Here is a 72,089-nt window from a genome sequence, read left to right as displayed (position 1 = left end):
GAATATTTTAAGATATTTTAAGATTAGTTATGGAGACAGGAAGGCCTCAAATTTGTTGGTAAATAATTCTCCATAGTCTTGTATTTTTGCATGTCTTGTGAGCAGAAATAGTGCCTGCCTTTGGTCTAGACTATCATTGCAAGGATGTGTTAGGCATGAGCTGCCTTGAAATTAGAGATAGTATCTCCACTAGAGGCAATAATAGGCTTACTTGTTGTCAAATTAGTGTAATATCTCCTTCGGAGCCAAGTTCAGGAAGGCTGACAGCCTGTGACAGTTAATTTTATATGTCAACTTAGCTGTGCCATGGGGTGTCCAGATAGAGTCATGCACCATTGAATGATGGAGATGCCTTCTAAGAAATGCATCGTTAGGCAATTCCATTGTTGTGTGAACATTATAGAGTATATTCACTAAACCTAGATGGCGTAGCCCACTGCACACCTGGCCTATATGGTATAGCCTATTGCTCCTGGGCTACAAATATGAACAGCGTGTTACTGCAGTCAATACTGTAGGCAATTGTAACACATTTATAAATATTTGTGTGTCTAAACACAAAAAAGTTCTGGTAAAAATATGGTCTTATAAACTTATGGGACCACTGTTGGACATATAATTCATTCTAGACTGAAACATCACTATGCTATGCATGACAGTATCTGGTTAAACATTATTCTGGGTGTGTCTGTGAGAGTATTTCCGGCTGAGATTAACATTTGAATTGATAGACTGAATAAAGTGGATTGCCCTCCCTAATGTGGAAACACCTTATCTCATCAGTTGAGGCACTACATAGAATTGAAATGATGTTTAATAGGAAATTTCCCTAGCTACCTTTGATTTGAGACCTCAGCTTTTTCTCTGCCTTTGACTTGAACTGAAACATTGACTCGTCTTGAGTATTGATCCTGCCAGTTTTTGGACTAGAACTACACCATTGGTTTCTCCTGAATTTCAAGCCTTCCAATGTACCCTGCAGTTCTTGGGATCTGTCAGTTTCCATAATAATGTAAGCAAAGTCCCTAAAATAATTTTTTCTCTCTGTCTCTCTGCATATATGTAACTATATTCATTCTGTTATCATTTTGTTCTCTTCATATCAGTCTGAGGAACTGAAGAAACTAAAGCTTGAGGAACTGGTACAAATACTAATACTCTGAGTACTGCTATTGTAAAGAATGATAAATTCATTTATCTCTGACCTGTGAGTCCCGTGTCTTCTGCCAGCATCCATAATACCGTTATTGTAGGTGGCTCGCTTGTTAGTTTGCGGGTACAAATAAATCTCAACCCCTTTATGAATCTTGACAACAATTTTATTTATAATATCTACTTCTATAACAATATTAAGAAACATATAAACAGTACTCATTTCCATTTTATGTATATATGTGCAGTGCATCATCACTATTTTGCAACCAAGAGTTTACATTTAAATTTGATAATTTTATTATATGTATTGTATTTATAAGGCCTATATTTAAAAGGATCACACAATCTATGTTGATGGAAAAAATGCACATATGTCTTCGTTTTTCACTGGTTAGTAATCCAATTTGTACTCTCGCTTCTTTTCCATGTCATTTATTATTATGTTTCACCTCTGTACGCAAGGCTATATGGGGCAATGGAGAGTCAGTAAGACTGTACTAGTCACAATTCCTGCTGTCACACTGAGAGCTGGCTGCAGCGGGCAGAAGGCAACAGAGAAGCAGAGCATCTAACGCATACTACTGTTCTACATAGTTTCGTAGCAGTCTTACAAGAAACACAGGATACTTTTAAATACTGATTCAATTTTTGAAAATTTAAATACAAGTTTTTGTTTTAATAAGTATGATTAGAACATTTTTATATTTATATAATAATTACAAAAATAGTATAATTTTCATATAATCCATACCCGTTTTTGTAATATAATTATTTAAATAATTATAGTAAATTTGTCATGAACAATGAAACATATTTCTTTTTTCTTTTCTTTTCTTTTCTTTTTTTTTTTTTTTGAGACAGAGTCTCGCTCTCTCACCCAGGCTGGAGTGCAGTGGCGCTATCTCTGCTCACTGCAAGCTCTGCCTCCCGGGTTCATGCCATTCTCCTGCCTCAGCCTCCTGAGTAGCTGGGACTACAGGCACTTGCCACCGTGCCCGGCGAATTTTTTGTATTTTTAGTAGTGACGAGGTTTCACCATGGTCTCCATCTCCTGACCTTGTGATCCACCCTCCTCGGACTCCCAAAATGCTGGGATTACAGGCGTGAGCCACTGTGCCCGGCCAAAACAATATTTCTGCATCATTATTAACTAAAACCCATATTTTAATCAGAATTTTCACATTTGTCCTAATGTCTTTTTTGTTGTTGTTACTTTTTCAAGATCACAATCAGGATATCACATTATATCTAGTAGTCATGTGTCCTCAGTCTCCTCTTGGTTGTGACAGTTTCACAGACTTTTCTTGTTTTTGATGACCTTGATTACTGCTAGATTACTGACAGAGTGTTTTCAATTGAGATTTTTTAAATGTTTCACTCATGATTAGACTTTTGGTAGTAGATTTAATAATGACCACCCAGGCCATAAACAGTAGTCCACACCTGTAATTCTAGCATTTGGAAGGCTGAGATGGGCACATCACTTGAGTTCAGGAGTTCGAGACCAGCCTGGGCAACGTGGCAAAACCCCATCTCTACAAAAATTAGCCAAGTGTAGTGACACTTGCCTGTAGTCCAAGATCCTTGGGAGGCTGAAGTGGAAGGATCACCTGAGCCTGGGAGTTGGAAGCTGCAGTGAGTCGTGATTGCACCACTGCACTCTAGCCTGGGTGACAGTGAGACTCTGTCTCAAAAAAAAAAAAAAAAGCCACCAAAAGATACCAGTTTCCAAAGACAGGAACATATAAATATTATCTTCCCACGAAAAGTTTTTAAAGGTATCATTTAGTTAAGAACACTAACATAAGGAGATTATCCTTAATTATTTATTTGGACTTAAATCCAATAACAAATGTTCTTTAGGAGAGATAAGATGGAGACATTATACACACGGAAGACAAGGAGACAGAGGCAGAGTAGTAGTGGTGCAGTCACAAGCAAAGGAATGCTGCAGCCACCAGAAGATGAAAGAGGCAAAAAACAGATTATCTAATTATCTGCTAGGCTTACTTGAAGAAAGTACTGCCCTATGGACACCTGGATTTCAATCCAGTAAAACTGATCGAAACATCTAGCCTCCAGAATTGTAAGAGAATAAGTTCCTCTTACTTTAAAACACTCAATCCTTGGGAATTTAGCTGCCCTGGGAAATTAATATGCTTCTATAATGTGTTTTCCAGAGGAAGACCACAGAGATAAAGTGGTGTTTTCACTACATTATATCAAGGTTACATAATCTTTTTTGTCTCTTTTATTTTAGGTTCAGGGGTATATGTATATGTTTGTTACACACGTAAATTGCATGTAACAGAGGTTTGGTGTACAGACTATTTAATCACTCAGGCAATAAGCATAGTACCCAATAGGTAGTTTTTTGATCCTAACCCTCTTACATCCTCCACTGAAGTCGACCCAGTGTCTGTCGATCTCTTCTTTGGGTCCATGTGTACTCAAGGAAAAAATCCCACTTACAAGTGAGAACATCCAGTATTTGATTTACTGTTTCTGCATTAATTCACTTAGGATAATGGCCTCTAGTGCTATTTGCATGGTTTCCAAGAACATGATTTAATTTTTTTCCTGGCTGTATAGTATTCCATGATGTATATGTAGGACATTTTCTTTAATCAGTCCACTGTTGATGGGAATCTAGGTTGATTCCATGTCTTCACTATTATGACTGGTGCTGTGATGAACATATGCATGCATGTCTTGATGGTAGAACAATTTATGGTCCTTTGGGTATATGATTTTTGGGTCAAATAGTAGTTCTGAGTTATCTGAGAAATCTCCAAAAACTGCTTTCTACAGTGGCTAAACTAATTTACATTCCCACCAGCAGTATATAAGCATTCCTTATTCCCATAAGTTTGTCATCTGTAATTTTTTCACATTTTAATAATAGTCATTCTGACTGGTATGAGATAGTATCTCATTGTGGTTTTCATTTGCATTTCTCTGATGATTAGTGATGTTGAACATTGTTTCGTATGCTCATTGGCCATGTGTATGTCTTCTTTTGAAAAGTGTCTGTTCCTGGCTGGGCATGGTGGCTCATGCCTGTAATCCCAGCACTTTGGGAGGCCAAGGCAGTTGGATCACTTGAGGTCAGGAGTTTGAGACCAGCCTGGCTAATGTGGCAAAACCCTGTCTCTATTCCAAAAAAAAAAAAAAAAACCTACCAAAAACAAAAAACAGCTGAGTGTGGTGGCACGTGCCTGTAATCCCAGCTACTTGAGAGGCTGAGGCAGGAGAATTACTTGAACCCGGGAGACTGAAATTGTAGTGCAATGAGTCAATATCAAGCCACTACACTTCAACCTGGGTCATGGACTGACTCTGAAAATAAAAAAAGAAAAGAAGGGCCGGGCGCGGTGGCTCAAGCCTGTAATCCCAGCACTTTGGGAGGCCGAGACGGGCGGATCACGAGGTCAGGAGATCGAGACCATCCTGGCTAATACGCTGAAACCCCGTCTCTACTAAAAAATACAAAAAAACTAGCCGGGCGACGAGGCGGGCGCCTGTAGTCCCAGCTACTCGGGAGGCTGAGACAGGAGAATGGCGTGAACCCGGGAGGCGGAGCTTGCAGTGAGCTGAGAGCCGGCCACAGCACTCCAGCCTGGGCCGCAGAGCAAAACTCCGTCTCAAAAAAAAAAAAAAAAAAAAAAAAAAAAAAGAAAAGAAGGGAAAGGAGAGGAGAGGGGAGGGGAGGGGAGGGGAGGGGAGGGGAGGGGAGGGGAGGGGAGGGGAGGGATGTTCTTTGTTCACTTTTTAATGGGATTGTTTTTGCTAATTTATTTAAGTTCCTGTAGATTCTGGGTATTAGACCCTTGTGAGAGGCATAATTTGAAAATATTTTCTTCCATTATACAGATTGCTTGTTTACTCTGTTAGTTTCTTTTAATCTGCTGAAACTCTTTAGTTTAATCCCTTTTGTCAATTTTTGTTTTTGTTGCAATTGCTTCTGGCATCTTCATCATAAAATTTTTGCTAGGGCCTATGTCTAGAATAATATTTCAAAGGTTATCTTCCAGGGTTTTTATAGATTTAAGTTTTACTATTAAGTCTCTAATCCATCTTGCGGCTTTGTTTGTTTTGTTTTTTGTATATGGTACAACGAAGGGATTCGGTTTCAGTCTTCTGCATATGTTTAGCCAGTTATCCCAGCATCATTTATTGAATAGGGATTCTTTTCTCCATTGCTTGTTTTTGTCAACGTTGTTGAAAATCAGATGTTTGTAGGGGTATGACATTATTTCTGGGCTTTCTATTCTGTTCCATTGATTTACGTATCTGTGTTTGTACCAGTACCATGTTGTCTTGGTTACTGTAGCCTTGTGGTATAGTTTGAAGTTAGGTATCATATGGCTCCAGCTTTTTTCATTTTGCTTAGGATTACCTTGAGTATCCAGGATTTTATTTGGTTTGATATACATTTTAAAATATTTTTTTCCTAATTCTGTGAAAAACATCACTGGTAGTTTGAGAGGAAAAACATTGAATCTGTAAATTGCTTTGGCAGTATGGCCATTTTAACAATGTTGATTATTCATATCCACGAACATTAAATATTTTTCCATTTATTTATGTTAGCTCTGATTTCTTTGAGCAATGTTTTGTAATTTTCATTATAGAGATTTTTCTCCTCCTTAGTTAGTTGCATCCCTAGCTATTTTATTCCTTTTGTGGCTATAGTGAACCACATTACATTCTTGATTTTAATTTCAGTTTGGTTGTTGTTGGTGTACAGAAATGCTCCTGATTTTTGTATATTGATTTATATCCAGAAACTTTGCTGAACTTGTTTATCAAATCTACGTACTTTTGAGCAGAAACTATTCAGTTTTCTAAGTATGAAATCATATTGTGTAAAAACAGAGATAGTTTGACTTTCTCTCTTCCTATTTTGGTTAACTTTTATTTCTTTCTCTTCCCTGATTGCTCTGGCTAGCATTTCCAGTGTGTTTTATGGGAGTGGTGAGACTGGGCATCCTTGGATTGTTCCTGTTCTCAAGGGGAATGCTTCTAGCTTTTTCACATTCATGTGAACAACATTGATGTTGGCTGTGGGTTTGTTATAGATGCCTGTTATTATGTTGAGGTATGTTCCTTCAATGCTTAGTTCATTGAGAGTTTTTAATATGAAGGGATGCTACATTCTATCAAAAGCCTTTTTTTAGTCTATTGAAGTTATCAAATAGTTTTTGTTTTTAGTTCTGTTTGTGTGGTGAATCACGTCTATTGGCTTATGTGAGTTAAAACAATGTTGAATCTCAGGGTAAAGTCTACTTAATTGTAGTGGATTAGCTTTTTGATGTGTTGCTGGATTCTGTTTGCAAGTATTTTGTTGAGGATTTTTGCATCAGTGTTCCTCAAGGTTATTGGCCTGAAGTTTTCTGTTTTACTTGTCTTTGCCAAGTTTTGGTATCAAGGTGATGTTGGCTTCAATGAATGAATTACAGAGGAGTATCTTCTCAATTTTTTGGAATAATTCCAGTGTGAATGGTACTAGCTCTTTCTGTTTTGAAGAATTAAGCTATAAACTCGTGTGGTCCTGAGCTTTTTCTGATCTGTAGGCTTTTTATTACTGATTCAATTTCAGAACTTGTTGTTGATCTATTCAGGGATTCAATTTCCAGCTGGTTCGATCATGGAAGGTTGTACATTTTGAGGAATGTATCCACCTCTTCTAGGTTTTCTTGTTTGTGTACAAAGAGGTGTTCATAGTAGCCTCTGAGGGTGTTTTTATTTCTAGGGACTGGTGGTAATGTGCCTTTTGTCATTTATGATTATGTTTATTTGGTTATTCTGTTTTTATTAGTCTAGCTAGTGGTCTATCTATCATACTTAGTCTTTCAAAGAACCAACTACTGGATTCATTGACCTTTCATATGGTTTTCCATACCACAATTTCCTTCAGTTCAGTTGTGATTTCGGTTATTTCTTTTCTCCTACTAGCATTGGGGCTGGGTTGTTCTTGGTTCTCCAGTATCTCTAGTTTTAATGTTAAGTTGGTAATTAGGGATATTTCTAACTTTTTGATGTGTATGTTTAGAGTTAAACGTTTCCTTCTAAACACTGCTTTACCTGTGTCCTAGAGATTCTGGTATGCTGTATCTTTGTTCTCATTAGTTTCAAATAACTTCTTGATTTCTCCCTCAATTTCATTACTTACTGAGAAGTTATTCAGGGGCAGGTTGTTTGATTTCCATGCAATGCAATAGTTTTGAGCAAATTTCTTAGTATTGATTTCTGTTTTTATTGCACTGTGGTCTGAGAGTTTGTTTGGTATGATTTTAGTTTTTTCTTTAATTTTCAAAGAATTGTTTTATGGTTGATTGTGTGGTGGACTTCAGAGTATTTTCTATATGCAAGAAAAGTATAAGTCTACTTTCAAATAAAACTACCATTTCACATGTAGTGCAGGGACATTATAACACAGTGTTTCTAATTCTTATCACCCATCCTTTTGACATTGTACCTTTCATTTTACTTATTCATATGATATGCTTACATAACACATTGTTATTATCACTGCTTTAAGCAAACAGTTACTTTTTAGTGGTTAATGGGTCGATTAATTAATATTTTAAGAAACATTTATTTTACCTGTATTTATTCCTTCTCTGACAATTATTATTTCTTTGTACATAATTAGCAGTCTGACTTATATTAGTACAGAAAATAAAAAAAAAAAAAAACACTAATGGAAAAGAAATTCTGGTAAAATGAATTCTGTCACTCTAAGTAATACTGTTATTTTGTTTTTTCTTGTTTGTGTGTGTGTGTGTGTGTGTGTGTGTGTGTGTGTGTAAAGGATAAAAATATTTACATAGAGATAAAGAAAGTAATGATATTCTACATATGCAGAATTCAAAATTTCTGCCCTTAGGAAGCTAACATGATTGGGGAATGTTCAGAATAAAATGTAATTTGCTTTGTCAATATTGAATCAGAAAACATTTATTCAGTACCAGCAATATTACTGGTGCTGTCCTAGGGAGTGAGGGTGCAGTTCTTAACACATTCTATCTTTATTTAACCTTACAACCTCTATACTAGTATATCAAAAATACACAGAGAATAAGTAGAAATGAAAATCAAAATAGGATATTACCTATATATTCCATATATATTACATATATATTCAAAAAATTCAGACTTTTTAATGCAAATTTTAAAATGCTTTTATTAAACAAATCATTTTAGGTCAAAGCAGAAATTTAAACTGAAAGTGTTATATATTTCTCTAAGCCAGGGATAGTGAAAACACAGTGTATTTAGAAAAAACTCAGGCAGAAGAATATCTGTAGCTAGAAATCTTAGATCACTATAAAGCAAAATGTAAAAATAATTTTAAAATTTCATAATTTCAATAACAAACAGAAAAAATAAACCAAAGAAAAGACAAAAGATTCAATGAAGAATGAGGAAGAAATTAAAGAGTCAGAAAAAAGTAAAGTGAATACATTATAAAGTATGTCCTTTGAAAATTCGGCAGAATAGTTCTGTCATAAGCTAGTCTAGGCAGTCTTAAAGGGAAAGGGTATACAAACATGCATATTATTCCTAAAAATGAGAAGAGAAAATTAATCAAGAAAATAGAGGAAATAAAAAAGTATCAGATACTTTGCACAGCTATATGCAAAAATAGATAATTTTTAGAAAAATATAAATTTTATAATGTTGAACAAGAGACAAAACGTATATGGGAAAAATACCTAGAATAAATAAATAATGTTTTTCAAATACTACTCTCCCTAGACCAGGCCTGATTCTCCATGTACCTGGCTCATTTATATTTACTAGATTGTAATATATACTATCAAAGTCTAAGAGAAGATTTTCTCAATGCTATTTAGACAATTCCAGATCTTTTTGAAAGAGATAGACAGAGCAAGATAAATATTTAAAAGCTTTATAAGAAGTGAATGTACTGTTTGTACAAACTCTGTTAACTGTTTCTTAAAAATCTATAGGTACATCTCACTTACATGTAGATGAAACAATACAGCATGACATTAAGGTGGGATTTAGTCTAGGAACAAAAAGGATAACTCAACATTTGAAAATATTTTAATATAATTTATCACAATAAGAGATCCCAGAAGGAAAAAAATCACATAAATGTTACCTAATATACTGAAAAGTCACTTGGCAATATCTAAAACCATTGAATCATAACTATTAAATCAACATAAGTTAATGAAAATTATTTTAAGTCATTATTTCATATATCTATATCTGTAACATATATATATATACATATAGACCCAAATATATCTGTATATCTCAAAATCAAGTTTTCTTATTAATAAAGGATTATTTGAGAAAGGCCTTCAAAAGTAATGTATTCAAGACTATAATGGAATTATTAGAGAATGCAATAAACAATTTCTATATATTAAAATTGCAATTAAAGAATTAGAAAAATAAAATTAGATCTTTCTTTTAGATCATATGAAAGTATAAGTGGACGTTCTATAAGATCAATTTGAAATGATAAGAAATGTTTTATTAATGAGATATAAACAAATACACTAGCATCAATGAACTACATAAATATATTATTTTTACATATATATGATTTTTATATATCATATATACAGGCATATATAGATAAAATATAAACAATAGATTTTACGCAAAAATATGAATAGACTAGATACAACATGCAATAGACTATACAGCTATACAAACATGTGTGAGTGGACAAACATGAACACATACACACGCATGCAAGCAACAACTGGTTTTAAAGTATAAAGGAGATCTATGTTACATCATCAATATTAACAAGAACAAGTAAAAACTACAAAATATATATAAATGTATATAAAGAAGTCATCTATAACATAATTTAAAATGAATCAATTTAAATAAATGAATTAAATTAATTTAATTTACTGACACTGACACATACAGAAGTAAATAAGGAAAATTTTCTAGAAATTTTCTAGCACAAAGAAAATGTTATGTGGTTGGTGGGACGTATTAGACATTCAATAATTAAAACATGGTATAATTTACCAATATTTAAACCATTATGATATTGAAACATGAACAGAGTACATGACTATTTCATATACTACAATTCATACATATATTTTTAAATGTGTATATTCATAAATAGACTATTTATATAAGACAAAGAAAGCATTTAAAATCAGTGAGTTTATAAAATGACTTCCTAGTAAAAGATATTGAGATAACTGGAAGGCAATTTAGATTCAGAATTTTTCTTTCTGCATTTTAAGATAAATGTCAAATAGTTAAGAACTTACTTGTAAAACATTAAACCCTTAGAAGTATAAAAATATTGAGACACTTTTACAATAATGAAATACGTAATATCTGTTTCAATGTAGAAGCTGTTAATAACATCACAAACAAAAAAGGGATAGGTAAAAATAACAAACTAGAAAAATATTTTCAATTCATACTACAAATAAAGGAGTAATGTTCCCACATTGTACAAAACACCTACAGTTCAGAAGAAAATGACCAACATGCTGATTTAAAAATAATGGGTTGAAGAAGGCACAAGGAAGCAGAAAAAGTAGCAACAGCATTGATATATATGAAAAAGTGGTCAAGTTACCTCATGGTAAGATAAATGCAAGTAAAAACCAGCAATTCACACCTGTAACACTCTAGGAAAACAGCATTTTCATGCATTCATTGTGTGGGTAGAAAATAGAACAGCACTTATTGAGGAATATCTGGCAATACTTGACAAAATTATGAATTTTGGAATTCTATTTCAGAAATACACCAGTATAAATATAGAATAAATCTCATGCAGGCACAATTATTGTAGAAATGTTTATAATAGAAAAATACAATAAAGATTCCATGTGCTCATTCATAGAAAATGGGTTATAGTACTCTAAAAGAAAAAAAAAAGCAGAAAAAAATTAATATAAGAATTTATTTTTACTAAGAAAAACTCACCGAGATAACGTTGATAAACTGAATGATCAGCTTCTAAATATTAGATATAGTGCTCTCCTTTATTCCAAAAAGTATACACATAAAAAATATAATTTCATTTGCTTAAAATATTTGAGAAAAATCAAGAAAATAATAAATAGCATACACATGAGAATGATTTGGCAGAGACAGGAGGAGGGAAAGTCAAGGACATAACTTCTCTGCTTATGCTTCTTTTTATATTACAATGTAAATTGTGTTTATGTTCAAGAAAGCGTATTTTGCACATTAGAAAAATACTCCAAATAAACAAATGGTCCACATTTATGGGAATCTAGCATGATTCAGGTAATGCTTTAAAGGCTTAGGACATGGTGATGAATAATGGGGAGAAAAAATTGGGTCCTTTGGAACCAGGACTTTATTATAACTCATTTATGGTCTCCCCATGCTATCAGAAATTTTTCTATCAATATTCTTTAATCTTTTTTCTAAAACTGGTAAAGAAAAAAGAAGTAAAAGAACCACCTTAAAGCTAGTTACTCAATATGACAAAATGTTTTGGGATGCTGAATTTAGTAATTATCTATATGGGCGATTTAATGTAGTTTTTTGCTAATCTAGATAAAACAAAAATGGCTATATTTACTCTTTATTCATGAATGTTCTCTTTTCCCCTGGTTATTTCTCAGCTTTCCAAATTTGCATTGACAAGAATCAGAATGCTTTCTCAGTGACACATTATGCACCTGACAAAATTCAATGGAGGGTGATGATTCTTAATTTTAATGAGAAGCTTTCTACTTTCCATGGACTATGCATAAATCTTTAATTAAGAGTTATGTGGCAACACAGGAAACACAACAAATCCTCCATTTGGCTTGTGAAATTTAAACTGAGTAAAATGTCTACTAGTAAAAGAGATGCTCCAAAGAGGTAATATAAATATATACTTTAAGTAGGTATAAAAATAGAAATAATGATAGAAATTATAAATTGATTAATATTTAAATATATTTATTTTATTAAATACAGATGACATAATCTCATCCTTTAATAAATTTTAAAAAAGTAATGCACTTATTCAAAATACTAATAGCATAGCCTTAAAGCAATTAAGGAAACATGATTCCTAACTTCAGCTGGATTTCTGACAACTGGAATGTGATTATGCACATTGTTCTTTACATGCAACCCTTAAATGAGTCATTAAGATATGAGATACATACAATTGTCTTCTTAGCTTCAAGAAATAATTTTCTTTTTCACATTTTTCAATCAGAAAGATATATGGGTGTAGAGAGGTTGATGTGGTAGTTTTTTGTAAATGAACAAGCTGACCAGAGGAAAAAACAATAGATTTGGGAAAGAAGAATCAAAGATTTGTTGTTTTAACTTACTATCTTTCATAATCCACATGTCAAATAACATGGACACAGGACATATGCTTACTCCAAGTGACATATGCTTGTTCCACATGACATATGTTTGTTCCACATGACATATGCTTGTTCATTGGGGGGATTTTGAGTAAGGGATTATTCAATGTGTTAATAGGGCTCAACACATCAGCCTTACATATAAGATATATTATAACAAACAAGTAAGCTATATTAGTCTGTTCTTGCATTGTTATAAAGAACTACTGCAGACTGGGCAATTACAAAGAAAAGAAGTTTAACTGACTCACAGTTCGAGGCACATTTTACATGGCTGAAGCAGGAGGAAGAGGGAAAAGGGGGAACTGTTAGAGACTTTCAGAACAACCAGATCTCATGAGAACTCACTCACTATTATGAGAACAACAAGGGGGAAATCCATCCCCATAATCTAATCACCTCCCAGAAGGCCTCTCCTCCAACACTGGGGAATACAATTTGACATGAGAGTTGAGTGGGAAACAAATCTAAACCATATTATTCTGACCCTGGCCCATCTCAAATCTCATGTCCTTCTCACATTGCAAAATACATTTATCGCTTCTGAACAGTCCTCCAAGTCTTACTTCATTTTAGCATTAACACAAAAGTCCACAATCCAGAATCTCACCTGAAGCAAGGCAAGTTTCTTCCACCTCTGAGCCTGTAAAATCAATAACAAATTGCTTCCTTCCAAGATACAATGGGGTTACAGGCATTGGGTAAATACACCCATTCCAAAAGACAGAAATCAGCCAAACAAAGTGGATACAGGCTCCATGTAAGTCTGAAAACTAGCAGAGCAAGTTTTTAAATCTTAAAGCTCCAAAATGATGTCCTTTGACTCCATGTCTCACACCCAGCCACAATGATGCAAGAGGTAGATTCCAAAACCTTGGGCAGCTTTGCCCCTTGGGGTCTGCAGGGTATAGACTCCTCAGCTGCTTTGATGGGCTGGCATTGACTGCCTGTGGCTTTTCCAGGCACATTATGCAAGCTGATAATGAATCTACCATTCTGGGATCTGGCAGATGATGATCTACTTCTGACAGCTCCACTAGTCAGTGCCCCATTGGGGATTCTGTGTGGTGGCTCCATCTCCTCAATCCCCCTCTGAACTGCCGAACTAGGTTCTTCATGAGGGCTCCACTCCACAGTAGACTACTGCCTGGATATCCAGGCATTTCTATACATCTGAAATCTAAGCAGAGGCTCCCAAACCTCAACTCTTCCCCTCTCTGCACCTATAGGCTTAGCACCATCTGGAAGCCACTAAGGCTTACGGTTTACATCTTCTGTTGCTTCCGGTTGAGATGTGTCTGGGGCCCTTTTAATAATGAGTAAAGTTGGAGTGCCTGGGCTATAGGGTACATGTTCCATGGCTTCACAGAACAGTGGGGCCCTGGACCATGAAACCATTCTTCCCTCCTAGGCCTCCAGGCCTCTAATGGGAGAGGCTGCCATGAAGGTCTCTAAAATGCCCATTTTCTCTGTTATCTTTCTTATCAACATTTGGCTACGTTTTACTTATGCAGATTTCAGCATCCGGCTTGAATTCTTCTGCAGAAATTTATTTATTTTTCCTACCACTTTACCAGACTGCACATTTTCCAAGCCTTTGCACTCTGTGTTGAGGTATGTTTACTCTATATCTAATTTATTGAGAGTTTTTTTAATCATGAATGGGACTTGTGCTTTATCAAATGCTCTTCATGCTTCTATTGAGATGATCTTATGACTTTTGTCCTTTATTCTATTGACATGGTGTATCATATTTATTGATTTGTGTATATTGAAGAATCTTTGCATCCCTGGAATAAATTATCTTGATCCTGGTGTATTATCTTGTTGATGTGCTATTGAATTTTGTTTACTAGTATCTTGTTAAGGATGTTTACTTCTATGTTCCTCATGGATATTAGCCTTTATTTTTTGTTGTTTTTGTGTCCTTGTTTAGTTGTAGTATCAGGATAATGCTGGCCTCATAGGATGAATTAGGAAGAATTCCCTCCTCTTCAATATTTTTGAATAGTATAAGTATTGGAATTCACTCTTCTGTAAAAGTTTGGTAGAATTCAGAAGCAAAGTCATCAGGTCCTGGGCTTTTTTTTGTTGGGAGACTTTTTATTATGGATACAAACTTGCTACACATTATTCATCTATTCACGTTTGTTATTTCTTCTTGGTTCAATTTTGGCAGGTTGAATGTATCTAGAAACTTACCCATTTTCTTCAGCTTTTTCTATTTGTTGGCATATGGTTGTTTATAAACAAGTGTACAGTTTCTGACATTCATAAGCTGTGATTGTATTATACTGCCAGTCAAAGCAATTCAATGAGAATAAAATGTATATGTACCCATACGATCTATCTCCCACTTACATTTTCATCTTCATCTTTTTTTATATTTCCCATGACATTGGCGCCATGTGAAATACTTTCACCTGCTCTCCCTCTTCCCATCAGACTGATTTTATCCTGTAGGCTAGTGTATTGTCATCTTTCAGATCTTGGTTCTAATATTGCTTCCTGTACCCTTTATCATGCCACACTAGCGGAGGATCCTTCAGTTATGAACTTTTAGCACAATATACATTCTTCCTTCATAGAATTTAACATAAATTTATTTGGGTAACAATTTGATTAAGAATGTAGTATTAAGTAAAATACAAGCACTATAAGTAAAAGAGAAACTGTAACTTAGTTGCCCGTTTTATATCCAAACCATAACCATTGACTGGTACATAGTTGCCTTCAGTAAATATTTGGGAAATATATGGCTGAATTCTTGACAAGCTTTAAATAAATAAATGGTCCCTGTCTTCCTCTATGTACAACTATGTACTAAAAGACTTACTATGCAAGTGTTTAAAATAAATAATGCTTATGTACCTCTTTTAATATTTGTTTTGAAGAAACATCATCTTAGTTAATAGCTATGGTGGAAAATGTGAATTCTACTTGATTGCACCTTCCTCTTCAACTTCCATACCTAATTGGTCTCCAAGTTCTTCTTTTTTTTTTTTTTTTTTTTTTTTTTTTTTTTTTTTTTTTTTGAGACGGAGTCTTGCTCTGTCGCCCAGGCTGGAGTGCAGTGGCCGGATCTCGGCTCACTGCAAGCTCCGCCTCCTGGGTTTACGCCATTTCCTGCCTCAGCCTCCCGACTAGCTGGGACTACAGGTGCCCGCCACCTCTCCCGGCTAGTTTTTTGTATTTTTTAGTAGAGACGGGGTTTCACCGTGTTAGCCAGGATGGTCTCAATCTCCTGACCTCGTGATCTGCCCGTCTCCGCCTCCCAAAATGCTGGGATTACAGGCTTGAGCCGGCCTCCAAGTTCTTTTGATTCCTCTATCTTACGTCTTTTGATGTGACCCTCCAAACTCATCCACAATTATTCATCCTTTGGTGGTTTCATTCATGCCTGAATTAGGGCAGTGATAATTTTATTTCCTAAATGTACTCAAGATGCCCCCCAGTATACCATTTGCAATTTAAACTTTTTAATATTTTGGTCTGAGAGTATAATTTTCTCCTCCTTTGTAGAAGAAAATTCCAGCTTTGGCTGGCAGGAGGGTTTGGAGGATGATGACCAAAAGGATATTTAATCATATCTTCACATGCTCTTTGGTCGTCTGAGGATACCACAGGTAAAGAGATTAAAAAAGAATGGTTTTGAATCTCCCTTCTGTGTAATGCCTATTCTTTCTTTCAAGTGGAGTCCACTAAGTTTATTAGTGTGGCTTTGTTTTTGCAGGAAGATTAATCCTTCTAGGACACACACTAATTGGTTATGAGGAAAAGTAGATATTCTAGTTATCTCATGGTGGGTTGTAGGAGAAATAAACCAGAAGTTTACTCATATAAAACAAAGTTACATAAAAGCAATGTGTGGGCCGGGCATTGTGATTCACGCCTGTAATCCCAGCACTTTCAGAAGCGGAGGTAGGAAGATCACGAGGTCAGGAGATTGAGACCATCCTGGCCAACATGGTGAAACCTTGTCTCTACTAAAAATACAAAAATTAGCTGGGTGTGGTGGTGTGTGCCTGTAATCCCAGCTACTCAAGAGGCTGAGGCAGGTGAATCTCTTGAACTCAGGAGGCAGAGATTGCAGTGAGTCAAGATTGTGCCACTGAACTCCAGCCTGGCAACAGAGTGAGACTCCATCTAAAAAAAAAAAAAAAAAAAAAAAAAAAAAAAGAAGCAATATTCAAAGTAAGTTTGCCCCACTGTTATTGATTGCACAAATTGCACACAATTCTTTAACGTTCACAAGATATTTTCAAACATTATTGAAATTTGAGTTAAAGTTTTTGAATCTTTAGAAATTGAATCTCACATATAAGGTAATAGTGGTTTTGTTTAACACATTAAAAAGCATGATTACTATTCATTTGGAAAAAATAAAGATAAAATTAGCAAACTAAAAAGCACAAATATGAATTTATTGAAGTATGTCTTTTCATCTACTAAATAGTGCGTTAAGAAATAAGATAATTTATTCCTTATTTTTCATCTCCCAATAGTCCTTAAAATAATGCTTCGTTAATGCAGGTTTTTACAAAATTGGCATACGGTTTGCACTTAAAGAGACTGATTTGAAACCACTATCCTCTAACACTTTATAAAATCCTGGAGAAAGTATGGATTTTCATTTGGTTCAGGCGTCATTCATCTTAAACTTACAACTAACTCTTTTAAAATATAGTCTGTAATTGTAGCTGTATAGATTCCCCCATTGACATGGCAAGAGATAAAAATGTTTTTTTTTTTTTTTTTTTTTTTTTTTTTTTTTTTTTTAACAAAGAAACACACATATACATACTTGAAGCAATGAAAGATAACACATTTCTCTTATACTTGTGATATGGTTTGGCTTGGTGTCCCTGCCCAAATTTCATGTCATATTGCAATCCCCTATGTTGAAGGAGGTACCTGTTGGCAGGTAATTGGATCATGGTGGTAAATTTCTCTCTTGCTGTTTTTGTGATAATGAGTTCTCATTAGATCTGGTTGTTTAAAAATGTGTAGAATTTGTGCCTTCACCCTCTTCCTCCTGCTCCAGCCATGTAAGACATGCCTCCTTCCTCTTTGCCTTTCACCATGATTGTACGTTTCCTGAGGCCACCCTAGCCGTGCTTTCTGTACAGTTTGCAGAATCATGAGCCAATTAAACCCCTTTTCTTTGTAAATTACCCACAAAGACACAAACTTCATGGCTCAACCAAAAAATCACTCAAGATAATCTATAGACTTAAATTTCCAAATATAAAATTGTAAAAGTTATAGAAGAAAACCTATAGAAGAAATCCATTCATTTGGGTTGGTGATAAATTTTTAGATACAATAGCAAAAGCTAGTCCATATAAGAAAAAAATTGATAACGTGGACTTTATTAAAATTTGAAATGTCTACTCTGAAACATCCTGCTACGATTATCAAAAACCAAGTCACAGACTGAGAGAAAATATTTATAAAACAAACCTGAAAAGGATTTATATGCAAATTATACAACGAAATTCTAATGTTCAACAAGAAGACAACACAATTAAAATGTAGACACCTCACTAAAAAAGATTTAAGACAACAAACAAGCATCCAAAAGAATGTTCATGGCACTTATCATAGGGAAAAGCAAATTAATGCAACAATGGTATACCACTGAGCATCTACTAAAATGACTAAAATCTTTTTTTTAATGCAATATAAATTAAAACAGAAGACTGGGCATAGTTGCTCATGCCTGTAATCCCATCACTTTGGGAAGCAAAGTCAAGAGGATTGCTTGAAACAAGGAGTTCAAGACCAGACTGAGCAGCATGTGAGACCCCCATCTTTACCAAAAACAAAAAAAAATTAGCCAGCCCTGGTGGCACATACCTGTAATCCCAGCTGAGGTGGGAGAATTGCTTGAGCCTGGAAGGTAGAGGCAGCAGTGAGCAGTGTTCGCGCCACTGTACTCAGCCTGGGCTACAGAGCAGCACTCTCTCTCTCATAAAAACAAATAAATAAATAAAATTAAAATAAGTTTCAACAAGAACTCTCATTCAATGCTAGTGGAATGCATAATGATACAGCAACTTCAGAAAACAATATGGCAGCTTTTATTACAGTTATTATGCTCTCACCATAGAGGCACTCCTAGGTTTTGGGGGGTTTTTTGTTTGTTTTTTTTGTTTTTTGTTTTGTTTTGTTTTGTTTTGTTTTGAGATGCAGTCTCTCTCTGTCGCCCAGGCTGCAGTACAGTGGTGTGATCTTGGCTCACTGCAACCTCCACCTCCCGGGTTCAACCAACTCTCCTGCCTCAGCCTCGCAAGTAGCTGGAACTACAGGTGCGCAAAGCCACGCCCGGCTAATTTTTTATATTTTAGTACAGATGGGGTTTCACTGTGTTGTCCAGGCTGCTCTCGAACTCCTGAGCTCAGGCAATCCATCCACCTCGGCTTCCCAAAGTGCTAGGATTACAGGCATGAGCCACTGCGCATGGCCAACTACTAGGTATTTAGATAACCACTTTATAAACTTAAGTCCAAACAAAAGTCAGTGTACAGTTGATCTCTTCATAATGGCCAAATACTTTTAGGGATCAAGATGACCTTCAATAGGTGAATGAATAATCAAGTTGGGTACATCCATGCAATGGAATGTTATTCAGCAAGAAAAAGGGGTGATCTATGAAGCCATGCAAAGACATTGATGAATCTGACATGCATATCGCTAAGTGAAAGAAGCCAGTCTGAAGAGATATCCTATTTCTGTGACATTATGAAAAAGTGTCACCATAACTCGTTGCAGGCTCAAACCCCTGGGCTCAAGCAATCCTCCCACCTCAGCCTCCCAAGTAGCTGGAACTCCAGGCAAGTGTCTCCACATCCAGCTAATTTTTTAATTTTTTGTAGAGTTGAGGTCTCCCTATGTTGCCCAGGCTAGTCTTGAACTCCTGGGCTCAAGTGAACCTCCCACCTCAGCCTCCCATGTAGCTTGGACTTAAGGCATGGACCACTACACCCAGCTAAAAACATAATTTGGTAGAGATGAGCCTCAATATGTTGCCCAGGCTAATCTGAAACTCCTGGTCTCAAACAATCCTCCCTCCTTGGTGTCCCAAAATGTTGGGATTACAGGCATAAGCCACTGCACCCCACCTGATTTTTTAATCAAGTTATTTTTTTTGTTGTAGCGTTATAAGACTTTTTTTTATATAAGTTTCTGGATATTAACTCCTTATCAGTTATATGATTTGCAAATATTTTCTCCCATTCTATATAGATTGCCTTGTCACTCTGTTGATTGTTTCGTTTGCTACACAGAAGTTTTTAAGTTTGATGTACTCCCATCTATCTAATTTTGCTTTGGTTGCTTATGCTTTTGGTGTCATATACAGGAAGTAATTGCTCATTCCGATGTTATAAAGATTTTATTTTTTTCTTCTTGGAGTTCTGTACTTTTAGGTCTTACATTTCAGTCTTTAATTTATTTTGAGTTAATGATTATACGGTAGCATTCCATATAATGGAATGATATGGTTTGTATCTGTGTCCCTGTTCAAATCTTATGTTGAAATGTAATCCCCAGTGTTAGCGGTGGGGCCTGGTGAGAGAAGATTGGATCACAGGGCAAACTTCTTATGAATGGTTTAGCACCATACCTCTTTGGAACTGTATAGTGAGATCTGGTTGTTTAAAAGTGTATAGCACCTCCCCGCTTTTCTCTTTTCCTCCTGGCTCTGGCCACGAGAAGTGCTGACTCCCCTTTCACCTTCTGCCATGAGTGTAAGTTTCCCAAGAAGCCAAGCAGGTGCCAGCATCATGCTTCCTGTACAGTCTGCAGAAAAATAAGCCAATTTAATCTATTTTCATTAGAAATTACCCAGTCTTGGGTATTTCTTTATATCAATTCGAGAATGGACTAATACAGACGCCAATTCCCCAAGGCTCCCTATCTCCTTGCAGGAGACTCTGGCAGCAGCTGACCTCCGAGCCAGGAGACAGCAGGGGCAACTTCCCTGTGGGACTTGGGTGCCTCTGTTCTGCCAGTCCTCCTGCCCACTGGCCCCTCCCAGGGTCCATGCCTAGCCACTCTGCAAGAGCAGGTGCACAGCACAGCCTCTGCAGCCCAGCCTGAGTGCATCGCTCCTCTTGAGTACCTTCGCCGTGATCCAGGAACACATCGGATTCCCCAGCGCAGCGAGAGCCCAACCCCAAGCCATAGGACTTCTTGGTGTCCCAGGGCTGTGGCATGTAGCTAGGGATACCGAGGGGGAGATCTGTGGCTAGCACTTGAACGGGGGAGGGGCTCCCACTCTCAGAGCACTGAGAGAGGTGAGACATTTGGGATACTGGGCAGCGAGGGATCGAGGTATGCCTCCCTCCAGAGAGCCAGTCCAGAAAGGGGGCGACCTATGCAGTCTCTGCCCGAGGGAGCCCCGCAGCCCAGAATACTTAACAAAAGAAACGCAGGCAGGCGCCAGTGATCACAGGAGGCTCCACTAAGGTCCAGGAGCTGGTAAAGGGCTATCGCTCTTCCGTCTCACCGCAAAGCACGCCTGCAAACGCAAAGTACAAAAGAGCCTAGCTGCCGGAGATAGCAACCTTTCCTCTTAAGCACCATCTATTGGATCACAGCCCTAACTACAATACCAACATTGGCCAGCTAATACAACATCTGTGAAACCAAGCACAATTCACCCACAAATAAGGGTCCTGTACAGAACCCTGGCTCTCTGAAGCATCCAGAAACGAAGTCAGCTGACAATACCCAACAATACCCAACTTACACCACAGTTAAAGGAACATCAACCCTCCCAGATGAGAATCAGTGCAAGAGCTCTGGCAATTCAAAAAGACACAGTGTTCCCTCAGAAGACACAGGCCTGCGGAGGGACCTGAGGAGCAGCCCCGCCTCCCGGCTGAGTCGCAAACACTGGAGTTGGGGAAAAACAAGTAATAAAACCTCGAAGAAATTGCGCCTGCGCACAGGAGGATTACAGATGGTTACAGGCAATCCCCGCGGGGTGGCGAGGGACCTCCAAGGGCGGGAAGAGCCAGGCCCCTCCCCGACCTCCTGAGCCCGAAACCGGGTTGTGCCCGTGACTGACAGGCAAGGCTCCGCCCTACTCCCCGCCCATTTAGCACCTCCTGACTGCCGAATGGCGGGCTCGCCTTGGTCTCAGCGCTGATTGGCTGACAGCTCTACAGCCCGGCGCCTCGCCTTCCAGCACCGCTCATCTCCTGAGGGGCTCTGAGAGGACGTCCTGCCAGGGTGAACACCGCGGCAGAAGAGCACGAGAGACTGTGAAGAGCATGGGGAGCCTTTGTCGTGCAGCGTGAAACCCTTGTAAACCCTCATAAATCCTCATCCCGAGACATTCAAATTTTAGCCTGGGAGACCCGAAATCCCCTGACCCTGAGAAGCTCCAAATCCTCTCAGCCTCAAGAGACCCCAAATTCTGCCATCTTGAGGGACCTAAAATCACCTCAGCATGAAACCCCCAAAGTACTTCAGGGACCCCAAATCCCTTCACCCAGAGGAACATCTAATGCTTAGACATTCTGAGCCTGAGGAGCCACAATTCCCCTCACACTATGGCACCCCAAATCCCTCAGCCTGAGGAACCGTAAATATCTCACCCACAGAGACCAAATTTCCCCAACCTCAGAAAACCTAAATAGCCTGAAAACTCAACCGCTTCAGTTTCAAGGACCAAATAACCTCAGCGTCAAAGACCCTAAAACTCCTTAATAAGAGGTCCAAATCTCCTTTACCTGAAACTCAGAATTTCCTCAACCTCAAAGATCCCAAATCCTTTCATCCCGAGGAACCCCAAATCCCCTTAACCTGATGAATCTCAAATCTTGTCAACTTGAGCACCGCAAATCTCTTCAACCTAAAAGACCCCAAATCTTATCCTGAAAAACCACAGATACTGTCAGCCTGAGGGATACCAAAGCTCCTCAGTTCGAGATACCCCAAATTCCCTCAACCTGAGAAACCCCAATTTCTGCAGTCTAAGACATCTCAAATCCCTTCAGCCTGAGGGACCCCAAATCTCAACCTGAGAGATAGTTTCCCCTTAGAGATGCAGACTGCTTTACTCCTGGATTTTTCTAGAATCCTCAGGTAGAGATCCCCAAATCCTGTCTATGAGAAATGTTCATTTTGCCTTGCTGAAACAGAACCCTGCTCCTCAGTCTGACCTAAGTCCCAGCAGTCAGGGGGCCTCAAGGTTTCCTTGGTACTCCTCTGGCTCTCACACCTCAGGACTCCCCTAAAACACCAGTAGCTACAACCCTCCAGCCACCTGTGCCACCCTTCTCCAAATGAGCCAAGCTGCAGGGGAACCAAAAGAACAAAACCCAGCTTATATTAGGTGGTAGCTCATGGCCAGTGGAGGCCTTCCCATCCCATCAGTACCCCCAGACCTCCCTGGGGTGCTTGAGACCTCACCAGGAACCCACATCTTTCTGCTCTGAACACCCCAGCCAGATGGAGAAGACAGAGCCTGGTTCTGGGCTGTGCTCAGGGCTGTTGCCCGCTCTCAGCACCTTCTCCTTCCACAGGAGCCTTTGGCCTAGGAGCTGGGAGACTCAGAGCCCTTCCCACACTTGGAATTGGAGCAAGTCCTTCTAGACAGTCCCAGCACCATGAGCCTTGAAAGGTCCCAAGAGGAGAGCCCAGAAGAAGACACAGAGAGAACAGAGCGGAAGCCCACGGTGAGACGTCGGGGAAGCGAAGCCAGACTCCTAGCAGGAGCTGATCTCTGGAGTGCTGCAGACTCCTGGCCTGTACCCTTGGGTGACCCTGTCTGAATGTGCATGGAATGGGGGCAGCTGGTCCTGGGCAGGACATGGGGGAGAAAAGAACACTAGCATCAGTGACTGCTCTGTGTCAGCAGAGAGCTAGGAATGCTCAGCATCTGCTCAGTTAAATGGGACACAATCTGGAGAAGCAGGGAAGGTCTTTATATTTCACAGAGACTCCCAGAGGCCCCAGGCTATGCTCTACACACAGGGTAGAGGAAAAGGACCAGCTCGATGTGTACTAGTAAATCACTGACAGAATCTGTTACTTCCTCTAGGTCAAAGATGCCTTCAAAGACATTTCCATATACTTCACCAAGGAAGAATGGGCAGAGATGGGAGACTGGGAGAAAACTCGCTATAGGAATGTGAAAAGGAACTATAATGCACTGATTACTATAGGTAACAGGAAGTGCTGGGCACAGACCAGTCTGGGAGACATAAAACAGGTCTTTGGTCCCTATATTATTTTAGTTCTCAGGTGGTGGCATCTGCCCACAATTCCCTTTTGCATGGAGACAAATCTGGAGGGAAATTTTGTTCTTTTGCATCAGTGCAGGACTGAGTGTGGATACTGACCATGCAGAGGTCACATCTTGACCTTGTTCAAGACTCTCCCAGCTCATCAGACTGAGCAGTATTGGGTTTGTGGTGCCTTCCATTGCCACTGCCCTTTGTTCCTCCTCCCAGCTCTTCCGTTTTAGAACAAAATTTTTGCTTCTTTTCAGGTCTCAGAGCCACTCGACCAGCTTTCATGTGTCACCGAAGGCAGGCCATCAAACTCCAGGTGGATGACACAGAAGATTCTGATGAAGAATGGACACCTAGGCAGCAAGGTAAGAGGGAAGGGAAGGAGGATTTTATTTATTTATTTTTTTTTTTGAGATGGAGTTTCGCTTTTATTGCCCAGGCTGGGGCGCAATGGTGTGATCTTGGCTCACTGCAACCTCCGCCTCCCAGGTTCAAGCGATTCTCCTGCCTCAGCCTCCCAAGTAACTGAGATTACAGGCATGTGCCACCATGACCAGCTAATTTTTTGTAATTTTTTTTAGTAGAGATGGAGTTTCTCCATGTTGGTCAAGCTGGTCTCGAACTTCCAACCTCAGGTGATCTACCCGTCTTGGCCTTCCAAAGTACTGGGATTATCGCTGTGAGCCACCATGCCTGGCCTATTTTTATTTATTTATTTATTTATTTATTTATTTATTTATTTATTTATTTATTTTGAGATAGAGTCTTGCTCTATTGTCCAGGCTGGAGTACAGTGGTGCAATCTCGGCTCACTGCAACCTCTGCCTTCCGGGTTCAACAATTCTCCCACCTCAGCTTCTCAAGTAGCTGGGACTACAGATGTGCACCACCATGCTCAGCTAATTTTTGTATTTTTTGTAGAGATGGGGTTTCACCATGTTGGCCAGGCTGATCTCAAATTCCTGACCTCAAGTGATCTGCCTGCCTTGGCCTCCCAAAGTGCTGGGATGATGATGATGATGATGGTTATTATTATTACAGACAAAGTCTCACTCTGTCACCCAGGCTGGAGTGCAGTGGCGCAATCATAACTCACTGCAGCCTCAAACTCCTGGGCTCAAGCCATCCTCCCACCTCAGCCTCCCAAAGTGCTGGGATTACAGGCATGAGGCACCGTGCATAGCCCCCAGGAAGATTTAGAAGTGACCTCTTGGCCAGGCATGGGGACTCACACCCATAATCCCAGTACTTTGGGAGGCCGAGGAGGGTGTATCACTTGAGGTCGGAGTTCGAGACAAGCCTGGTCAACATGGTGAAACTCCGTCTCTACTAAAAATACAAAAAAAAAGAAAAAAATTAGCCGGGTGTGGTGGTGGGTGCCTATAATCCCAGCTACTCAGGAGACTGAGGCTGGGGAATAGCTCGAACCCAGGAGGCGGAGGTGGCAGTGAGCCGAAATCATACCACCACCACCCTCCAACCTGGGCAACAGAATAAGAAGACTCTGTCTCAGGGGAAAAAAGTGACCTCCTGAAACCAGTCTGGGTTTAGGTCTCAGCTACATTTCAGAATTTAACAAACGAAGAAGAGTTTTCCCTCAAAAACATAAATGCTCAACAAACAAGCAAAATGCAAGGCAGTATATACAGTAAGAGGTTATTCATATATCGTTGTTGGTTAGTTTTTGTTTTTGAGATAGAGTCTCGCTCTGTTGCCCAGGCTGGATTGCAGTGGCACAATCTCAGCTCACTGCAACCTCCACTTCCCAAGTTCAAACGATTCTCCTGCCTCAGCCTCCCGAACAGCTGGGACTACAGGCACGTGCCACCATGCTGGACTAATTTTTGTATTTTTGGTAGAGATGGGATTTTGCCATATTAGCCAGGCTAGTGGCAGACCTGCCTCGGTCTCCCAAAGTGCTGGAATTACAGTCGTGAGTCACCACACTTGGCCTCATATAAAGTTTTAAAACCTGTAAACTATGTATAGTATTTATAGATATAATAATAAGTGGTAAATGCATAAAATCTAAATGTGAATAAGAATGCCAAATTCAAACCATTTATTATCACAACGAAAGCAGGAAGGGCTGGCAGGTGGCTTCCCTGTGGTTTGGTTAGTTTTTTTGTTTGTTTTTATTTTTGTTTTTAAATTTTGAAATAAACATAAAAAGACCTGAAACAGTTGTGGCAGAATGTTGACATTGGACTGAATGGTGATGGATGTATGGGTTTTCCAGTACTATTCTCCATTGTTTTCTATATGTTTAAAATTTGTCATTCCTTTTTTTTAAAAAAATTGTTTTTGCTAAACATTGTTAATAAATCATAGAACAATTAAAGAAAATGTAATGAAACTGTAAATCCACAAAAAATCTTTCTAACACCAATCTCATAATAGTTTAGTTATTGAGTTAAATGTCTTAGAAGAAGAAGTAATATTAAGTAAAGATACATCATTTATGTACATTTAATCATACTATATGATCCTCTTATACCAAAATGAATCTACTTCTTTGTCTCAATTCTGGAGTGGGTTTGAGAGAGCTGTTTAGTTTCCCTCATCTTTCCCATATGTCACTGACCAGAGATGGCATCAAGTAAATAAAATAATGTGCCATAATTATAAAATGAAAGTGCGAAGCTCATTTTCTCTTCTACTTCTTGGTCAGGAGAGTTTAGAAGTAAAAAGAGTCAATCTGCCCAAACTAGAGAGAGCAACTTGGATTCAGTCTACGGTTTCCCCATCTATGAATTTTAGATTCCTTAGGACCTAAAAGTGGCATAAGAGGTATGAAAGGCCAGTGTTTGCTTTTCTGCAAATGCTTTGACGTGAAAAGAATGTCTCTTTAGAGGGAATCTATCTCCTGTGGTTTATCACACATCTATACATCTTTATCTGAACTCAGTTAAAATCCCCAGTTTAAGTCAATTTATTTTTTATTGTGGCAAGGAATACAATAACATATATTTACTTCTCTAACAATTTTTAAGTGTACAACTTTATTAATTATAAGCATATTGTTGTGCAATAGAACCCTAAAACTTTTTATCTTGCATGACTAAAACCCTATACCCACTGAACAATAACACCCTATTTTCTCCTCCCTCCAGCTCTTGGCAACTGCAATTCTGTTTCTATGAATTGGATTACTTTCCATACCTCATATACGTAGAATCAGCCATGAAATATTTTTCTTTTTGTGACTGGCTTATTTAATCACTTAGCATAATGTCCCCAAGATTCACCCATGTCATAGCATGTGACAAGATTTTCTTCTTTTTTAAGTCTGAATAATATTCCTCTCCATGTATATACCACATTTTTAAAATCCATTCATTCGTCAATGGGTATTAGGTTGCTTTACCTCTCGTCTATTGTGAATAACGCTGTAATAACTATCAGTGTGCAAATATCTCTTTGAGATCTGGTTTTTAATTCTTTTTACTATATTGTATAACCAGAAGTGGAATTTCTGGAACATAAGGTAGTTCTGGTTTTCATTTTTTTGTGGAAGTGCCATACTGTTTTTTACAGTGTCTGCACCATTTTACATTCCCACTACTATGGTTTGAATGTGTGGAAGTTCACGTATTGGAAACTTAGTTGCCATCGTAACAGTATTAACAGGTAGAGCCTTTAAGAGGTGCTTATGTAATGATAGCTCCAACCTCATGAATGGATTAATGCGATTATCACAGGAGTGGGTTAGTTATTGCAGGAGTGGGTTCCTGATGAAAAGGATGAGTTGGGCCCTTCCCTGTCTTTCTCTCTGTCTCACATTGCACGCTTACCCTTCCACCATGTCATGATGCAGCTTGAAGCACCTTGCAAGATGCCAGTGCCATGCTCTTCAACTTCCCAGCCTCCAGAACCACAAGCCAAATAATTATTTTCCTTATAAATTACCCACTCTGGGCCAGACGTGGTGGCTCACGCCTGTAATCCTAGCACTTTGGTAGGCCGAGGCAGGTGGATCACAAGGTCAGGAGTTCGAGACCAGCCTAGCCAGCTTGGTGAAACCCCATCTCTACTAAAAATACAAAATTAGCCAGGCATGGTGGAGTACACTTATAATCCCAGCTACTCGGGAAGCTGAAGTAGAAGAATCACTTGAACCTGGGAGGCAGAGGTTGCAGTGAGCCGAGATCGCACCACTGCACTCCAGCCTGGGCAACAGAATGAGACTCTGTCTCAAAAACAACAACAACAACAACAACAACAACAACAACAACAACAACAAAACCACATAAATTACCTACTCTGTTACATTCTAGGAAAGCAGCAGAAAACAGACTAATCCACCCACCAACAATGAGCAAGTGTTCTAATTTCTCCACATTGTCGCCAACACTTGCTATTTTCTGTTTTTTTTGACAGAAGCTATCATAACAGGATAAGGTGATATCACATTGTGGTTTTAATTTTCATCTCCCTGATGATTAGTGAAATTAAGCATATTTTCATATGCCTCTTGGCCATATATGTATCTTCTTTCGAGAAATCTCTACTCAAGTTTTTTGCCCATTGCATTGGTCAGCCCAGGCTGCCACAAGAAAATACCATACACTGGGTGGCTTAAACAACAGAAATTTCCTTTCTGACATTTCTGAAGCCTGGAAGTAAAAAATCAGAGTGCCAGAATTGTTGGGTTCCGGTGAGGGCTCTCTTCCTGACTTGTAGGCAGCCTCCAACTCACTGTGTATTTACATGAATTATTTGTGTGCCCACAGTAGGAAGGAGAAGGAATATCTTCCTCTTCTTATAAAAGCAATACTATCCACTAGAAGATTTTTTTTTTAGACAGCCTCACTCTGTTGCCCCAGACTGGAGTTCAGTGGTGCGATCTCAGCTCACTGCAAACTCCACCTCCCGGGTTCAAGCAATTCTCCTGCTTCAGCCCCTCACATAGCTGGGACTACAGGGGCACACCAGCTAATTTTTGTATTTTCAGTAGAGATATGGTTTTACCATGTTAACCAGGCTGGTCTCAAACTCCTGTCTTCAAATGATCCGCCCATCTCCTTGGCCTCCCAAAGTGCTGGGATTATAGGAATGAGCCACTGCGCCCAGCCAAAAGCACTAATGTCATCTTAAGGGTCTCACCCTCATGACATCACCTAGCCCTAATTATCTACCAGTGGCTCCATCTTTAAATACCATCATATTGAGGTATTAAATATGCTTCAGCATATGAATTTTGGGGAAACAAAATTCAGTCCATAGAACTCATTATTTAATTATTTGTTTTGTTGTTGTTGTATTATAGGAGTTCTTCACATATTCTGGATCTTAACTCTTTTTTTTTTTTTTTTTTTTTTTGAGGCAGAGTTTTGCTCTTGTCGCCCAGGCTGGAGTGCAATGGTGCAATCTCAGCTCATTGCAACCTCCACCTCCCAGGTTCCAGCAATCATTCTGCCTCAGCCTCCTCAATAGCTGGGATTACAGGCACACACCACCATGCCCAGCTAATTTTTTGTACTTTTAGTAGAGATGGGGTTTCACCATGTTGGCCAGTCTGGTCATGAACTCCTAACCTCAAATGATCCATCTGCCTTGGCCTCCAAAAGTGCTGGGGTTATAGGCATGAGCCACAGCGCCTGGCCTGGATATTAACTCTTTGTCTTCTTTCTTTGAGACAGAGGTCTCACTACGTTGCCCTGGCTGGTCTCAAACTCCTGGGTTCAAGTGATCCTCCCACCTTAGCCTCTGAATAGCTGGACTATAGTTATGTGTCACTTCACTCAGCAACATTAACCCTTTATCAGATATGTGGTTTGCATATATTTTCTTCCACTCTATGGGATGTCTTGCCACTCTGTTGAATGTTTTCTTTGTTACACAGAAGTTTTTAAGTTTGATGTAGTCCTACTTGTCTAATTTTGCTTTTATTGCTTATGCTTTTTGTGTCATATACAAGAAGTTATTATTTATTTCAATGTCATGAAGATTTTCCTCTGTTTTCTTCTTGAAGTTCTGTACTTATAGGTCTTACATTTCAGTCTTTAGTCTATTTTGAGTTAATTTTTATATGAGATATGTGGTAAGAGTCTGTCTTCTCTTTTGCATATGTATATCCAATTTTCCCAACACCATTTCTTGCAGACTGTCCTTTCCTCCATTGTGTAGTCTTGGCATCCTTGCTGAAGATCATCTGACCATATACACAAGGGTTTATTTCTTGCCTCTCTATTCTGTTCCATTGGTCTATATGTCTGCCTTTATATCAGTACCATGCTTTTCTGATTACTGTAGCTTTGTAATATGCTTTGAAATCAGGAAGTATGAGGTCTTCAACTTTATTCTTCTTTTTCAAGATTGTTTTGGCTCTTCTGCTTCTTTAGAGATTCTATATGAATTTTTGGATATTTTTCCATTTCTGAAAATAATGGCATTGGCATTTTGATAGAGATGACATTGAATCTATAGATCATGTTGACAGTATGAACATATTAACAATATTAAATCTTCAAATCCGTGAACACAGGATGTCCTTCCATTTATTTGTGTCTCCTTAAATTTCTGTTGGCACCATTTTGTAGTTTTCAGTGTTCAAGTTTTTTGCCTCCTTGGTTAAGTTTATTCGTAATTATTCTATTCTTTTTGATGCTATTGTGGTTGGGAATTTTTTCTTAATTTCCTTTGTGGATTGCTCATTGTTACTAAATAGAAACACAACTGTTTGGGGTGTGGATTTTGTATGCTGAATTCATGTATTATTTCTTCTTTTTTTTTTTTTCTTTTTGAGACAGAGTCTGGCTCTGTCACTCAGGCTGGAGTGCAGCTGTGTGAAATCGGCTCACTGCAAGCTCCACTTCCCAGGTTCAGGCCATTCTTCTGTCTCGGCTTCCCGAGTAGCTGGGATTACAGGTGCCCACCACCATGCCCAGCTAATTGTTTATAATTTTAGTAGAGATGGAGTTTCACCAACTCCATTAGCCAGGATGGTCTCCATCTCCTGACTTCGTGATCTGCCCACCTCGGCCTCCCAAAGTGCTGGGATTACAGGTGTGAGCCACCGTGTCTGGCCCAAATTCATATATTACTTCTAACAATGTTTTGGTAAAAATCTTTATAGTTTCATTTCCTTTTTTTTTTTTTTTTTTTTTTAGATGGAGGCTCACTCCGTCTCCTCCCAGATTCAAGTGATTCTCCTGCCTCAGCCTCCTGAGTAGCTGGGACTACAGGCGCCCGCCACCATGCCTGTAATCCCAGCACTTTTGGAGGTCGAGGCACGTGGATCATGACGTCAGGAGATCAAGACCATCCTGGTTGATAGGGTGAAACCCCGTCTCTACTAAAAATACAAAAAATTAGCCAGGCATGGTGACGGGCGCCTGTAGTCCCAGCTACTCGGGAGGCTGAGACAGGAGAATGGTGTGAACCTGGGAGGCAGAGCTTGCAGTGAGCCGAGATTGCGCCACTGCACTCCAGCTGGGCAACAAAGCGAGACTCCATCTCAAAAAAAAAAAAAAAAAAAAAAAAGAGGACTTTTCTTATATGACCTTTTTTTTATATTGAGGTGATTTCTTTCTATTCCTAACTTGTTCAGTGTGTTTGTCATGAAAGGTCAGTCAATTTACATTTTAAAAATTAATGTAATAGATACCTTATTAGGTATACCTTAATAGATAGGAGGAAACAAATAGGAAGTTTTGTCTATTTTTTTAAATCTTAAGAAAATTAGCAATGCCTCTAATAGAAGCATAGGCCTTAATGATGCTTCAGAAAACATTTCCAAATCGCCTTTGGATAATACTTGGAATCATCACTCTCTGACTCAGAATTCTCTGTCTCTACTGAGAAACTCCAGAGTTAGGCCAGGCATGGTGGCTCATGCCTGTAATCTGAGCACTTTGCGAGGATGAGGCAGATGGATTACCTGAGGTCAGGAGGTCAAGACCAGCATCTCTAACATGGAGAAATCCCGTCTCTACTAAAAATACAAAAATTAGCCGGGTGTGGTGGCACACACCTGTAGTTCCCAACAACTCGCAAGGCTGAGGCAGGAGAATCACTTGAATCTGGGAGATGGAGGTTGCAGTGAGTGGAGATTGTGCCACTGCACTCCAGCCTGGGTGACAGAGGGAGACTCTGTCTCAAAAAGAAAAAAAAATAATAAAAGAGAGTATCTCTAGAGTTTGGAAACATTTACCAACCAAACCACTGATTTCTCATCACCTTTTAGTTAAACCTCCTTGGATGGCCGTAAGAGTGGAACAGAGTAAACACCAGAAGGTAAGTATTTCCCAAATCCTGCTGACAAGAAACCTTCCTCATAGATCCAAACATAGGTAAAAGAAGGAGAATGTACAGACTATCATAGGGAATACTGCCTTCCTTTCCTGATCTCTTTAGCACAGTGTCTGACATCATCATTATTTTAAGAGTTAATGAGAACAGCAACAACAATCGCTACCACGGTGTTATTTTCTCAGTATTTTCAGACTTTATTTTAAGCATTTTAAATGAATAAACTTTACATAAATTTCCTATTCAACTTACATATAGTACCTATTAAGTAGATGCTATATAGCCATTTTACAGATGAGAAAACTGAGGTAAAAAGTGTTCAGTTATATCCCTGGGATCACATTCAGTGTTGGTGCAGTCTAATCCAAAACTCTTTCTCTAAAGCACTTACAAGATCATTAAAAGTTTCATAGTTTTATAAAGTTTATGCTGTCTTACTCATATGTCTTACATAATTCATCCAACTGACTTTTGAACCTCAGTTTTTCTTGTTATGGTAAAGTGAGATTTGCACTAAAACACTCTGATTAAGGGAAGCTTCCAAGCAAATAGACCATTCATACTGTGGATGGTCCCAGAGGAGATAGGGTCCCTACCCTCCTAAGGAACCCATTCTGATCAGAGGAAGCAGCTTCCAGCCCTGAGGAGTTTCAGGTTTGAAGACTGAGAAACAACAAATAAGAAAATGGTTTAGGACTTAAAAATATATTCTTCTGGAATTGATTTCAAATGCTCATTCCTGTAGAAGGCAGTAACAGCTCCCTCCTCTGGGCTCCAATTAGGGAACTGTCAGGTTGTTTGGAATTATTCGTTTAGCCTACCTGCTGCCTCTTCATTGTGAGCTCTTCAGGAGTCTGGTCCATGTCTGATTTTTCTCAGAACTCCCAAGCCCAGCTCATGGCCTCTGAGAGCCTCCTTAGTGTTTTCTGAATGACTGATTCCAAGTTTATGAATTAAACTATAAGTAACAGGGTCAAGGATGCTGAAAATATCTTAGAGTTAGATTTCAACTGTAGAGATGATATCAGGACTATGAGATAATTTTTGTTTGTTTGTCATTTTTCTGGGTTAGGGGAGTGATTTGAGACAGGGTCTGGCTCTTTCACCCAGGCTGGAGTGCAATGACTCAAGCTCGGCTTACTGCAGCCTCCATCTCCTAGGTTAGTGTGATCCTCCTGCCTCAGCCTCCCGAGTAGCTGGGACCACAGGCATGCACCACCATGTCTGGCTAATTTTTATGTTTTTTGTAGAGACGGGGTTTTGCCATGTAGCTCAGGCTGGTCTAGAACTACTGGGCTCAAGCCGTCCTCCCACCTCGGCCTCCCAAAGTGCTGGGATTACAGATGTGAGCCACCATACCCCATCTGTGAGAAAAAATTAGCCTTTCCTTTCCTTTCCTTTCCTTTCCTTTCCTTTCCTTTCCTTTCCTTTCCTTTCCTTTCCTTTCCTTTCCTTTCCTTTCCTTTCCTTTCCTTTCCTTTCCTTTCCTTTCCTTTCCTTTCCTTTTCCCTTTCCTTTTTCCTTTCCTTTCCTGACAGAGTTTCACTCTTGTCACCCAGGCTGGAGTGCAGTGGCACAATCTCAGCTCACTGCAACCTCCACCTCCTGGGTTCAAGTTGTTCTCCTGCCTCAGCCTCCCAAGTAGCTGGGATTACAGGCACCCACCACCACACCCGGCTAGTTTTTTATATTTTTTGTAGAGATGGGGTTGGCCAGACTGGTCTCAAACTCCTGACCTCAGGTGAACTGCTTGCCTTGGCTTCCCAAAGTGCTGGAATTACAGGTGTTAGCCACTGTGCCTGGTGAGAAAAATTATTAATCTCATATTCATACTGTATTAAGTAGCTCAAAAAACACTTGGGTGAACATTATTATCTTTCATGTTCACTACAATATTGAGAATTAGCGCCAGGGGCAGTGGCTAACACCTGTAATCCCAGCACTTTGAGAGGTGGAGGTGGGCAGATCACCTGAGGTCAGGAGTTTGAGAGCAGCCTGGCCAACATAGTGAAATCCCATCTCTACTAAAACTACAATAATCAGCTGTGCGTGGTAGTGGACACCTGTAATCCCAACTTCTCGGGAGGCTGAAGCAGGAAAATCACTTAAACCTGGGAGGTGGAGGCTGCAGTGAGCTGAGATTGTGCCACTGTACTCTAGCTTAGGCAACAGAGTGAGACTCCCTCTCAAAAAAATAAAAATAAAATAAAGATTTAGCATGGGCTGGGTGCGGGGGCTCATGACTATAATCCCAGCACTTTGGGAGGCTGAGGTGGGTCGATCACTTGAGGTGAGGAGTTTGAGACCATCCTGGTCAATCTAGTGAAACCTCGTCTCTAATAAATATACAAAAATTAGCTGGGTATGGTGGCACATGCCTGTAATCCTAGCTTCTCAAGAGACTGAGGTAGGAGAATCTGTTGAACCTTGGAGGTGGACGCTGCAGTGAGCTGATATAGTGCCACTGCACTCCAGCCTGGGCAACAGAGTGAGACTCCTTCTAAAGAAACAAAAACAAAACAAAACAAAAAACACATGTATGTCAATTTCTGGATCAGGAAACTGAAGAAAATTAGGTAACAATACACCCTTATTCAAGCAGACAAGCAGAATTAGCAGAATTGGTACAGGAACTAACTAATCTAATTGCAAAGCCAAATATTCTTTCCAGGATATGGCAACATGCAACTTTGACATCACTTTCTTAGTTGTCTAGATATATTTTTGCCAATCATCTCTTTGTTCTGTTCCCAACCTTACTGCTTTATTACCTCATTTTCTGGATGTGCTTCGTCCCTCTGTGCTTTTCTACATTTCCCCTTCCATCAGCAGCCTACTAGTTTATGGAAGATTCCCTCCTTCTTTCTGTAAGCTCTTACCCGCTTTTTTCACAGATCTTGTTGATTCTCCAGCTAGTCTTCCCAAGTATTCTTCCTCCTTTCCTTTAACTTACATAGAACATTTTAAAGAAAGTTGAAGGAAAGAGCCTTAAGATATGGGTTAGAGTCCCAGATTCACTACTCACTTAGACCTTCTTTTTTCCCTCTAGTATTTAGACACTCTAGGTATTTCCAAGGTTTGAACATTAACTAGAGTCATGCATATGAAAACATGTTGCAAGCCATAAAGAACTAAAGAAATGCAAGTTGTCTTTTAATATGTGACTCTCACATTAAAGGGAATGCCCAAGGCATCACTCAATAATGAATCTAGTTTGAAAGAAGTGTCAGGAACAGCAAATTTACTGAATACAAGTGGCTCAGAGCAGGCTCAGAAACCAGTGTCCCCTCCTGGAGAAGCAAGGACCTCTGGACGGCACTCTAGACTAAAACTGGGTAAGAAAAAATATTTGGGGGACTTTAGTCTCTCAATGTCCTCTAGAAATGTTGATGAGTATGGTCTACCTATGTGGGGTGGACTTTGCATAGGCCTGGGCTTAAGCCGGACTCAACTGTGAGACCAGAAGGTAGATGCAGTATTTTGTTAAAATTATGTATTTATTTGTTCACTGAGACAGAGTCTCACTCTGTCACCCAGGCTGGAGTGCAGTGGCGCAATCTTGGTTCAATGCAACCTCTGCCTCCATGAAAATAGCCATTTTCTTGCCTCAGTTACCTGAGTAGCTGGGATTATAGGCATGCGCCACTGTGCCCAGCTGATATTTGTATTTTTAGTAGAGACAGGATTTCATCATGTCGACCAGGCTGGTCTTAAACTCCTGGCCTCAAGTGCTCTGCTCACTTCAGCCTCCCAAAATGCTGGGATTACAGGTTTGAGTCACCAGGCCCAGCCTTGGATACAGTATTGAATAGCATGGAAAAACATCAACTTTGAAGTCACTCACTTGGGTTATAATCCACAGAGAAGCATTGGGGCCTTGGGCAAATCTTATAAATTCTCTGAGCTCCTGAATGGTAATCTGTCAAATGAAACCAAGTATATATAGACCAAGAACATTGTTTGAAAGCATTAAATTAAATATAAATGAACTGATACATGCAAGGTGTCCAAAAAATACCTCTCTGATAATAGATATTCTTTTCTGCGTTTCTACATTTCCTCTTTCATCACATGTCTACTAGTTTATAGAATATCCCCTATAGAGACCATACTTTCTTAGTGTTGTATGTCCAGTCCTTTGCTCAATGCCTAAGACGTAATGTGCCCTCAAGAAATACTTTCTGAATGAAAAAATGCACGAATAAACCATTTTGTAAGTAGAAAGGTTGGGAGGTTAATGGGATAATAAGAACAGCCAGAAACTAAAATTGAATAGGCATCTGCAGTCAGTGTGGGTGTGGGGTCTAAGTCTCTCTGAAGCAGTGAAGAGGGGGAGACTAGAGTATGTAGAAAGGTAGACGCTAATTTGATGGTAGGATATTTCACATTTTCTTATGAAACAAGGATGAACACCCCAGACTCCCAATTTTACCCATTACTCTTCTCCAACCTAGAACTCAGGAAGAAGGAGACTGAAGGAAAGATGTATAGCCTGCGAGAAAGGAAGGGTCATGCATACAAAGAGGTCAGCGAGCCACAGGATGATGACTACCTCTGTAAGTGATCCTTTTGGCCACTCACACAGCTTGCTGTTACGTCCTGGTGCAGTAATTTCATCATTTGGCCCACAAATCATTCCCTTTCTCTAATGAATTAGAGTACAGGATTGGGGCTGAATGATGTGAGTGCCAAGCTCTTTCTGAAGCTATCATATGAAGGAACATGCATTACAATTTTCCTAATCTCTGCTTCCCTCACTTCCAGATTGTGAGATGTGTCAGAACTTCTTCATTGACAGTTGTGTTGCTCATGGGCCCCCTATATTTGTAAAGGACAGTGGAGTGGACAAGGGGCATCCCAACCGTTCAGCCCTAAGTCTGCCCCCGGGGCTGAGAATTGGGCCATCAGGCATCCCTCAGGCTGGGCTTGGAGTATGGAACGAGGCATCTGATCTGCCACTGGGTCTGCACTTCGGCCCCTATGAGGGCCGAATTACAGAGGATGAAGAGGCAGCCAACAATGGATACTCCTGGCTGGTGAGAAGAGCCTGTCATTTCCCCTGTTCTATCTTCCCACATCCCTTCTCTGCCTTTGGTGGGACATCACCTTCTACATGTCAGGATATAGGTAGGGAAAACATGGTTAGCTCTGTGTACTCGAGGGTCTTTGCAGGAACATGGAATTCTTGTTTAGAGATCAGAGGGTACATGGGAGCAGAGTGGTACAAAGACAAAGAAATGCATCCTCCCTTGTGGAGCTTCTGCTCTTATTGGACAAATCAACTCAGATGTGTAGATGATGACTAAGGTGCATACCATGTGGTCTTAATTGGCAGTTGAAGTTATGCATGCCCAAAGGCCACTGATGACAGTGTAGTAAAATAATTCCTCTGATTTTTACCCTTTAAAAAGCCTGTACTTTATTTTTCTGAAACTCAGATCACCAAGGGGAGAAACTGCTATGAGTATGTGGATGGAAAAGATAAATCCTGGGCCAACTGGATGAGGTAAGGCCAGTAGCTCTCTGAGTTTCAGAGAGAACTTCCATTTCTCACAAACCCGGATTTCCTTCCTTATCATCATGCGTCCCTCAATGATTTTCACATCCCCTATTTCTATTTTTCTCCATACAATGTTGTTTTATACCATCAACATTTACAAATAAAAAGTAAAAATATAGATATTATGATTTATTGGTATCAAAACATAAATATGTATGCTAGACAAAATTGAGGCACCAAGATAAACCTTGAGAAGCCTAGATTCACGGGGGACACTGAATTCATGCTTTAGTTTATGTAATCCACATTTATTAAGCACTTAGTATGTTCCAGGTTAGGAAGCAAAGTTCACTACTTGAACAGAGGAGAGCTGCAGGATGACCCAGCCCCTTTCCACAATGGGCTCTCGTTCTATCTGAGAGTAGAAAAATGAATCAACTATTACCGTTCTATGTTATTGGGCCAAGAGAAAGAGACTTCTAAGTTTCTCTGGGAATCTAGGGAAGTCAGGTGAATGGCACCTGAGTGAACTGTAGGGTGATTAGAGGAAGGCCTGTCAAAGAAAGACGGACTTGGGCTGAGTGTAGAATGATATGTGCTAATCTAGAAGCAGAGTACATGATAAATATACCAAGCACCAAGTTCTGTGGTATAAAACAGAATTAATTTAGAGTTTAGAGAAGCTAAAGGTCAATGTATTTTACGGCCTATCAAGATGGAGGTAAGTCTGGAGTTGGGCTTTGAAAAAATGGTTGTTTAAGCATGGCAGGGAAGTGTTCTAGGCAGGATGAGCACTGTAGTCAGAAGTGCAAGTTCATATGACATTGTGAAAGAGATTTAGGAATGAGCAGAAGGTTACCAGAGGAGTGGTGGAGGAGTGGTCAGCACAGACCATGGAGGCCTTCACCAGCAGGTGATGGGCCAGACCTGGATCTGACAGATACTGGGAACTCACTGCCTCTTTTCTTTCCCGTTGCCTGCCTTGATCCCAGGTATGTGAACTGTGCCCGGGATGATGAAGAGCAGAACCTGGTGGCCTTCCAGTACCACAGGCAGATCTTCTATAGAACTTGCCGAGTCATTAGGCCAGGCTGTGAACTGCTGGTCTGGTATGGGGATGAGTATGGCCAGGAACTGGGCATCAAATGGGGCAGCAAGTGGAAGAAAGAGCTCATGGCAGGGAGAGGTAGGCATCACTATTACTCTTTTTAAAGGACAGGAAAGAAATAATTAACCTAGAGAATTTTCAGGGTTTAACTCTTAAGTAGAGCAAAATGCCATCTAAAATCAGTAAGATTTCAAATCAGTGGCTTCCAAAATTAAAGATCCATGTTATATGCCTTTGCCTCTTTGGAACAAATTTTATATTTTTAAATCTTTGTTCTGATATTATATTCTAAGTACTTCATGCACAAAGTATATAACAGCATATAGTGCTGAAAGACTTAAAGACAAAAATCAAATTCTCAAACACCTACCAGCTCTCCCAACGAGGTAGTTTCTTCTGGCATTTCCTTGATATTTCTTTTTTTAATTTTTTTTTATTATACTTTAAGTTCTAGGGTACATGTGCATAACATGCAGGTTTGTTACATATGTATACTTGTGCCATGTTGGTGTGCTGCACCCATCAACTCGTCAGCACCCATGAATTCATCATTTATATCAGGTATAACTCCCAGTGCTACCCTCCCCCCTCCCCCCTCCCCATGATAGGCCCCGGTGTGTGATGTTCCCCTTCCCGAGTCCAAGTGATCTCATTGTTCAGTTCCCACCTATGAGTGAGAACATGCGGTGTTTGGTTTTCTCTTCTTGTGATAGTTTGCTAAGAATGATGGTTTCCAGCTGCATGCATGTCCCTACAAAGGACGCAAACTCATCCTTTTTTATGGCTGCATAGTATTCCATGGAGTATATGTGACACATTTTCTTAATCCAGGCTGTCACAGAAGGACATTGGGTTGATTCCAAGTCTTTGCTATTGTGAATAGTGCTGCAATAAACATACGTGTGCATGTGTCTTTATAGCAGCATGATTTATAATCCTTTGGGTATATACCCAGTAGTGGGATGGCTGGGTCATATGGTACATCAAGTTCTAGATCCTTGAGGAATTGCCATACTGTTTTCCATAATGGTTGAACTAGTTTACAATCCCACCAACAGTGTAAAAGTGTTCCTATTTCTCCACATCCTCTCCAACACCTGTTGTTTCCTAACTTCTTAATGATTGCCATTCTAACTGGTGTGAGATGGTATCTCATTGTGGTTTTGATTTGCATTTCTCTGATGGCGAGTGATGATGAGCATTTTTTCATGTGTCTGTTGGCTGTATGAATGTCTTCTTTTGAGAAATGTCTGTTCATATCCTTTGCCCACTTTTTGATGGGGTTGTTTGTTTTTTTCTTGTATATTTGTTTGAGTTCTTTGTAGATTCTGGATATTAGCCCTTTGTCAGATGAGTAGGTTGCAAAAATTTTCTCCCATTCTGTAGGTTGCCTGTTCACTCTGATGGTAGTTTCTTTTGCTGTGCAGAAGCTCTTTAGTTTAATTAGATCCCATTTGTCAATTTTGGCTTTTGCTGCCATTGCTTTTGGTGTTTTAGACATGAAGTCCTTGCCCATGCCTATGTCCTGAATGGTACTACCTAGGTTTTCTTCTAGGGTTTTTTATGGTATTAGGTCTAACATTTAAGTCTCTAATCCATCTTGAATTAATCTTCGTATAAGGAGTAAGGAAAGGATCCAGTTTCAGCTTTCTACTTATGGCTAGCCAATTTTCCCAGCACCATTTATTAAATAGGGAATCCTTTCTCCATTTCTTGTTTCTCTCAGGTTTGTCAAAGATCAGATGGCTGTAGATGTGTGGTATTATTTCTGAGGACTCTGTTCTGTTCCATTGGTCTATATCTCTGTTTTGGTACCAGTACCATGCTGTTTTGGTTACTGTAGCCTTGTAGTATAGTTTGAAGTCAGGTAGCGTGACGCCTCCAGCTTTGTCCTTTTGACTTAGGATTGTCTTGGCAATGCGGGCTCTTTTTTGGTTCCATATGAACTTTAAAGCCGTTTTTTCCAATTCTGTGAAGAAACTCATTGGTAGCTTGATGGGGATGGCATTGAATCTATAAATAACCTTGGGCAGTATGGCCATTTTCATGATATTGATTCTTCCTATCCATGAGCATGGTATGTTCTTCCATTTGTTTGTGTCCTCTTTGATTTCACTGAGCAGTGGTTTGTAGTTCTCCTTGAAGAGGTCCTTTACATCCCTTGTAAGTTGGATTCCTAGGTATTTTATTCTCTTTGAAGCAATTGTGAATGGAATTTCATTCCTGATTTGGCTCTCTGTTTGTCTGTTACTGGTGTATAAGAATGCTTGTGATTTTTGCACATTAATTTTGTATCCTGAGACTTTGCTGAAGTTGCTTATCAGCTTAAGGAGATTTTGGGCTGAGACAATGGGGTTTTCTAGATATACAATCATGTCATCTGCAAACAGGGACAATTTGACTTCTTCTTTTCCTAACTGAATACCCTTGGTTTCTTTCTCTTGCCTGATTGCCCTAGCCAGAACTTCCAACACTATGTTGAATAGGAGTGGTGAGAGAGGGCATCCCTGTCTTGTGCCAGTTTTCAAAGGGAATTTTTCCAGTTTTTGCCCATTCAGTATGATATTAGCTGTGGGTTTGTCATAAATAGCTCTTATTATTTAGAGGTACGTTCCATCAATACCGAATTTATTGAGCGTTTTTAGCATGAAGGGCTGTTGAATTTTGTCAAAAGCCTTTTCTGCATCTATTGAGACAATCATGTGGTTCTTGTCTTTGGTTCTGTTTATATGCTGGATTACGTTTATTGATTTGCGAATGTTGAACCAGCCATGCATCCCAGGGATGAAGCCCACTTGATCACGGTGGATAAGCTTTTGGATGTGCTGCTGAATCCGGTTTGCCAGTATTTTATTGAGGATTTTTGCATCGATGTTCATCAGGGATATTGGTCTAAAATTCTCTTTTTTTGTTGTGTCTCTGCCAGGCTTTGGTATCAGGACGATGTTGGCCTCATAAAATGAGTTAGGGAGGATTCCCTCTTTTTCTATTGATTGGAATAGTTTCAGAAGGAATGGTACCAGCTTCTCCTTGTACCTCTGGTACAATTCAGCTGTGAATCCATCTGGTCCTGGACTTTTTTTGGTGGGTAGGCTATTAATTGTTGCCTCAATTTCAGAGCCTGCTATTGGTCTATTCAGGGATTCAACTTCTTCCTGGATTAGTCTTGGGAGAGTGTAAGTGTCCAGGAAATTATCCATTTCTTCTAGATTTTCTAGTTGATTTGCATAGAGGTGTTTATAGTATTCTCTGATGTTAGTTTGTATTTCTGTGGGGTCAGTGGTGATATCCCCTTTATCATTTTTTATTGCATCTATTTGATTCCTCTCTCTTTTCTTCTTTATTAGTCTTGCTAGCGGTCTGTCAATTTTGTTGATCTTTTCAAAAAACCAACTCCTGGATTCATTGATTTTTTGGAGGGTTTTTTGTGTCTCTATCTCCTTCAGTTCTGCTCTGATCTTAGTTATTTCTTGCCTTCTGCTAGCTTTTGAATGTGTTTGCTCTTGCCTCTCTAGTTCTTTTAATTGTGATGTTAGAGTGTCAATTTTAGATCTTTCCTGCTTTCTCTTGTGGGCATTTAGTGCTATATATTTCCCTCTACACACTGCTTTCAATGTGTCCCAGAGATTCTGGTATGTTGTATCTTTGTTCTCATTGGTTTCAAAGAACATCTTTGTTTCTGCCTTCATTTCATTATGTACCCAGTAGTCATTCAGGAGCAGGTTGTTCAGTTTCAATGTAGTTGAGTGGTTTTGATTGAGTTTCTTAGTCCTGAGTTCTAGTTTGATTGCACTGTGGTCTGAGAGACTGTTATAATTTCTGTTCTTTTACATTTGCTGAGGAGTGCTTTACTTCCATTTATGTGGTCAATTTTGGAATAAGTGCGATGTGGTGCTGAGAAGAATGTATATTCTGTTGATTTGTGGTGGTGAGTTCTCTAGATGTCTATTAGGTTCTCTTGGTGCAGAGATGAGTTCAATTCCTGGATATCCTTGTTAACTTTCTGTCTCGTTGATCTGTCTAATGTTGACAGTGGAGTGTTGAAGTCTCCCATTATTATTGTATGGGAGTCTAAGTCTCTTTGTAAGTCTCTAAGGACTTGCTTTATGAATCTGGGTGCTCCTGTATTGGGTGCTTATATATTTAGGATAGTTAGCTCTTCCTGTTGAATTGATCCCTTTACCATTATGTAATGGCCTTCTTTATCTCTTTTGATTTTTGATGGTTTAAAGTCTGTTTTATCAGAGACTAGTATTGCAACCCCTGCTTTTTTTTTTGTTCTCCATTTGCTTGGTAGATCTTCCTCCATCCCTTTATTTTGAGCCTATGTATGTCTCTGCATGTGAGATGGGTCTCCTGAATATAGCAGACTGATGGGTCTTGACTCGTTATCCAGTTTGCCAGTCTGTGTCTTTTAATTGGAGCATTTAGTCCATTTACATTTAAGGTTAATATTGTTATGTGTGAACTTGATCCTACCATTATGATATTAACTGGTTATTTTCCTCGTTAGTTGATGCAGTTTCTTCCTAGCCTCGATGGTCTTTACATTTTGGCATGTTTTTGCAATGGCTGGTACCGGTTGTTCCTTTCCATGTTTAGGGCTTCCTTCAGGGTCTCTTGTAAGGCAGGCCTGATGGTGACAAAATCTCCAAGCATTTGCTTATCTGTAAAGGATTTTATTTCTCCTTCACTTATGAAACTTAGTTTGGCTGGATATGAAATTCTGGGTTGAAAATTCTTTTCTTTAAGAACGTTGAATATTGGCCCCCACTCTCTTCTGGCTTGTAGAGTTTCTGCCGAGAGATCTGCTGTTAGTCTGATGGGCTTCCCTTTGTGGGTAACCCGAACTTTCTCTCTGGCTGCCCTTCAGATTTTTTCCTTCATTTCAACTTTGGTGAATCTGGCAGTTATGTGTCTTGGAGTTGCTCTTCTGGAGGAGTATCTTTGTGGCGTTCTCTGTATTTCCTGAATTTGAATGTTGGCCTGCCCTACTAGGTTGGGGAAGTTCTCCTGGGTGATATCCTGAAGAGTGTTTTCCAACTTGGTTCCATTTTCCCCCTCACTTTCAGGCACCCCAATCAGACATAGATTTGGTCTTTTTACATAATCCCATACTTCTTGCAGGCTTTGTTCATTTCGTTTTCTTCTTTTTTCTTTTGGTTTCTCTTCTCGCTTCATTTCATTCATTTGATCCTCAATCGCTGATACTCTTTCTTCCAGTTGATCGAGTCGGTTACTGAAGCTTGTGCATTTGTCACGTATTTCTTGTGTCATGGTTTTCATCTCTGTCATTTGGTTTATGACCTTCTCTGCATTAATTAGTGTAGCTGTCATTTCTTCCACTCTTTTTTCAAGATTTTTAGTTTCTTTGCTTTGGGTACGTAATTCCTCCTTTAGCTCTGAGAAGTTTGATGGACTGAAGCCTTCTTCTCTCATCTCGTCAAAGTCATTCTCTGACCAGCTTTGATCCGTTGCTGGTGATGGGCTGCTCTCCTTTGCAGGGGGAGATGCTCTCTTATTTTTTGAATTTCCAGCTTTTCTGCCCTGCTTTTTCCCCATCTTTGTGGTTTTATCTGCCTCTGGTCTTTGATGATGGTGACGTACTGATGGGATTTTGGTATAGGTGTCCTTCCTGTTTGATAGTTTTCCTTCTAACAGTCAGGACCCTCAGCTGTAGTCTGTTGGAGATTGCTTGAGGTCCACTCCAGACCCTGTTTGCCTGGGCATCAGCAGCAGAGGTTGCAGAAGATAGAATGTTGCTGAACAGCGAGTGTACCTGTCTGATTCTTACTTTGGAAGCTTCCTCTCAGGGGTGTACTCCACCCTGTGAGGTGTGGGGTGTCAGACTGCCCCTAGTGGGGGATGTCTCCCAGTTAGGCTACTCAGGAGTCAGGGATCCACTTGAACAGGCAGTCTGTCCCTTCTCAGATCTCAACCTCCATGTGGGGAGATCCACTGCTCTCTTCAAAGCTGTCAGACAGAGTCTTTTGCGTCTGCAAAGGTTTCTGCTGCTTTTTTTTTTTTTGTTGTTGTTTTTTAGCTGTGCCCTGTCCCCAGAGGTGGGGTCTACAGAGACAGGCAGGTTTCCTTGAGCTACTGTGAGCTCCACCCTGTTCGAGCTTCCCAGAGTCCTTGTTTACCTACTTAAGCCTCAGCAATGGCGGGCGCCCCTCCCCCAGCCTCACTGCTGCCTTGCGGTTAGATCGCAGACTGCTGTGTTAGCAATGAGGGAGGCTCCATGGGTGTAGGACCCTCCCGGCCAGGTGTGAGATATATTCTCCTGGTATGCCCGTTTGCTTAAAGCGCAGTATTGGGGTGGGAGTTACCCGATTTTCCAGGTGTTGTGTGTCTCAGTTCCCCTGGCTAGGAAAAGGGATTCCCTTCCCCCTTGCGCTTCCCAGGTTAGGCAATGCCTCACCCTGCTTCAGCTCTCACTGGTCGGGCTGCAGCAGCTGACCAGCACCGATTGTCCGGCACTCCCTAGTGAGATGACCCCAGTACCTCAGTTGAAAATGCAGAAATCACTGGTCTTCTGTGTCGCTCGTGCTGGGAGTTGGAGACTGGAGCTGTTCCTATTCGGCCATCTTGCTCCACCCCCTCCTCAGAGTCTTTAACCTCTGATATTTCTTAATGATATGCATGTGTTGTTATTCATTCATTCATTATCTCAATGAGCTGTTATGTGAACTCTTACTCAGTGCCAGACGATGTTGCAGGAAGTATAAATACAGATTGATCAAGACAATCGGAAAAACTGCTCGTGAACAGATGACATGTGAATTAGGGTACCATATGATTACCTACAGACATATGTGTAATATCAGACAGTGATTAGTGCTTTGAAGAAAATGAATCCAGAAAGAATATCTGGGGATCAGTGTGAGGTGAGAGTGGAGTGTTGCAGGGGATTGTCAGGGAAAGTTTTTCTTAGGAGACAGCATTTGAGAAGTACAAGTGCCTGTGGGCCAAGGGTTCCAGGCACAGGGCACAGCTAGTGCAATGGTCCTAAGGCCAGAAAGAGTTCAGCTTTGGTTCATTTTTGGAAAATAGGCTCCAGTGGGTCATCTGCTGAGAGCTGCTTCAGTTTCCAGGGAGAGAGAATGGTGGGCAGGATGAAGGTGGGGAGCATGGAGGTAAGCCTGAGTAGGGATATATTTTGAAAAAAGACTTCCTATTGTATTTGAAATGGGCTCAGACTGAATGAAATATCTCAAACATGAATACTTGATGTGTAGCCTGAGAAAGAGCATATCCTCATTTTATGATTTGTGGAATCTGAAATAGAAGCAATCCATGCACCTAGTTGGGGCAGCAGGACCCAGAGTCCTTTAGTCAGTGGGACCTGGACAACTCTGTGTTGGCCAACCTGAATCCCACTTCCTGATGGAGAACCAGGCACATAACTGTCCTCAACTAAATATGTCCTTTTGAATGAGGAGACGCAAATTCAGATTTGCTCACACATCTTCTCTTTAACCACATTTGTGGATCTCCAGGCTGAGTGCTCCTAATAGATCCTTTTCCCCTCTTAGGAAGTCACTAAGGACAATCTCACCTAAGTCACCAAGAGTGTTATTTCTCAATAGAATAAAATAGCTGAAGACCTCGTGTTAGCAAAAGTTCCCAGGGACCAAGGAGGGAGGATGTGGCAGAGGGTGATCAGGGAAGGCTTTATAGGACTTGGAAGATACCTGCAATGTGGGGGAAAGGTCGCTGCAGTTCCATCTATGTAAGGAATGACACTGCCCCTGTTGCTGTTTGAGGTTACCTAGTCTGGCTGATATATAGAAAAGGCTCTGGATTTTTTTTAAGACGTAGTGAATAAAAGTTGAATGGAAAAATGGACTGTAAAGGTCCATCCAGCACTTGGTGGGAGAGAGCTTGCATTGTTAACATATGAAGAATGCTTGGTTCTTCATTTGATCTTCATACCTTCATATGTGGTAAGGCCTGAACAAAACATCTACCCTGACCAAAAACTTCCTCTTTCAGAACCAAAGCCAGAGATCCATCCATGTCCCTCATGCTGTCTGGCCTTTTCAAGTCAGAAATTTCTCAGTCAACATGTGAAACGCAATCACTCCACTCAGAACTTCCCAGGACCAGCTGCAAGAAAACTCCTCCAACCAGAGAATCTCTGCTCAGGGGATCCGAATCAGGAGCAGCAATATTCTGATCCGCACAGCTGTAATGACAAAACGAAAGGTCAAGGGATCAAAGAAAGGTCCAAACTCTTGAATAAAAGTACATGGCAGAAGGAGATTTCAAGGGCCTTTTCTAGCCCACCCAAAGGACAAATGGGGAGCTCTAGAGTGGGAGAAAGAATGATGGAAGAAGAGTCCAGAACAGGCCAGAAAGTGAATCCAGGGAACACAGGCAAATTATTTGTGGGGGTAGGAATCTCAAGAATTGCAAAAGTCAAGTATGGAGAGTGTAGGCAAGGTTTCAGTGATAAATCAGATGTTATTATACACCAAAGGACACACACAAGGGAGAAGCCCTACCTCTGTAGGGAGTGTGGGTGGGGCTTTAGCTGGAACTCACACCTCCTCAGTCACCAGAGGACACACACAGGGGAGAAGCCCTACCTCTGCAGGGAGTGTGGGCGGGGCTTTAGCCAGAAGTCAAGCCTCCTCTATCACCAGAGGACACACACAGGGGAGAAGCCCTACCTCTGCAGGGAGTGTGGGCGGGGCTTTAGCCAGAAGTCAAGCCTCCTCTATCACCAGAGGACACACACAGGGGAGAAGCCCTACCTCTGCAGGGAGTGTGGGCGGGGCTTTAGCCAGAAGTCAAGCCTCCTCTGTCACCAGAGGACACACACAGGGGAGAAGCCCTACCTCTGTAGGGAGTGTGGGCGGGGCTTTAGCCGGAACTCACACCTCCTCTGTCACCAGAGGACACACACAGGGGAGAAGCCCTACCTCTGTAGGGAGTGTGGGCGGGGCTTTAGCCAGAAGTCAAGCCTCCTCTATCACCAGAGGACACACACAGGGGAGAAGCCCTACCTCTGTAGGGAGTGTGGGCGGGGCTTTAGCCGGAACTCACACCTCCTCTGTCACCAGAGGACACACACAGGGGAGAAGCCCTACCTCTGCAGGGAGTGTGGGCGGGGCTTTAGCCAGAAGGCAAACCTCCTCAGGCACCAGAGAACACACAGGGGAGAAGCCCTAGTCTGCAGGAAGGATGAGTGAGTCATTAGTAATAAAACCTCATCTCCATAGTCACAAGAAGACAAATGTAGGCACCACACACTTGCACACCCCAGCTCTGAGGTGGCTTCAGCGGGTCTGCTGGCCCCTTACATTCCCCGAGAGTGTAAAGAGATCGGAAATAACTAATTAAACAAATCCGCCATTTTCATGACTAGAGATGAGGAAGAACGGGGGATAGTTCTGTAAGTGTTCAGGGGACGTCAACATGTGGTTCTGTCCCGCACCGATCCCCTCCATTTTTTGTTTTTTGCCTCCTGTTCTAATAAATTTTGTCTCCATATAAATCTGAACCCCAAGTGTGTACCTCATTCTTCCCTTATCACTGAAGGCAAGAAGAGTCCAGAAGGTCCACAGAGAACTCATATGTTCAGCTCAAGTCTCCACAGGAATTCAACCCCCAGAAAGACATAAACTTGGAGTCCACTTGTTTAATTATTGGAGAATCGATTCCCAAGTCCAGGAAGAGAAATGTAAGATTTTAGAGAGACGCAGCAGGAAAGGCAGTTCCTTGGTCTCCTGAGAAGTGTGGCCTCTTCTCTTAATGGACCCCTCTACTCTGCTGCCATATTCCCCCTTGGCTCCTCCTGTCTCCTCTCCTGATTTCCTCCAATCTCTGTAGCCCCAGAGCTGAAAGCCAGACAAGAACACGCGTGTGTGTATATATGTGTTCACGTGTGCTATGTGTGTTAAGCCTGCATGCATGGGCGTGGGGGTATGTGCCCTCCGTGTGTGTGTCTGTGAGAGTGTGGGGAATTTCAAGGGTGTGTTAGGAATAACGCTCAAATTCCTAAGGAAATTGGAGATTCGAAAAAAAGATTCTTAGCAAAGCAATTTTACTTCTGTGAAGAGGGGTGCCTCCTTGGCCAGTCTCAATGAGAGCACACCTGAACAAACGGACACGAAAACCTTTATTTCTGACACAAGTCCTACCCCTGTACGGTTTTCCATTGGCTGGGGTTGGGTCGTACAATCTGAACTAATCCCGGTTGGCTAAACATTTGATTTTTTTAGATAAGGTGGGAAAGTTAAAAAAAAAAGGAGAGTAAGGGTAAGGGGTGTCTGTAATGATCTAGGAAGTTAGTCCTCTTTCCAAATAAGGAAAGGAATGTGAGTTGGTACTGATAATGCCTAGTACTATGGTGTGCCTGGGCATCTAACAAAGGCAAAAAGGAAAGGAGAAAAAGGAAAAAGGTGGGGTACTATGAATTAAAGGATAAAAGATTAATCAGGTTATTTGAAGAGAAACCTCATCATATCCCACAGGTGTGTGTGCATGTGTGTGTATCTGCACACGTATGTGCATGTACTTGTGTGTGCCCACTTGAGGTCACCAATCAGAGAAGGATTGCCCCTGTTTCCTCCAGGGAAATCCTAGATCCTCATTCTCCTTCTACAGAGAAACAAAAATGAAAGCAAACACCTTATTCTTTTTTTAAAAAAAAGATTATGAAAATAAAGGGATAGATTTTTTTTTTTTTTAATTAAGATCCACACTCTCTATCAAGACCCAGCCAAGCTCGAGGAGGGCAGACAGATCATCCCTGCAGGCTTAGGAAGAAGAATTCCTGTCCTCCTGGAAGGGCTTAGGTATCAAGCCTCCCTGTACCTCCCAGCAGACACATGACTGAAATGTGCTGAAGTTTCCCTCAGAAGGAAGTTGAACAGGGGTGGTGTGGAGAAGGAAGTGTCCCAGCTGCCTGGGCCATCAGCTTTGCTGCCAAGAACAAGCTCAGCCTTTGATTCTGAATCTGATTCTTGAAGTGAGAAAAGGGCTCTCAGACCAAAATGTACCCAGGGCAGGTAGAGTCTAGAGGAGAAACGGAGTGCTCAAGATCGAGTCAGTTCCTTGCTTTGAACAGTCGAAGTCCCTTTTCTCATTCAGTTAAAGCCAGCAGAATCTCAGTTGGTACTTGGCAGTAGAAGGTATCTGCTAGATGGTACTAGCCATCAGGCATTTAATGAGGGGAAATTTCTATGAAAATAAACAAAAACAAAGGCTAATAGTTGGAAACCCAATTTCTTAGTCCACAGGGCAGTCAGTGGAGAGGATTTCTAGATGCCTTTAAACAATTGCCCCCAGGCATAGGTGTGGAGAGCATGATTGAAGCCCCACACTTATGTCACTCTGGGTCTGATAAAATTTGCACACCTCACATAGCTCAGACTGCTCTGAGCTATTTTTCTTTTCTTATCTTCTTTTACAATCTAGAACATGTAAAGGATTGTCCTACATATCAACCAGTTCAGAGACATTTCAAGTAAAGCAGCTTCAGATCTATATATAACTGTCATTATAGTTAGTCTTTTCTATTCCACTGCAGTGATCTAAGCCATGACTATGTTCCCGGACCAAACCGAGGGTCGGGCTGCTTGTTCTCATGGCCCAGTAACAAGATACAGATGAACTGGGACAGAAGAGAATCTTTATTTTTGTAACCGATTACAAGGAGAAGACACACAGCTAACATTCTGAATGGGGAAAAGCTTAAAAGCCTTTCCTTTGAGAAAAGAAGTAAGATTAGGGTGTCTAATATCACAACTGTTATTCAGTGTGTTACTGAAGGTTTTAGGCAAAGCAATTAGGCAATATAAATAAATAAATGGCATACATATTGAAAAATAAGAAGTCAAATTATTTCTATTTGCAGATGATATAATCTTATACGCATAGAAAAGTCTACGTATCAAAAAACAAAACAAAACAAAAAAAAACTCTTAAAACTGAGAAATAAATTCAGTAAAATTGAAGGATACAATATCAGTATACCCAAATCATCAGTACTCCTACATTCCAATAACAAACTACCTGAAAAATAAATCAAAAAAGTGATCTCATTTATAGTAGTTATGAAAAAAATATTTAGGAGTAAATTGAACTGAGGAGGTGAATGAAAATCTCTACAATAAAACTCAAAACCACCAATGAAAAAAATTGAAGAGAACCCCTAAAATAAAAAGGCATATTATGCTTATGAATTGGAAGAGTTACATTGTTAAGATAATCATGCTACACAAAGCAATCTACAAGGTCAACGCAATCCGTCTTAAAATACCAATGACGTTCCTCACCTCAGAGGTAGAGAAAAACAGCCCTAAAATTTATATGGAATCAAAAAAGACTCAGAATAGACAAAGCAATCCTGAGCAAAAAAGCAAAGCAGGAGACATTACACTACCTCACTTCAAAATATATATAAAGCTATCTTAACCAAAACAGCATGGTATTGGTATACAAACAGATGCACAGACCAATGAAACAGAGCAGAGTACCCAGAAATAAACTCAGGTATTTAGAGGCAATTGATTTTTGACAAATTTGCCAAAAGTATGCACCGGGAAAAAGACATTCTTCAATAAATTATGCAGGCAAAGCTAAATATCAATATGGAGAAGAATAAACTAACTTCTTACCTCTCAGTGTATACATAAATCAACTCAAAATGAATTAAATACTTAAATTTATGACCTGAAACTATAAAAATACTTCTATAGGGGAAATGCTTCAGGACATCAGTCTAGGCAAATATTTTATGCATAAGACTTTGAAAGTACAAACAACAAAAACACAAATAGACAAATGTGATTATATCAAACTAAAAGCATTCTGCACAGCAAAGAAGCCGCCAACAGAATGAAGACACAATCTGCAGAATAGGAGAAGATATATGTAGATTAGTCCTCTGACAAGGGATTTCTGTTCAGAATATACAAGGAACTCAAACAACTCAGCATAAAAAAAAATTGATTACAAAATGGGCAAAGAATATAAACAGACATTTCTCACAGAAAGACATACAAATGGCCAATAAACAGATGAAGAAAAAATTCAACATCACTAGTCATCAGGGAAGTGCAAATCAAAATCAAAATGAGATTCTGTGTCCCATCCTTGTTAGACTGACTATTAAGAACATGAAAACTAGCAAATGCTGGCAAGGATGTGGAGTAAAGGGGGTTGTTATAATTGTTAGTGGACATAGAAATTAATACATTCATTGTAGAAACAATATAGAGGTTTCTCAAAAAAAACTAAAAATTGAACTGCCGAAAGACTCAGGTTCCCACTATTTTGTATTTATTCAAAAGAAAAGAAATCAACGTATCAAAGATATGCATGCACCCTCCATATTTATTGCAGCACTACTCACAATAGCCAAGATATAAAATAAACCTAAATGCCCATCAACAGATAAATGGATAAAGAAAATGTGATCATATATAATGAAATAGTATTCAGCTATAAAAAATGAAATCTTGTCATTCCCAGCATCATGGATAAGCATGGAGGACACTATGTTAAGTGAAATAAGTCAAAGTACAGCAAGATGAATACCACATATTTTAACTTATATGTTGGAGCTAAAAAAATAACTGAACAAAGAAGTAGAGAGCAGAAAAAATATTACTAGAAGCTAAGCAGGTCTCAGGGAGAAGAAGACAGAGAGAAGTTAGTTAATGGATACAACATTATAGCTAGGTAGGAATACTCTCTAGTGCACTATAGCGCTGTAGGGTATATATAGTTAACACTAATTTTCAAAAAACTGGAAAAAAGGATTTTGAAAGTTCCCAACACAAAGAAATAATAAACATTTGGGATGTATACATTGCATGCATGTATTAAATTATCCTTTTGTATTCCATAAATATGTACAATTATTAAATGTCAACTAAAAAGGGAAGAAGGAGAAGAAATCTATAAACTTGAGGCATCCATAGGGTAGATCTCATCTATATCCTTCATCCATAATCAAGCTTTGTATAGAGGAGAACTCCAGAAAACTTCCTTCATTTTTCTCTATATTTTCGGATTAAGCTTTTCTCCTTTTGTAAAAAGTCATATCTATGATACTTTAAAAGGTGTCCTAAAATAAATTCTTTCTCTATGTTCAATCAAAAAAGAAAAGATATGACTTAATAATGGGTATAAGAGGTAGAGACAGTTAATAGAAAACAAAGGAAGATTTTTATTAACCTATTCAACAAATCCATATATTTAAATTAAACATTCTATCTGTAAAGGGGCAGAATATTTAATGACCATCACTTAAATTCATTGTCTGTGAAATGTTACTTAAGGAGCACATTTTCATCAAAAAATTTTCTGAGTGAGAATTGTGCTTCTGCCTTAGATATACAACATGATAATTTCCCGTTTTTGTAAGAATTTTTATACTACTTTTGTATTATCCAACCACCTTCTACAGAAAAAAAAGATGTGACTAAAATCTATACTTTGTCTGACAGCATTATTAACAACTTAAAATAGTCTATCTAGTATTAAAATTTTAGAGAGATAAGCTCATTCCTGCAAGAATGGCTGTAATGAAAAAAAAAAAAAAAGATGTTGGCATGGATGCAGTGAAAAGGGAACACTTCTAGACTGCTGGTGGGAATATAAACTAGTACAACCACTATGGAAAAGAGTGTGGAGACTCCTTAAGGAAGAGACTTTCAAATTTGCTTAATTAAAACCCCTCATTTTAATAGTGAGCAAAAAGAAGTCAAGCAAGACTAAATTATTTTCCTTAGCTTCTCATTCACAGAGTTGATATGTACATAGATCTAATTCCCACTCCAATTTATCCTTTCCTTCTTCACTGTCATTAATTTGTCCTAAATTTTGTAGTGGTTTACAGATGTCAAAGACTGTCTCTGATGTAGGTCCAAAGAGCAAACTAATCACTGTCTTATGGTGCTTTTATTCTGGTGGAGACAGAAAACTAATATATAAATTCATAACTTCTTACAGTGATAATTTCTATGAGAAAAAATTAATATACTAATGTGAAAAAGCTGAATGAGACACCTAAGCTGAGGGATGTACTTTATAATGGGAGTCAGGAGTTGAGGCCAAGCGACAAGAAACACCAACCGTTGTGAAGATCTGGGAAAAGAATGTTCGATGGAGATATAAGAGGTTAAGCGTTAGAATGTGAATGTAAGCAGAGTACATCTAACAAACATATGGTATAGGCTAATGAGGAGTCTGAGCCCAGAGACCCCTGTACACTTCAATACAGAGCCTCGACTTTATTGAAAGAATCCCTTTGGATCTTGTCTGGAGAATGGACTGATGGATAGCAAAAATGAAAACAAGAAGAACAATTAAAAGGCTATTATTCCTTCCTTAATCAGACAACAAATTACTTTTTTAGAAATGTAAACTTGTAAAAATTAAGGAACAAAGAATAAGCAAACATAATATTCTGTCAAAAATTATTGATTTTCTTCTTAAATCATGTATTTACTAAGTACTATATTTTGAATATCTCTGAACAAGTTGTGACAGTAAACAAAATGAAGGACTTATTATAATTTACAAATCTGGGGAAAAGCAATATTGTTTAGTGAAGAGGACATGTATCTTAGAGCATATTTAAATCCACTTACAAGAAAGTATAATGAATTTAAATGTTGTATTCAGAACAATGAATAAAGTCAGAATTCATTTTTAAATTTTAAGCTGTATTTCAAGTATCATACATATAATTTGTGATTATTACTTACTTTGTGAGCTTGCCATTTATTTTAGAATACTAAACATGTAGTGTTGTGTTACATACAAAAGAATGTTACTCAATAGGACTTGGTGAAATTCAATGTGAGTTTCTATGCTAGCTAAACTCTATGTATTATTTGTTTCTATCATGGATTACTGTCCTTAAAAGTTGTGTAATTTTTTAAAAATCATGACTACTATGCCCTGCCTTAATGTAATTAGTAATATTGCTCTTAGTTTTATATTTGGCAGGTTATAGGGTACATGATACAAGTTATAAAATTTCAAAACTTCAAATAATGACCAAAGCAGAGAAAGCTTTTATTTCAAAAAATGATGCTATTCTAGAACACTTGCTACTCAGGTATAATTTTGAATTACTGTTTAATTCTATTACAATAATAAATACAACTTATCTATGATAATTCATGAATGGAACTAGTTAAGCTTGCATTTCTTATTTCTACTAATAATACTTGATATACAAAACATTTTCAGGTACTCTAAAATTGCTCATCATTTGTAGGAGTAGAAACCCAGAGTTCAAAATTTTAGATATTCCGTTTATTTGAAAGTTCAAAAGGATGTCCAAATAATAGCCTCTTAAATTTTCCCAAGGCACATCAGAGGATTAGCCCTTAATTATTTTCTATTCAGCTACTTTACAAAAAGCTGTTTCAAAATGAAAGTTGTTAATGTATTCTAACACAGCTCCAACCAAATTATTATGTGCTGTATAAAAGAAACGTCACAAAATACTTAGCTTAATGAAAACACTCACATTTCTAAAAGTGATCAATTTAATCAATTTTATCTTGTTTAAATCATATGAATGTATATGCAGGAGAGAGATAGATAACTAGAGTTATCTAACTCTGGTTAGATAATAATCATGTAATCAAATAGTCAAGAATTCTAAATATATTAATTTTACCATTATGTAAATACATTATCTAATTGTCACAATCATATTAAAAGATTAAATTTTTATTCTTTGAATGCAAGATAAAGATTATAATGTGTTGCATTTTTTTCTGCCCCTCTTCTACTTGTGATGTTTTATTTATATAAATGGGGTTTTGGGTAAATATTGTCAATGTCAAATTATTGCTTTCTAATATTCATTAGAGAGATTTTTAAAGTTTAACTGAAATTTTCATTCAGTTCTCTAATCATGAGTAAACATTTGGACTTAATTTTTAGTATAACTTGCTTAAATAATTGCATCATTTTAAACAAAATTTTTTTTTTCCACTTATTTGTTTGGGCTTGAAATTTATATCATTTGATGTCTATACTTGGAGTGACACAAATTAGCTGCAATTACTAAATGCTTATTATATGCCAAGGATTATACTAAATATCTCATATGCATAATCTCATTTGTTTCATGGGACAACTCTATGGAATAAATGTTATTAACACCATGTTCCAGAAAAGAAAACTGTTGTGTACTTAGATTAAATATATGAATTATTAAATCTGAATTGAAATCTGGAATTACCTGGCACTGGAGTCCAGGCTCTGGGTTCTGCAATGTATGCCATGCTCTAGGTCGTGCTCTGTTTCTCCTGCTGTGTATTTGTTTTTTAATTTTTTTTTGTTCTTGCTCTGTTTCATCCCACCCTCCCACAAACCCGCGATATAAACATCTTTGAAAAGGTGTGAAATTGCAGATGAAAGGGAAGCAGATATTACTGAACTCCTACCAGCAGAAAGAATGAGTTGTCCAACAATTTTGTTGGTATGGATTTTTTATGAGCCAGGTTGTAGAAGGAATGAAGCCCAGCTTTCAATTACAGAGAATAAATTCTTAGTTTAATGAGATCAAGCATTTTTAGTAGCATTGCTCTTGCTTTTCTTTTCTGAAGATTCAGCCTAATAGGAATTTGTAATGTATAGCAGTATCTATCAATCTCTGGAAACCCTTAGTGTTTCATGACTTAGCATTTCATATTTTTGTTAAGTTCAATAATTCTTTGTGTCTCCAGAAATATTTTAATACATTGTGACGGAATGTGGTCTGATACGCAGATATCAGTATAAACCAAAAGTTTTCATTTTTGTTTGCAAATATCTCTACAAGTGAAAGGCAGACATTTGCCTTAAAATACAAATAATATCTAAGTTTTATTTTCATATATTTTATACATTTGCTTTCTTTTTCTTGTGACAAGAATGAATTCAATTAATTATGAGATTTTTAAAATTTTCAGCCTCATCACTCATAGCCTCTTAGTTTTGAAAGATAGTAACCATAAAACAGTGTGCTAGAAGTAATTTACTCTTTTCATTTTATTATTTTTAAATTGAAAATAACATTACTAACATATTTAGTAACTTATTTAATCTGCACCTGGGGTTTCTTTCTCTGTCTTCTGCTCCATGGACAAATTCTAAAACATTAATATATTTCAGTCAATTAAAAACTTTTCCATTCATCCCCTTCCAAATATAGGATATTACTGCACTGGATTCCTCATTACTGGTTGTTATGGGTCGAATTTTGTACCCCAAGAAAGATATACTGAAGTTCTAACCCACAGTACCTCAGCATGTAATCTTACTTGGAAACAGGGTCTCTACAGAAGAAAAATGGCTTCAATTTCTAGTTATCCATCTGTTTCATATTTTATTTCTATTATACCATGTGTTATAGAGACAAGATGATAGCTGCTATGAATCCAATCTCTTCAGACTGTAGTAGCCCACAGCTCATTCTCTTTGTACATCTTTCTGTCTTACTAAATTTTGTGAAAACATATTACCTGTTCTTAATGTACCTAAAGAAAAAATTCAGTTCTTTTGTGGAGATTGAAGTTTAAAACATATTGTGATAATTGCCTCATATAAATAGGTCATCCCTAACTTCTGCAAACAACGAATCACCACCATATATTCAGCAACGTCCAGCATCAACCATTACACTCTGAAAAATCTCTTTTAAGACAATTGTGCATATAACCATTAAAATCAGCGTTCTGATTATCTGCTCAAAATCACAGTAAAAGTCAAACACAAAAGTTCCCGTTCTTTCATTAAAAAATTCTAAAATAGAAAACTGAATTTTTAGAAAAAGTATTTTTATGGAAAATAAAACATGGCACATATAATTACACAGGGGACAAATACTCTGCTTTTGTGATGAACTCAGAGGAATGAAACTGCAAACTCAAAATTCTTTCTTCATTTTCACTTAGCATATAGACTCCAAAATACTAGTAAAATGCATGCCTTTACATTTACTGTGATTTTAAAGACATAGGAATCTATTTGTTAGATGTGTTTTGTGAATTCTGGTTCTCCAAATAAAAACAAATGCTACATTAAAAACAATTGTTCCTTCAAAACTTTGGAGTGGAGACTGACTACAATTCCAGTAAGCTGTTTTGTTTATCTGTGAAAGAAATAATTTGAAATTAAATATTCATGTTTAGTAGTGATGAAAATAATTTTTACGAACTACCCAGTCAAATACTAATAAAGGATACTCAAATTTCTGCATTCTGTTTTACTTGAATATTTATTTGCATATGACTATTTTACTATCTCAATGAAAAGCTGTTTAATATTAAGTGTATGTCATTCTTATTCATGTATCATTTAAATAGCAGCAATGTTGGAATTTAAATATTTTCCAATGTGAGATATTTGTTGAAGCTTTAGCCAAAGTTAGAGATTAATATAATTGTTTTGAGTAATACTATAGATTTATATACAATTAATAGATTGAATAGAGATAACCTCAGTGGTTACTATTTTATATTTATATTACGTTGATATTTTTCAATTAAATTTTCTTCTAATATACATTGTTTTACATTAGTGTAGCAATTTCTCATTTAGTCTATATTGTTTAAAAATATACATATATTTAAAATACCTATATATAATCACAGCAGAAAACAGTACTCCTTTAAACTTTTATTTTAAGTTCAAGGATATATGTGCTTTTTGTTATAAAGGTAAACTCGTGTCGTGGGGGTTTGTTGTACAGATGATTCCGTCACCCAGATATTAAGCCCAGTACCTAATAATTATCATTTCTGCTCCTCTCCTTCCTCCCACTCTTCCCCACTCAAGTAGACCCGAGTGTCTCTAATTTCCTTCTTCGTGTTTGTAAGTTCTCATCATTTAGCTCCCATTTAAAAGTGAGGACACGTGGTATTTGGTTTTCTGTTCCTGTGTTAGTTTGCTAAGGATAATGACCTCCAGCATCATTTATGTCCCTGAAGATTTTAATGAAAGTTCAGATTTACAAAATAAAAAAGAACATACAGAATTACTAAATCTTAGGTTCTTGAATGAGTATCTAAAACACAGATTAGATAAAAATAAAGTCAACAGAAAATTTTTCCCCACTTCACCATGAAAAAATTATCTTATACTTGCCACCACTCCCCACAGCATCTTCCTGTGTCTTTTGTTTGTGCCAATAAGATGACCCCAGAAAATCATGATATGTTACACCATCTTGTCCCCAGGAGGACACCTAGAATCTTGAAGCCAGAAGTCCTTCCACAACAGGACTTAACATTCTATTGTTGTTTCTATCTAATTTAAAATAGCAAACCTATGTGGTATAGTTGCTGCAAGTAAGAAAAAATATTGAAATGTATGTTACTGAACATCAATATTTTAAAAAATAGTTTAACATATTCATTTAGTTAGATGGATTTGTGTTTGTCTCTTGTGATTTTGGATTTTCCCTCCAAAAAGCTTTGTTCTTCTGCATGTAGTTGTTTATGAATTTGACAAGGCTACTGGGAGTAAGAGTGTAAATTTCAGGGTTATCTGTAAGTTACTTAAGAAAGCAGAGAACCCCACCACATGTATATCCTGAGGAAGTGTGAAATATTCAGGAATTTGCAGAGATATTAAGCATGCAATCACAAAATAAAGTCAATAATTTTGAAGTCTGATTAGTTTATAATGGTTCTTCAGCAAAGAAACTGTTTCATTCGTTATTTCATTCGTTATTTCACATTTAAGATCAATATGGAACAACTATTAAATGAACCAAATTAAATATGTCAAAAGTGTACTAGAAAATGTTGAAACACTTAATTAAGATAATACCCCTAAAAAGCATGCATGTGTCATGACACACTTGGCTTATAACTCCAAGGATGACTCCCAATGAAGAATGCATAAAGTTGAAAGAGAAACTACACTAGAAAGCACAAAAATCATGAAAGAAAAAATTTCATCTCAAGCCCCATTCACACCACAGAACAAAAACCTTCAGTTAAAGGAAGAATAACTATGGAAAAGAAGGGAATAAAGAATATTACAAAGGTGAAGAAAACAGAAAAAGCTGTAGACTAAAAGTGTTAAATATCTTCATTCCATTTTCTTTTTTCAGGAGCAATGTGAGTAAATTGGCTACAAATGCTAATGTATTATTAAGAAAAGGAGACTGATATGAACAGTTGAGGTTGCCAGTTGGTAAATGTAAGGCCTAACAGAAAATTCCAGGATTGGGTGACCCAGATAGTGTGAAACACATAATTGTAGGTCAGTGGTTCTAGAAACTTCCTGATCTCTCCTTCAGTTATCTCCAAATCATTTGTGTTTCTGCCTCATTCTGCACTTCATTTCCTTCACTTTCTTATTCCCTCCTCTTTCCTTACCTCTTTAAGCTTAGTTATCCTAGCTCATTGTTTCAAACATTATCTTGCTAGCATTCTCAACCCTTTTTTTTAACATTGTACATTCCTGGCCAAACCCTTCCATATATTATTTTTTGCTATTGCTTGCAAGTTGTTAAGAGTTGCTGGAGAAGATCAGTTCAATGTAATAATAAAAGCAGATAAATTCCACTATTGATCAATTCATGGTCTTTAATGACTTTCAGATTTGCATTACTAAAAATATTAAACTCTCTTTTCCTGCTTTTCCACGTAGTTATTTCAGCTGTTATTTATTTTTCAAATTTATTTATTTATTTTCTCCCTTCAATGTTACAGATGACCTCTACCGTCACTTTACAAAGAAACTAAAATCTAGCAAAAAACCCTCCCATGATTATTTGCCACCTCAGCTATAGCTATCTTCATTTGTACTTTGTTCACATCTTTCTTTCTTCCTTTTGTTTTCAGGGAGCAAAGCATTTTTCTTCCTTTTCTGTAAGACTAGTTATATTATTTCTCTAAATTCCATCCTAATCTTTATTCTCAGAGACTAATCTTTATTCATATGTTTAAATTATCACTTCACTTTTGTAATATCAAATTTTCTCACTTTAATAAATCCTTTCAATCAACATTTACTTTTCTGTAAATCTGTCTGTGTTCCAAAGTCATCATCACTTATATCTCCATTCCTGAGTTCTCATTTGGCTTTTTATGGCCTCCATAATCAGATTACTTCTGATATGAGATTATTACTGACATCTCTATTTTGATAACTTACTGTGACACTAACATTAACAAACATGTAGGAACCATATTTAGGTATCCCTTCTCCCCAACCCTGACTTCCAAAATTGACTTCCAAAATCCCAGACATTTTGTTCTTTTCTTTGACTCTCACTTCCTTTCCAGATGTCTTAGGTCAGTCTCCTAATGTGATCTCCCTGAAGCTGGTCTTGTCTACTTTAATTTTGTCTCCAATGTTAGCTAGATATGTTTCTTTCTTTTAAAAAAATCATTTTATTTTTCAGATAAAAACATTTCAGTGAGTTCTAGTTATGGTCAGTAAAAAATCCAGTCTTTATCTTGCCCAACTCATTTCACCCTTCTGCTCCACTTTTTGCAAAAAAAGTGATCTTGGTTCATTGGAACCTCCTCCTCCCAGGTTCAAGCAATTCTCCTGCCTCAGCCTCCTGAGTAGTTGGGATTGTAGGGGTCCACCACCACCCCAGCTAATTTTTGTATTTTTAGTAGAGACAGGATTTCTCCATGTTGGTCAGGCTGGTCTAGAACCCCTGACCTCAGGTGATCTGCCCACCTCAGCCTCCCAATGTGCTGGGGTTACAGGCATAAGCCAGCACACCCAGCCCCAATTTTTATTTTTTTTTTTCGGTAGAGATGGGGTTTCACCATGTTGGCCAGGCTGGTCTTGAACCCCTGACCTCTGGTGATCTGCCCACCTCGGCCTTCAAAGTACTGGGATTACAGGCGTGAACCACCATCCCAGAGCCCATATTCTCTTTTATCACTGATAACAAAAGTGTTTTGTGCTTACAAATATCCATATTAATCCATCCTATATCCTAATATGTTCTCTTTTAAGTTGATAAAATATATCTCCCAAAATGGTATTTTCTGATGTGTAGTGGTAAATACCAAGTTTAAAAATTGTTTAGCCACCACAGTGAAGTGAAAAATTCTCATTCATCCCTTATATTACCTCCTTCCCTTATTACAAAATGATTTTTAAAAATTCACAGGCAAAATGGAATGCATTTCAGCCATTCCAATTTCAGCAAAATGTGTTTAAGGCATATTTCTTTCAAATTTGTGCTGATCAGTGAGTGGTTAACTGCAGTATCAAATTTCATTATAAATTGCAACTGTTGAAATCACAGATGCAATTTATTTATTTTTATTATCATTATAAAAATAATTTCACCTTTCATTTTAGATTTAGGGGGTACATGAGCAAGTTTTTTACATAAGTTCGTTATGTGATGCTAAGGTTTAGGGAAAGAAAGCTGTGAGTTTGTCATATATTCCTCTTTTAAGTTTGAGGTACGTTCCTTTGCTGCCTAGTTTCTTGAGGGTTTTTGACATAAAGGGATGATGAATTTTATTGAAAGCTTTTTCTGCATCTATTCAGATAACCATATGTTTTTTGTTTCTAATTCTGTTATGTGGTGAATCACATTTACTAGTTTGTGTATGTGCAATCAACCTTGTATTACAAGGATCACTTAATCATAGTAAATTAATTTTTGATGTGCTACTGGATTCTGTTAGTTAGTATTTTGTTGAAGATTTGTGTGTCTGTGTTCATCAGGGATATTGGCCTGTGGATTCTATTTTTTTTTTTTTTTTTTTTTGGCATATCTTTGACAGATTTTCTATTGGGATGATGCTGGGTTTGTTGAATGAGTAAAGAAGAAATTCTTCCTACTCAATTTTTTGAATAGTTTCAATAATATTGGTACCAGCTATTCTTTGTATGTCTGGTAGTACTTGGTTGTGAATGCATCTGGTCCAGTGCTCTTAATGATTGGTAGGTTTTTATTACTAACTCAATTTTGCAACTCAGTAATGGTCTGCTCAGGGTTTTGATCTCTGCTTTGCTCAGTATTGGGAGGTGGTGTGTCTCTAGGAATTTATCCATTTCCTCTAGATTTTCAAGTTTGTGTACATAGAGGAGTCCATAACAGTATGTTATTATCTTTTATATTTCTGGGGGATTAATGATCATGTCACCTCTGTCATTTCTGATTATGCTAATTGGATCTTCTCTCATTTTTTTTCTTTGTTAATCTAGTTAGTGGTATATTGATCTTGTTTATTCTTTCACAAAACCAACTTTGGTTTTATTAATCCTTTATATAGATTTTTGGATCTCAATTTCATTAAGTTCTGCTCTCATTTCAGTTAGTTTTTTCTTCTAGCTTTGAGTTTAGTTTGTTCTTATTTTTCTAGTTTCTATAGGTGTGATGTTAAGTTGTTAATTTGAGATGGTTCTATCTTTTTTTATTTATATATATTTTTTGAGACGAAGTTTCGCTCAGGCTGGAGTTGCCCAGGCTGGAGTGCAATGGTACAATCTCAGCTCACCACAACCTCCACCTCCCAGGTTCAAGCAATTCTCTTGCCTCAGCTTCCAGAGTAGCTAGGATTATAGGCATGCACCACCATGCCCGGCTAATTTTGTATTTTTAGTAGAGATGGGGTTTCTCCATGTTGGTCAGGCTGATCTTGAACTCCAGACCTCAGGTGATCCACCCACCTCAGCCTCCCAAAGTGCTGGGATTACACGCATGAGCCACCGCCCCTGGCCAATGCTTCTATCTTCTTGATGTAGGCATTTAGTGCCATAAACTTTCCTCTTAACACTGATTTTGTTGCATTTCACATTTTTGGGTATGTTTTTTCTCTGTTTTCACTTATTTCAAATTATTGTTTGATTTCTGCCTTGATCTTTATCTAAAAGTCATTCAGGAACTAGTTAATTTCCATATAATTGTACAGTTTTGAGATATTTTCTTGGTATTGATTTCTACTTTTATTCATCTGTGGTCTGAGATTATGCTTGGTATGATTTCAGTTGTCTTGAATTTATTGAGACTTGCTTTATGACTGAGGATGTCATCAATTTTAGAGTGTATTCCATGTATACATGAGAGGAGTAGATATTTTTTGGTTGTGGTAGGAATCTTCTGTAGATACATATTTGGTCTAATTGGTAGAGTGTCTAATTGAAGTCCAGAGTTTCTTTGTTAATTTGCTCCCTTGATGATCTAGCTGATGCTGTCAGTGGAGTGTTGAAGTTGCCTACTATTATTGTTTGGTTATTTAAGTATTTTCATAGCTCTAGAAGTATTGGTTTGATAAATCTGGTTGTTCTCATGTTAGGTGCATATATTTTCAGGATAGTAAAATCTTCTTGTTGATTTAGGCCCTTTACCATTATATAATGCCCTTCTTTGTCCTATTTTACCAATGCAGGTTTAAATTCTATTTTATCTGATATAATAATAGGGACTCCTGCTCTCTTTTATATTCTGTTTTGTGTTAGATCTTTCTCTAACCTTTCCTTTGAGTCTCTGGGTGCCATTACACTTGAGATGTATCTCTTGAAGACAGCAGATGAATGGATCTTGTTTTTTTTTTTAATCCAACTTGCCACTCTGTGCCTTTTAAGTGAACGCTTTTAGACCCTTTATGTTCAAGGTTAATACTGATATGTGAGGTTTTGATTCTATGATGAAGCCGTCAGCTAGTTGTTTTGTAGTTTCTGTTGTATAGTTGCTTGAGAGGGTCAGTGGATTATTCACTTCAGTCTGTTTTTATAGTGGCAGGTATTGATTCTCTCTCTCTCTCTCTCTCTCTTTTTTTTTTCTTGATGTTTAGAACTCACTTAAAGATCTCTCGTAAGGTTGGGGTAATGGTAACAAATTCTCTTAGCAATTTGTTGTCTATAAAAGATTTGCATTTCTCCTTCACTTTAGAAGCTTTTTGTTTAACGAGACATGAAATTCTTGTTTGGAATTTCTTTTCTTTCAGATTGCCAAATACTGCCCCCCTTTTATTCTGGCTCGTCTGGCTTTTGCTGAGAAAACCACGGTTGCCCTGATGGGGTTCCATCTAATGTAATTGATCTTTTTCTCTAGCTGTCTTAAATTCTTTTTTAATAGGCCTTGTGCAGTGCGAATAGCGTATGCTTTGGTGGTATCTATTTTCTAGTTTCTCACAAGTGTTCTCTGGATATCTTTAATCTTGATGTCTACATCTCTAGCAAAATTACAATTTTTTTTGTTTTTCAGATTGTTTATGTTGTCTTCTTCTCTCTCATGAATGCTAATAATTTGTGGGTTTGGTTGCTTTTCATAATCCCATATTTCTCAAAGACTTTGTTCATATATTTTAAATCACTATTTTTTAAAATTTTTGCCTCAGTGGGTTAGTTCAAAAAAACCAGTCTTCAATATTTAACAGACAGATTTTAAAAGAGCAAATAGTCTCTCTGGAAGTTTACATGGCATCTTTTTTGTTGTAAAGTAAGAAAAACAATGATATTAGATTTATACTTCAAAACCGCAGGTCTTCTTCTATAATACACACACTCTTAAAACAGTTACCATTATTATCACCAAAGCAATTATCATTACTAAAAAGTTACAACAAAGATGAAGTTATACTGGAATAAAATGTGTTCCTTCTCAGATGTAACAAGAGAATGACTAGTCATTGACAACATAGTGAGGTTCTGTGATAAAACAAAGGGACTTTTGGACAGTTTGAAAATTGATTACATGTGTTGAACTAAGAACAACTGAAGAAGCAATAGCAAATTCCACTGGCACAAGTCACTGTAGGATGAAACTCAGGAAAGGCAAACGTAACTTGCTTCATGGAGAAGGAAAAGGTATTCAGAATATGGCTGCTGCCTAACGGAATACACACACACACACACACACAGACACACACACACACAAACACAGTGTCCTATTGAGAACATGGTCTTCAATTTATTATAAAAGGTTTTTATTAAATTTTTTTAAATTAAAAATAATGTTTTTAAGAATATTTCTATGTATTTTCTCAAATTATTAAAAAATAAAACTATAAAGACTAAATTTATAAACCAGGGAGGTAGACATATACTATTAACTGAGAATGTTCCAAATAAGAATTTACATTATACATATATATATATTTATATAATCTTTTTGATATTTCCCTCTAGCTAAGCTTTCTTTTCTTACCATCAAAAGTAGCATTATCAATTAGATTTTCACAGTCCATGTCTACCATTTTATACATCTCCATGCTACTTCTCAATAAAACTGTAGCAATTTCTACTCATAGCAGTGCACTGAACCTGATTTTAATAAACTCAATGATTCCTTGTTGTTCATGTAGCGGACTTCTCAGTCATTGTAGAAGCTCAAAACGTTTGAAATTATTGACTTTTTATTGTCTTCACTCTTATTGCATGTAGAATTATTCATATGATACTTGCCCTTTGGTTTTTAGGATTATTCTATACATATGTATGAATAATTTATGTCCTTATTTGGTTATACGCAAATTTATTGACTATGCAGTACTGTTCTATTTTTGATGTGTAAACTTTCACATGTTGGTGACAAAATATTTGATGAATGAGCAAATTAATGTTCAGCTGTCATAAATATGCATTTATCTCTCTTTAGATATACAAATATAGATATGCCTAAAGATGTGTATACCATACATCCCCAGTTAAAGAAGAGTGATTTGTTTCACATTATTCACTTTCTAAAGCATTTAATCTGATTGATATATACTTTATCTAAAGTAGAATGAGTTGAAGATGTCTCTACTTTTTATCTGTATATGTATTTAAGTGCCTATTTTCACCAGGCCATGTTCTAGAGACTAACACGCAGCCGCACACAACTAACTCCCCAGCGCTCATTCTGTTGGAGCTCAGAAAACAATACCCCAAAATAAAGCCGTCAGAAAGAGCCTCAGAAGCAAAAGTTTATCTCTGACATTCTCATGCCCTCCTGACTCTCACCCTTATTCTCCCCAGAGCCAAGCCATAGAATCTGGAAGCCCTCTTCCTCATGGTTGATCATAGAAACCAGAACTCTTTTTACCCACATTCAGCCATAAAACCTAATAATGTTACTATTTCTCCTGCTGTTCTGTGTAAAAATTGGCCATAAAGAAATTATCTGACCTACTTTGTTTGATTGTAGATCATAAGACCCTCATTTCAGAAAGGGTCCTGCCCCATAACCAGAAGGAAGGAAGCCTCCACTGAAAAATCTGGACAGACAGACCTTTTGGGGCTTCCTCATTCAGTCTAATAGATTAAGAAAATATAACCCTTATGTCCAATTACAGTTCTACATGGCCATCCGTTCTCCATTGAACCTAAGCATTCAAATGGACAATTTCTCTTGTATCTTTGGGTCTTCATTCCGAACGCAACCATGTCATGTAAGACTATGACCAAATAAATTGATATGCCTTTTCTCAGTTGATTTTTTTTTCAGTTCACTTTTTTAGGAAACCTTCAGAGGGTGAAGAGGAAATTTTTCCTTTACCCCTATAGTTCTATTATAGAGATAAATGATTTTCACTAAAATAAATCTTGAATTTTTTTCATTGACTACGTAAGCTAACATTTTAAAAGGATTATGAGGTCAAGAGTGACTAGTGCTATTTAAATTACATTGTCAAGGAAGTCATGTTGGAGGGAAACTCTTTGTGTTAAAGTTTGTTGATGTTTCAGTTTAATCTAAGGTACGCTGTAATAACAATAACCCAAAACCGCAATGGCTTACAACAATACTTAATTTATCCTTCATGTGAAATGTGGAGTGGACTTTTAGTGGAAACACAATAAAAGTCTAAGTAAATGTTTTTTAAAAAAGATATTTTCCAGCTGATTCTGTAATTATATGGAGATACAGAGGATTTACAACTGTTAAAACAAATGTGAAAAAGAACAATAGGAAATGGCTCACATTAACTAATTTCAGAAAAAAATTTATGAAGCTATAATAAGATGTGGTATTGCAATACTTATAGACAAAAAGATCAGTGAAGCAGAAGAAAAATACAAAAAACTGAACACACAAGTTTGGATATAGAATTAAATAAATTAGTCTTAAAATAGGGTGCTAAGACAATTCTATGGCAAATAAAAGTTTCTTAAATGAGGTGGGAAAATACATAAAAATAAAAATCATAACCCTTGCCTCTTAGTAAAAAAAGTAAGATATTAATACCAGACAGACTTTTGATCTAAAAATAAAAGGCAAAATAGAAATCTTTAAAAGAAATCATAAAAAATATGCTTATGCCAAAAGAAAGATCTGCTTATTTCACTGTATGTAATTTTTAACTCTATATTGATTAGAAAAATTTGCAGAATCAACAATGATATTAATATAAAAATATTATATCATTGTTGACTCAAACACAGTACTTAGGAAGAATAAAAATAAAAATAAGACACCACATATATAGATAACAACTAAACCCTATATAAATGCATAGCATAGTAGTGGAACAGTAACACCAAAACACTATGATGAGGGTTCAAATAAAGGCACAGCACAAATACTATTGAATTATAGAAAAAAGAGTCCTGAACTTTTGAAGGATGGAGAGAGGAAAATAAGTGCTTTATAGCATAAGGTGTTCCTTAAGCCTGCAAATCTTTTAACACTAACAATATGTTTGATTATGACTTTTTATGTTGTTACCATTTAAAAAGGCATTTACTGGATATAAAAAGATAGCAAGATATTTGATTCAGTTTGTCATATTTTTCTTTATAAAAAGCAACATTTAATATAGAAACTTTTGAATTAAAATGCATTGCAGACTCATAATGTCATTTTAACATGTATTACTATACTTTGAATCCATTTATGGCTGAATCCTGAAATATATATTTGAACAGCTGTTAGTTGAAATAAAAGTACTCATTTTTTTACTAGACTAATTTTATGTAATGCTTAAAACTCTTTTAGCATTTTTATTTAACTAGGGGAATAAATTAATTTTATTTAACTAGGGGAATTAACTTATATGTTTTATTTAACTAAAAACATATAAGTTATGTGGCTGTACCTTGTATATATGTTTTTCTTCAAGTTCAACATTTTTAGTAAGAATCGCTTTTACAAAGTCTCAAAGTAAAATTAGAAATGCTTTAAAAATTAAAAAAAAAAAAAAAAAAAAAAAGAAAACACTGCAGGCCTGAAATGGTCACTTTGCCATTTGACTGACAAGGCACACAGAGGAACTCACCTATCACTTGACATTTTGCTTTTTATAATTGATCTTCATTTACATATATTCTCTTTCATAATTGTGTTTTAATTCCTTAAGTGAAGATTCAGTCAATGTTCTTTAACTCTTCTTATTGTCTTTCACCAAACATTATTTCAATCATGATGGTATTTAAAAACCCAGGTAAAATGACATATCATAACTTAGAATAAATTTTAAATTAATTATTCAACTATCATATATATTCACCCACCATATGGGGCACAGAATTTTCTACTTTAAAACATATCACTTCTTGAATTTTTTCTGTTCAGAATGTTCAAACATGATAATGTATTATATGTATTGTAGCTGATGATGTTAATTTCTCCTGAAAATTGTAATTATTTTAGATGATAATTCTCCTATAGGAACATTAACTAATTGATAATCCCTCAAAAAATTTTGTTTCAATGACTTTATGTAGTTTCATTGATAAAAAAAGTAGTATACTTTTATTTTTAGTTAAAAAATATTTTAAAACATATTTTAAAACATTCTTTTCCCTTCCAAATTTATTTCAGGTTCAGAAGGTACATGTGCACATTTGTTGAATGGGTAAATTGCGTGTTGTTGGAGTTTGGTGTACAAATTATTTTGTCCATGTAGTGAGCATAGTACCCAATAAGTAGTTTTTTAATATTTACTCGCCTCCTACCCTGCACCTTCAAGTAGGCTCCTGTGTCGATTTGTTCCCTTCTTTGCGTCCATGTGCGCTAAATGTTTAGCTCCCACTTAGAAGTAAGTACATGCAATATTTGGGTTTCTGTTCCTAGGTTAATTCACTAGGTTAATGGCCTTCTGCTCCATCCGTGGTGCTGCAAAAGACATAATTTCGTTCTTTTTTTTCAGGATGTATATGTTCCACATTTTCTTTATTCCAGTCCAGTGCTGATGGCACTAGGTTGATTCCATGTCTTTGCTATTGTGAATGGTGGTGCTCCAATGAACACATGCATATGCATGTGTGTGTCTTTTGGTAAAATGATGTATAGTCCCTTAGGTATATAGTCAATCATGGGACTGCTGGGTTAAATGATAGCTCTTTCTTCTCTTTCTTTCTTTTCTTTTTTTTTTTTTTTGAGACGGAGTCTTGCTCTGTCGCCCAGGCTGGAGTGCAGTGGCTCGATCTTGGCTTACTGCAAGCTCCTCCTCGCCTCCCGGGTTCACGCCATTTTCCGGCCTCAGCCTCCGGAGTAGCTGGGACTACAGGCGTCCGCTACCACGAGTGGCTAATTATTTTGTTCTTTTAGTAGGGACGGGGGTTTCACCGTGTTCACCAGGATGGTCTTGATTTCCTGACCTCGTGATCCGCCCGCCTCGGCCTCCCAAAGTGCTGGGATTACAGGCATGAACCACTGCTCCTGGCCAAAAGATAGCTCTTTCTTAAGTTACTTGAGAAATCTCCAAATTGCTTTCTACAGTGGCTAAACTAATTTACAGTCCCTCCAGCAGTGTATAAGTGTTCTCTTTTTTCTGTAAACCTCGCCAACATCTGTTATGTTTTTGACATTTCTATAATAACCATTCTGACTGATGTGAGATGGTATCTCAGTATGGTTTTGATTTGCATTTTTCTAATGATTGGTGATGTTGAGTATTTTTTTCATATGCTTTTCGCTGCATGTCTTCTTTTAAGAAATGTCTTCTTATGTCCTTTGCCTATTTTTTTTTAATGAAATTGTTTGTGTTGTGCTTGTGAATTTAAGTTCCTTATAGATTCTAGATATTAGGCCTTTATGAGATACATAGTTGCAAGTGTTTTTTTTTTCTTATTCTGTAGGTTGTCTGTTTGCTCTGTTGATACTTTTTTCTTTCTTTTGTTGCAATTGCTTTTGGAGTCTTTGTCACGAAATCTTTGCCAGGGGCTACATACAGAACAGTATTTTCTCGGTTTTCTTCTAGGGTTTTTATAGTTTTAGGTTTTATATCTAAGTCCAGACATTTTAAAGAATAATAAGCCAGGCACGATGGCTCATACCTGAATCCCAGCACTTTTGAGAGGCCAAGGCAGGTGGATCACAAAGTCAGGAGATCGAGACCATCCTGGCCAACATGGTGAAACCCTATCGCTGCTAAAATACAAAAAATTAGCTGGGCGTGGTGGAGAACGCCTGTAGTCCCAGCTACTTGGGAGGCTGAGGCAGGGGAATCGCTGGAACACAGGAGGCTGAGGTTGCAGTGAGCCGAGATTGCGTGACTGCACTCCAGCCAGGCAACAGATTAAGATTCCGTATCAAAAAAAAAAAAAAAAAAAAGAAAGAAAGAAAGAAAGAAAAAAAAATAGTAAAGTATGGGCCACTTGGAGAACATTTATTTCTACATTTATTTAGTTTTAATGAATTTTGAATGGCCCAAAGATGTGCAGATCACCTATAGTTTGTGTTAACATTTTCTGCTGCAAAAAACAAACAAAAACACAGATCCATCATAATAATTCTGTAAAATGTAATATTGTGTTATTTTGCTCCAGAAGCAAATGGGAAAAGGTATATCTACATCTGTATTTACACACACACAAAAATGGGTGGTTGACATAATTATATATAATGTATAAACATATGCATGTTTTCATGTGTAGTTGACATAAGTGTGTGAATGTGACTAAGAAATACAGTAAAATCAACTATAAAATATATAAATTCATTATGAGATAAATAAACAATGAATGAAATTGCATCTAATAAAATCAAAATATTATTATACCTAAAGAGATAAATATGATAGCTTATATAAAAGAATTTACAGCTTCCAAAATTAAAAAGCTAAAATAATTCATACCTAGCAGGTATGCACCTTATAAAATATTAAAGGAAGTTCTTCAGGTAGAAGCAATATTATAAACATTGATTAAAACAATGAAATTAAATTTCAGCATTAATGTTGAACAGAATTGTTTTCTTCTCTTAAATGATACTTGAGTTTCTTTGTGTCTCTATTAGAGGGAGACTGCTCATTTACAGTAAATGACACATCTCCGAAGGAAGATGGAGTTGAGATTAATACACTTGCTGTCTGTGGATTACAGACTATTACTCCCGAAATGCCCATAAAATACCAAAATATCTGATCTTCAGAGAGTCATAATATTTCATACAACATCCTGTCTCCCGGTTCTCTTATGACCTCAGTGTCACATTCTTTACTCTTTAAATATAGTCTACTACATGTTTTACTGTTGTTTTCTATTTTATGTCTCATGTTTACTCTGCATTGATTAAAAGTTTATAAAAGTAACCTCTTGAAAATGATAACTACCTAAGTGTCCTTAAT

At 37.9% G+C, this 72,089-nt stretch overlaps 1 protein-coding gene across 1 annotated transcript; it reads left to right on the top strand.

Annotated features, from left to right (window-relative positions):
- Window positions 1-21,738: 21,738 nt before the first annotated feature.
- Window positions 21,739-46,816, top strand: LOC104677903 (probable histone-lysine N-methyltransferase PRDM7). Its single transcript, XM_030927513.1, has 10 exons — window positions 21,739-21,842; window positions 23,066-23,218; window positions 23,584-23,707; window positions 24,034-24,141; window positions 31,965-32,014; window positions 35,208-35,364; window positions 36,484-36,585; window positions 36,794-37,065; window positions 37,468-37,535; window positions 46,633-46,816. The coding sequence occupies exons 2-10, from the start codon at window positions 23,150-23,152 to the stop codon at window positions 46,814-46,816; spliced, it is 1,134 nt and encodes a 377-aa protein (XP_030783373.1). The 5' UTR covers window positions 21,739-21,842; window positions 23,066-23,149.
- Window positions 46,817-72,089: the final 25,273 nt, after the last annotated feature.

The sequence above is a fragment of the Rhinopithecus roxellana genome, chromosome 3 (genome assembly GCF_007565055.1).
Source record: "Rhinopithecus roxellana isolate Shanxi Qingling chromosome 3, ASM756505v1, whole genome shotgun sequence".
Lineage (NCBI taxonomy): Eukaryota > Metazoa > Chordata > Mammalia > Primates > Cercopithecidae > Rhinopithecus > Rhinopithecus roxellana.
The sequence above is the reverse complement of the archived record's forward strand: the minus strand, read 5'-3'. Positions and strand labels throughout refer to the sequence as shown.

Bases quoted from the DNA above. Each gene is read 5' to 3' on its own strand.
- LOC104677903 (XM_030927513.1), top strand. From the start codon at position 23,150: ATGAGCCTTGAAAGGTCCCAAGAGGAGAGCCCAGAAGAAGACACAGAG. The intron at 23,219-23,583 runs GTGAGACGTCGG...TACTTCCTCTAG, and splicing joins GAACAGAGCGGAAGCCCACG to GTCAAAGATGCCTTCAAAGA. The intron at 36,586-36,793 runs GTAAGTGATCCT...CCTCACTTCCAG, and splicing joins ACAGGATGATGACTACCTCT to ATTGTGAGATGTGTCAGAAC.